General features: G+C 39.3%; 1 protein-coding gene across 1 annotated transcript; it reads right to left on the bottom strand.

The window, feature by feature from the left end:
* Positions 1-3,777: 3,777 nt before the first annotated feature.
* PSMD7 (proteasome 26S subunit, non-ATPase 7) lies at positions 3,778-12,057 on the bottom strand. The gene is made up of 7 exons (XM_044255818.1): positions 11,888-12,057; positions 9,750-9,841; positions 8,628-8,720; positions 7,822-7,919; positions 7,186-7,266; positions 5,381-5,472; positions 3,778-4,739 (listed from the first exon to the last, which is right to left on the bottom strand). Exons 1-7 carry the CDS (start codon positions 11,959-11,961, stop codon positions 4,295-4,297), a joined length of 975 nt encoding a protein of 324 aa, XP_044111753.1. The 5' UTR covers positions 11,962-12,057; the 3' UTR covers positions 3,778-4,294.
* Between the last annotated feature and the right edge of the window lie 49,674 nt (positions 12,058-61,731).

Below are 61,731 nucleotides of genomic sequence, written 5' to 3'. Positions count from 1 at the left end.
ACGTTATGTTACGATTGATCTGAGAAGCTTTAATAGGTAGAAAGAGGTTGATAGGGTACCAAGCTGAGAAGGAAAACACCTTGTGGAGTATAACAGATATGTGTGTATGAGAAGAAGTCTTGAGCTGGGAGAGGACTTCTTATTATTTTTTTTCTTTAAGGTTTTGTTTATTTGAATGGGGGAGGGGCAAAGGGAGAGAATCCTCAAGCAGACTCCCTGCTGAGTGCAGGGCCAGGACCCTGGGATCTTGAGTTGGAGGCTTAACCATTGGGGCCACCCAGGTGACCCAGAGCTGGGAAAGGACTTGACCGACAGAGTGACCCACAGAGTGCTAACCAGAGGCAAGAAATGGATAGATTTGTCTATATCAAAGTAAAGGTTCTCACTCCCATGTGTATAGGAACCGCAAAGAGGGGATCTTAACACAGACTCCCAGAGAGTCTAATGAGATTGGTAAGTTGTATAAATTTTTATTGAAATAAGTTATATCTAAAAAGGTCATACTCAAAATGCATCATTTCCAAATAATCTTACTACATTTTACTATCATGTGTGTTCTTGAGGTTACTGGTGTCTATTGTATCTGTATTCAGGAAGTACTTAGTCATGCCGTGTTACCATGCATCTCTTCTCAACTCATGCTGGGCTCTTCCCATCAACTAATGCTGGGATCATGCCATCAAGCCATGGTGGGAGTATTTACACCAGGGGAATTGGCCAAGGCTACAAATCAAACCCCGCCACCCCCTTTTTTGGGAGAACCAGTTGTTTCACATTTACCAGCACACCAGTAAATATGGTTTTTAGAGCAACCAGAGTCGTATCAGCAGTGAGGAAAATCAAAGCACGAGCTATCTGAAGAGCAGAGAAGACTGAGTATATTCATTGCCTACAGTAGTGTGAGTAGAGAGGAGTGGCAACCTTACCCAATCTTTTTGCACCCATACACTCTCCATGTTCCTTCAAAATCTTGTCTGGATGGTTGTAGCTCAAAGCAGAAATGATGGGAGGCAACTCTGGGGAAGGTTCCCAATCCGGTGCAGAACGGGCATCAAAGGCTTCGCTGGGCCAGAGACGAGACTAGCCAATGGCGCCCTCTAGTGTCGAAGAACAGATTGGCTCCAAAGAGGAATGCTGAGAAAAAGGTTTCTCTGGATTTATGCCCTGGAAACATTTAACTTCTCTGGTCTTCCCTTCCTTTCTTTTCCTCTATTTTATTTCCCCACTTCCATTTCCCTGCTTTCTGAGTCACTTTCTACGTACTCCCCCAACAAGAATGTCTATTATTTTTTTTAAAGATCTGCACTATGTGTTGTTCCCAGGCAAACATTGATAATAGAATCGAATAGCACAAGGATAAGCAAATCAGCACTTGCCTCTATTACATAGAATAATTTGGAATGAATTTGTTTAGGAAAGCTGTAAAAATGTCTGCTTTTGTGGGTCACATAAATGAAATCTTCCCTTGCCTTCAAAGCATGCCACAAATCCTCCCCATTTCTGGGAACAGGAGCAGATGAGGTAGTTTTCTTAGTCTGTTGTTGTTTAACAAACAACCCTGATTTCATTCTTTTATGAGGGCCTGTGTTAATTCTTTTGTTTGAAGTCAAAGTCATTGTATATGGCTGAGTTCTCATAGCTCCAGGGTCCTCCAGAAATTGGATTGCCATTCTGAGGTTGCTGTTTCCTGCTGGAAAGGTTTACTCTGCATCTAGCACATAGAAGTAATAAGGTAGCTCCTTAATAGGATTAGTTCTCTTTTGTCCCTTTAGTGACTGGTGGGCTGAGTGAACATAATTAAAGAACATTTAATTAGTTGGCCCACAGTTGTTCCATTCCCATAGCTTCCATCTTTACATGAAGGATAACTAATTTACAAGTCAAGGGATATTTCAGATATTAGTTATCACACAAAACCAGTAAGATACAAATACTGTCCTCTGTAATGTGCGTAGCCTGTTAAGTCAGTCTGAAGCCTTGGAAGTGGAAGTGAGGGTAATGTTACAGCTACAGAGTTTGGAGGAGACTTTTCCCAGAACGTAATTTTTGGTATTTTCAAAAACAGCAGGGGCGCCTGGGTGGCTCAGTGTCTTAAGCCTCTGCCTTCGGCTCAGGTCATGGTTTCAGGGTCCTGGGATCGAGCCCTGCATCGGGTTCTCTGCTCAGCGGGGAGCCTGCTTTCTCCCCCATCCCCCCCTGGCCTGCCTTGTGATCTCTCTGTGTCAAATAAATAAAATTAAAAACAACAACAACAATCAAAAAACCCAACAACAGACGTGGTTTAGAAATCTCATCTTGAGACTGCCAGGCTATACAAACACAAGACTTTATGTCAGGTGTGTGTTTACTGTGAATTCATCTGCTATTTGTATAAGCAAGACTTCAGTAATAACCTTATGAGAGTCACTCTCTTATATTATTATATAATTTTGTCTTACAAAATGAGCCTAAGCTACAAGCTACAAACTTTTTGCAAGAAACAGAGGAGCCTGTCAGAAAGATGGAATTGTTTCGGGCATCTGGCTGGCTCAGTCGCTAAGCATGTGACTCTTGATCTCAGGGTTGTGAGTTTGAGCCCCATGTTGGGTGAAGAGATTAATTAAAAATTAAAAAAAAAAAATCTAAGAAAAAAAAAAGGTAAAGTCAATTCTGCCCATTTGTGGGTCAAACACAGCAAAGCCTGGGTATTCTCATGGTCTTAGATGCTCAACAAACTGTCCAGTTTATGAAATGGTAACTTTAAAGCTGTGGCATTGTTGTTGCAAGACCCTGGAAAGCTTTTTGAGTTCAGATTATACTACTAAAAGTGGACTGAATCCTGTGTAGTCTCTGATTGCCCAGACCACTTACATAAATGACCCACTCCTTGGAATGACGTTCTCATTACCCCTCTAGCCCCAGAAATATCCTGGCTCTTCCCTAAAGTTAATGTTCGAGGTTTCCTTTCTCAATCAGTTTGTTTGAAATGTCCAATCTCAAAAGCTTCTTCAGCACTCCTCTGATGACAGTTCTCTGGCCTGGACTGTTATTTCACATATTTTATTCGATTAGGTGCAGCAACCCTGATCTTGACTGCTGAAATAGATTAAAGTTGGTTTTCCAGTTTTTCCTTGACCATCCCATTTTAGATCAGAATCTTCATGAACCATGAAGTCAGCCCTTCATGTTGACATGCCTTCAGTAAGTAGAATAAAAGCTTATTTACACATCATACTGTCAACTTCCCCCTTTCCACTCACTAGCTCTTTGGAATAAAAATTGATGTTTCCGGTAAACTTTGATACATTAGAACACTGTACAGTGGTTACTGAGAGTCAAATGACTTAGTTTTAGTGCCATTTTATTATATCCTTAAATTTTTGAACAGTGATAATCCGTATGGTACATGAAAGAACTATCTGCTCCAGAGAGGAAATCAGTATCTAAGGGACTCCTGGAAGTCAAATGATTAAGTACTTATTTGTTCGGAGACCTGAAATTTTGGGGCAACTTTGTTCCATCCACTGAAACATCCCCACTAACGTCGGGGTCCAAGGTACCAAAGCCTGCAGTTACTATAGGGACTTCACAGATGACCCGAGGCACACACTAGGACCCAGGTCTTCTGGGATTGGTTGAGAGCTCTTCTCACCATCAGGTTGTTTTTAAAGGAATGAGACTCTCCTTCATGAGAGATTGCAAGTCTAAATTCTTTAAGGCAGCTTCAATTAAAAACGAAGTCTTGGCTGCTTCTGAAAACGACTATCACTCAGAATGAAAAACGACTAGAACACAGACTTACAAACCAAGTCATTTAATTGTATCTTCAAAGGTAAACAATATATGGAGCTGGCTCCCATGCCCTGAGCTTGCCAGAGCTCCGGGTACAGAGTTCAGAGGGGTCAGAACTCAGGGTGTTCTAAGGCTTACGGAATTCATGCACTCCACTTTGCAATTCTGGAAACTGCCAAAAACCAACCCCAAGAGTCTTCTGAGATGGGGAAAATTCAACTTCCAGTTTTACAGGTAAAAGAGTGAAGAGTACCAATAATGTTCTGTTTACCTCTCTTCACTTTTCTCCCGAGATCTGAAGTCTGAGCTATCATATCCCCCACGCACAGCAGCCTAAGCCACCGTTCGGCTGTGACATCAGTGCCTCTGTGCACTCGCTTTCCCGCCACAGCGAGCATGACCCAGGCCAGAGAGCTCTCAGCAGTACAGCTTTTTAAAAAGCACTTAAAGTAAAAAGAACCCTCTAGTGGCACACTGAGTTAGTTTATAAGATTTTAATTTACAAATTAAAAAGCTACATGTTTTATTTTTTCTCCTTTTTCTCTTCTTTCTTTCCATCACTTTTTTCCTTATCTTTCTCTTTTTCTTTGTCATCTTTTCTATCCTTTTTGCTCTCTTCTTTTTCTTGCCCTTCTTTCTTCTCTGCATCCCGGTTGGCAATCTTGTTGTTGATGAGGTTGTGCAGGGCGACCACCGAACGGATCAGGGAGGCCAAATATACCACCACCATCTGGTCGTTGGTCTTCAGGTAAAAGGCCTTGACAAACTCCTGGAGGCTGACATCTGGCAGCAGGTTGAACACGTCCTGTAGCTGGTAGATGATCTGGTGGTTGATGGGCAGCTTGCCTGTGGCCACTTTCTCCAGATAGCTCCTGATATCCAGAAGCTTGGAGTTCAGTCCCTTCAAGCCATGGACCTGGTTTGTGATCCGCTGGGAAAGAGTGCCCACTGTAGTGTCCTTGATGTCTCTGTAATAACCCACAAGAAGAAAGGGCAGGAGAAAGCCTCAGTATACCGTATTATCACACAGGTTCCCACAGTCTAGGCAAACACCCTGCTTGGTGGGGAAGGGCAAGTTTTTAAAAGAAAAATGTTACTTCATCATTTTGTAAACTGCCTTAGTTTTGATTCAGAGGCATATATTTTTCTCATCACGGGACGTTTTTTCAAAAAAAAAAAAAAAAAAAAAAGAACTAAAATGAAACCATTTTTCACTTAAAGGGTGGCATTTTTTCACTTGCATCTATACGATGTTGTGAGAAGATTCCATCAGGAATAGCTTTTTGAATTGAGAAAAACTACGACCCTTTCGAATTAAGTCAATTATAGTATTTTAAAATAAAAACCCATCCTAACATAGCTTCTCCACAGACAACTGGCTACCTTCACTGAAAACAATACACATGGCAAGAATAAACGCCTGCCTTTCCTTCCCACACGTGTTCCTGTCACAGTCAACACTGCCCTTTGCCGATAAGGTGTATTATCCATGGTCATAAACTGTGACTCAGGACACTCTAGAAATGATCCAGGCCTGGAACCCAGATCTCCCCACTCCTAACAGAGCCTCTTGGGCCGCTTATGATTCCGATGCTATCCTGCAGCTCACCGTAACAAATGCTCAACTCCAACTTCCTCGGCTTCCTCGGCTCCAATTTCACTGGTCACGTGCTCAAATGTTTTCGAGGTTGGAGTTCCATCCTGGGAGAGGAGGCTTAACTGTAGTTATTTACTTACAAACACCCTGGCACATGTTCCTTTCACACTTTGATTCCTCTGCTTTCAGTCAGATCACCTTGCGGATGCACACCGGGCTTCCCAAGTGCTGGCAGAAATGGGTGAGGTTTGCTCGGAAAGCTCAGCCTTCCAGATTGACACTGCAATGGCGCTGCTCCGTGTTTCTGAGGAAAATCTTGATAATCCCTTAAGCCCACTGTGGGAATGGACACTTGAGGAAGCCTCAATTAGGCTGATTTTTAAAGCATGCAGTTCTTTCTAGAATAGGCAGTATACAGAATACGTGTACCGGAGGCCAGCTCGTGTCAGATAATCTAACTTTTAACCACCTACTGTCCCTCAGATCAAATGATGCTGAGCACCAAAACAATGCGGTCAGAATAACCAGCTTTCTGTGGCCTGAATTAGTCAAAAGGTCCGTTCAGGGATATGGCTCCCTGTTATCACCTAGTGATTTCTGATGGAACTCAGGAACAACTTTCCTCAGATCTCATGCCAGAAGAGGCTGGACATATGTAACCACTGTGAAGTGTCTGCAAGGCAGTAGCGAGACCTTGGGAAAGTCACTAAGTTGTATAAATGTTAGCAGTAATTATTTTATCCGGGACAGTGTGAATCCTGCAAATGCCATTTTCGTCTTGATTATGTCTGCCAGAACGGTCAGGACTACATGGAATGCCTTTTCAGGTACTCATTTTTCCTTGGCTTCATTTAATATTGTGGCCTTCATGTGCCTTTTGTCCCCTACTTAAAATCTTCATTTGTATGTGTGCATGCATGGGTATGTGTGTACGTAAGAGCCTCTGATTCCTTTTTGAAAAAGACAGGGTAAAATTAACTTTAAAAACTGTACCAGACCAACGATGAAAGCCTTATTGCAACAAGGAGATATAGTTCTATGTAAGATCTCTGGTGGCAAGACAAGGAGAGAAACAGGAGGACAGAGCTCGGTGCAAGGAACATTTGCAGGGAGTTACCCTAAAATCTTTTTCCTGATTTAAAAACTGAATATAAGGATAAAGTCTACATATCTAAATCCAAAGGCAGAGTTTATCTCCTCAGACTTTTGACTCTGAAAATTCAAGAGGAAGCTCAAGTGCAAAATTTTATGCTCACGACAAAACACACATATATTTTCATATCAAATGCTACCCTACAATCTGAGTTTAGTTTTCCTGGAAATAGAGAAAAGCTATATTCTGAAACCTCTTTGTCTACATCCAAAGCATGCAGCAGGTATTAGATGCTGTGGAGCTGAGTATTTAGGTGTCAGATCACACAGATGGGTCTTGCCATCTGGCTCCAGGCAGCTCTGACTCACTCTATCTGAAAACCTCTGGCTCATCTATAGGGAATGAAAATCTTCAAGGAGAAAGGAGTGCTGGCGCAGAGGACCTGAACAGTGGAAACTGCATTAGGTTAAGACTAAGCTCACCAGGCTCAGCATTTCCTTTGCTATGAACATCTCTGGGCAATCATAGGATGAGTCTGGGCCTCAATTTCATGTGTAAAAAGGGGTTTTAGATTTGGTGACTCAGAAACTCAAGGGAGGAAGAAACATAGTATCAAGCTGTTGACAAAAATCAACAAGATCTGTTGACTTAAAAACAACACAAAATCCAAATTGTCCAATAAGCAGCAAATCTAATCTCCTTGGCTCCTAGGAAGAAGACTTACATCATGGACTTCTTCCACTGAAATATACGCTTCTGTGGGCAGTCCCAGGTCCTTTGGCTTCACGTCAATGATGACCAGTACCTGGCAGAAAAACACACCTTAGCAAACCACCTCACACCAAGCACATAAGGAATAATCACAGCCGTTCTTCTGATGGTGATTACCAAAGCTATTTCATTCACTCAACCAGACAAGAGTTGGAATTTTCAGCAAAAATGAGTCTACATTTCACATGATCCCACCATTTGCCCCGCTCTTATCACCCTCATCCACTAACAAGCTCTGAGGTGGTAGTGTGGTTATCAAGCACGAGGAAGCCAGAATCAAGAGAGCCAACGGTTTGATCATGGCCCCCACAAGCAGGAGACCTTACTAACAATTCTGAATCTCAATTTTCTTATTGTAAGGAGAATAACCCCGTATAGTGACCGAGAGGATTAAGCACATAATACATATTCACTGTTACTTACTAAATATCCTGGGTTATTGTATACTATACAAAACACTACCAGTTAACACAGGCAGTTTAGAGAAAAAGCGTGAAATGATTTGCTACCTGAATCCTTCCTAGGATTCTTATATAAGTTGGCTGGCAAGGAATATCATTCAAGCGTTTTAAAGATAGAGCGTACTTACTGAGTTAGGGCAGTATCTTTTCATGAGTTCGTTAATGGCGATGTCATTCTTGTGCAGTTTAGGGCCTGTGTGGTACCACCCAACTATTCTTTCTCTGGCTGGGAAGGAAAACATGAGTGGGTTTGAACTGTTACATGAAGATCTATAGAATTCCCTCAAAAAAGGTGGTAAGAACGCTAGTCCTCATGTTCTCTACTTTCTCAAAATTCCATACATCTATTTTTAATCTTGACAGACCTGTGAAATCTAAAACTGAAAACCGGAATTCTCAGAAAATAAGCAGAGAGAGAAATTCAGAGATATCTGTATCTCAGACTAGCTGAGAGCAGTCATGAATGACACTAGGAAACAATTCCAAGGCAACACATAAACAAATGCAAGTCTATGTCACAGCGACTAGAACTGTAAACATTGTGGGTATAAACATTTCCAAAGCATACATGGTTGCTATAATGAAATAAAATGAAAATGATACATGTGACAGAGAGCAAGATTTACCCTGATAGTACTTAGGCTCTAGGGGCAGGTAGATTTTGTTTGATAGTTCTTCACTTTTCTGCTACAGAGGGCTGCCTAGATCCCAAACCAAGGTCTAGCTGGCCTTAAACTGCTACTCTATCTTCTCATTCCTCTACGACGACTATGCTTACCTAAGTATAGCTAAGAGAAAGAGCCCTCAACATGGAAGAAAATAGAATATTAATAAATGAAAAGACATCAGGGGCATGTACCTGGGTGCACGCACACACCTAAAAACACACATAAATCAATGCCACAATGCCTTCTTAAAAAACATCAAGACATACCATTGACCTTCTTAAACATTCCATACATGTTTTCCAAATAATCATGGTCTAAAAACCAGACAGAATCATCTTTGTCATCTTCATCAAAAGGGACTAAAAAAGAAAAGAAAATAAAGATTTAGTTTGGGGTGATGGATAGAACTAGCCTAGGGGACCCCTAGGCCACATCGGATCCACTTAAGTGGTTTGTACAGCATGGTATTAAAATTATTTTTGAGTAGCTCTCATTAAAAACTGGGAGATTTCATGTAAAATCCTGACTTCCAGCTTCTCTTGAAATTGGAAGACCTGGTAACAACTGGCTAGAGCCAGGGAGAGCTTTCCCCCTTTAAAATGGACACCTGCTGGGGCGCCTGGGTGGCTCAGTGGGTTAAGCCGCTGCCTTCGGCTCAGGTCATGATCTCAGGGTCCTGGGATCGAGTCCCGCATCGGGCTCTCTGCTCAGCAGGGGGCCTGCTTCCTCCTCTCTCTCTCTCTGCCTGCCTCTCTGCCTACTTGTGATCTCTCTCTGTCAAATAAATAAAAATCTTTAAAAAAATAAAATAAAATAAAATAAAATAAAATGGACACCTGCTTATCAGTTTACTAAAAGTCCCATCACTTGCTAATAATTTCCTTTGACAAGTAACATTAACTGCTTGGTCTTTTCAAATACTGAAGTTCATGACCTCTAGTCTAGAGTTCATTGTAGAGCAATTATTTTGTTCTTTGTTGTTACTTTAGTCATAAAACACACGAGTACATTCTTGTAAAGGTTCATGACACTGAGTAAAAGGTAATGGTCTCCATAACCATGGCTATGTGAAGGGATTTACAAACATCAGAGCTGCCTATTTTTATAAAGTTTGGCTAGCATACAGCTACCCCTTTGTCAACATACTGTCTATAGTTGCTTTCCTGCTACAAAATCTGAGGAACTAAGAGGTTGTAATGGAGACCATATGGCTTGCAAATTTAAAATATTTACTACTCAGTTTAGTGAGTAACCTTTAGCCTTCCTATATTTAAGCAATTCTGACAGAATTTCTAGGTTGGAGTAAAAATAGAAATGTTTCTTTTTTTTAATTTTTAAAATATTTGACATTTTAGCCCAGGCTCAGAACGTTAAGATTTTGCTTATACCTGCAAAACTGTTGGATACGTCAAGTACTTTCTTTTGCCATGACCCTAAAAGCACACCAACAACACGCTTCTGGTTTCCAACCTTGCCTATTCTGAAAGAAAAAGCAGAAGGTCAGTCTGACAGACATATAGAGATATTGAACCAAAAATTAGATACTCAGAGGGAAATATCAATGGTACACATACAATCTGGTTTACCTGGGAACTAATCCCTCTAAACAAACAGAAGAGTGTCAGGTAAGTCCTTAATATTAAATTTTAATAAAATATAATGGGTAATTTACCAACTTTGTACATTGGCAGTCTTCACACTGTTGACTGCAAGAAATACACACAGAAAAATTTCAAACTTTCTAGAACCTGAAAATAGAGAAAATGAAAACTCCCCACGTCTGAAGAGTTTTAAAATGTTACTTGGTGTTTGAAAAGTACATTTCATTTAAGTTATGCTGCCACCTTTAACTTTTTCTTTCGCAGTTTTCTCCTTTAAACTTTCCCTAACTTTCTTATCCTTAAATATTTTCAGAGATAAAGATGCTGAAGTAGAACCACTTTTATGGGGTGGCTTGCCAGTTATTCTCTGGAATATCTATTCCACATGGACAAGCCCCACTAGAAGTTCTAATTCTTTGTACCATTTAGGGGCTCAGAAAATGGGTTCTGATGCTGAGATATGCGTGTGCCACCTGTGGTCTCCGTGAATGGCTTAATCAGGCAGAAGTCAGAAGTGAGCTGGTGACCAGTAACACTGGCAGGATGGCTGAATGAGTAACACAGAGTTTATAACGGAATTTCTATCTACTTCTCAAACCTTCTCAGTGACTTCTGTCTTCGAGAGCTACAAGTGTTTCACTTATACAATCTCATTTCACTGGCCTTAATGTAGTCTCCTTTGACCAGTAGCAAATGTGTCTCACAATAAAATTCCACATTCAAAGGAAAGACAGGCCACTGTGAAACGAACTATAGTTCCTTAACAGTCACTGTTTTCACTGTACTCTTCTTCTAAACATACAGTCTGGCAAATATATAAATGCTTACTAAATTTGGGATTTGACTAAAATGAAGCTTTCTGTATCCATGGTAGTTCTGATTTGGGGGGAAGTCTGAGGCACAGAATTGTCACACATCAAAGGAAAGTTCTACACTCATGTGCTTTTCTTTTGGTCTACAAAAATACAATTTTTTTTTTCTTAAAAACCCTACATCTCTTATGACACAGCAGTTAGCAGTGTCTGTGCACCATGTCCTCCAAAGAGAACTGAAATGGTGCTTGTTCCCTTAGCACCTCTAGCATCCAAGGGAGAAAGACAGTGACTACTGTACAGTGGGAATGCATGCAAAAGCTGTGGAAATGGGGACCCTAAACCTCACGGAGTCGTGACTGTTTTATTAGCTATGGTTGAATGTGTAGTTGTAGGAGGCAAGCTGCAAGACAACAGGCACTTCGCAACTGACTTTATAGCAGATGCTCCCAAGTGGGCCTTTACACTTGCCAATTCAAGTAATTACGGTGTAAAAGTTATGAACACGTGTAACAGGTCCAGCAGGACGAACAGCTCCAAAACACGGGAAGGGAAGGCAGAAGAAACATCTATGAGATGTTTCAGCTTATTCATTAATGCCCAAAGCTACTCAGGCTCTCATTTTTAAAAGAAAAGCTTGACACCTAATCTACATTTTAGGTTACCATCAAAACAGATTCCTGCTTAGGAACTACAGCTTTTCAAGGGAGCCCCCGCAGAGACCAGAATTTTGGTGACAGCTTTCACAGGCACAGAGACGCAAATTTGTTAGGCCTTCCCACGAGGCACCGAGTCTTTCTGGTGAAAAGGGGAGGACGAGGTGACAGATGGGCACGAGGCCTGGGGGATCAGGACCAAATGAAGCTTCCCCCCCATACTCTGGCAGCGTACGGACTTGGGTAAAAGGAACGTGCGGTCCGGGCCGCAGAGTGACGGCTGGGGACGGGGGACGAGCCTGGTGATTTAGGCTTCGTGATCCGAGGCTGGTCCGGGCCCCTCCGCGAGGCTGTGCCGCCCCCCGCCCTTCAGCGCCCCGGCGGCCGCCGCGCCGTCCCAGCGTGCCAGTGACTCAGCAGCGGCGATCCCGATAGGCCGCCCCGCGCACCCACTCACCGGTTGAAATGATCCACCACACTGAGCAGCACCAGGGGGTGAACCACCACCTTCTGCACCGCCAGCTCCGGCATCGCGACACACCCCGCCCGCCAGACTCAGCTCCTTGCGACCCGCAAACACCGGCAGCCGCAGCGACACTCGCGGATCCTCCAGGCCCGGCTCCTCCTCTTCCGGCTCGGCCGCCGCCGCGGTCCCCCTTTTCCGCTCCCAGAGTGCCGCGCGCGCCACCCCGGATTTTCGCGCCTGCTGCCATCTTGAGGAGGGGAAAGGCCGGAGCAAGGTGGGGCCCGGCTTGGGTGACTCCTTACGAGTTTCCCTGGTCTTCGAAGCTAAAGGGACAGTGGCGACTGATAAAGGTTGACCTCCTGGTGTTGGGCCTGCACCGTCACCTGCAGCGGCTTTTCGTTTTAGTTCCTTCCCACTTCACACCCTCCTCCCCCACCCCGTTCGAAGACTAGAAAAATTATTAGAAGGAAGTAATAACTCGTATCTCCACCACCCAGAGAATGTTCACCTTTGTTTCAAGCCAGAATCCTCCAGAGTTTCTTAACTTTTAAGTCTTTAGCATTAGGGCATGTCGTTAAAGTAGATTTGGTAATTTATTTCATTCTTATTGTCGGGGAATTAACCCTTAATATTTATTATGGACTCATGACAGATAATCACCTTGTATTTATATTTTTCTACCAGTTTATATTACTTAACATTTAATTAGGGCTAGAAGAATTCAGTTTGTACCTGGAGTCAGGTCGTTCAGGTTGATTTTCAAACGAAAGCTTAGGTAAGAGTTGAAGTAAGGGTAAAAACTAATTTCAAATATGCTTTGGTGTTTAGCTAGGAAAGAGAAAAAGGAAGACTAAAGGGGGTAATGGCGGGAGACAAAAATTTAAGTGTATCTGTGGAAGGAGACAAAATTATTTAATTCCATACAAGTTTGTCTTTATAATTTTAAGTTGCTGGTTGTATAAACAGAAACAATACTTAAGCAACTTGAATTGTTGGCTTATTGTTTGCCCTTTTTTTCCCCCTTAAGATTTTATTTGTTTATTTGAGAGAGGGAGAGAGAGAGCAGGGGGTTGGACAGAGGGAGAAGTAGGCTCCCTGCAGGGCAGGGAGCCCGGTTTGGGGGCTCATCCCAGGATCTGGGGATCATGACCTGAGCTGAGGCAGGCGCTTAACTGACTGAGCCAACCAGATGCACCTGTTTGCCCTGTCTGAATGACTTTTTACCTTCCCCATAGTACTGGAGGTCGGATTTGACCTCTCTCAAAAATAACCAAGAGACTTTTGCTTTGAATTTTGGTCTCCTTCCAGGGTAATCAGGGAGCTTTTGATAATTCTTTTCTGGGTTCTACCCATCAATTTATTATATGTACTCTTCCTACTTTTGGGGACATTGCTTTGGATTTTCCTCATTCGTTTTAATATTTTTGATTTGGCTAATAATGATTGCTACTAATTAAGATAACAGAACTTTAAGGTAAAGAAGATTTAGGTCAGCCCCTATTATGTGATTGTTAAAGCATGCTTACTGTTGTTTAGTGCCTGATTCAAAGTAGATATTCTTAAACTTTTTTTTTTTTTTAAGATTTTTTATTTATTTATTTGACGGACAGATCACAAGTAGGCAGAGAGGCAGACAGAGAGAGGGGGAAGCAGGCTCCCCGCTGAGCAGAGAGCCTGATGTGGGGCTCGATCCCAGGACTCTGGGATCATGACCCGAGCCGAAGGCAGAGGCTTTAACCCACTGAGCCACCCAGGTGCCCCAAACTTTTTTTTTTTTAAGATTTTATTTATTTGAAAGAGAGAGACAGGAGAGAGATAGAGTGCACACGCAGGGGGAGAGGCAGACAAAGGGAGAAGCAGGCTCCTCGTAGAGCAAGGAGCACGAAATGGGAAGATCAGGACCCCAAGCCTAAGGGAAGCCAGACACTTACTGGATTGAGCCACCCTGTCCTTCCCAAAGTAGATATTCTTGTTTTATCTCTTATATAATGCTGTTCAACACAGGGTAGACATATATCTGTTACGGAAAGAGCTCTGAAGGATTCTCTTTCCCCAGTTTTGTTATTAAAAATGTAATAGGTATCAGAAGATCAAAGATTGATTTTGATTTTTCTCCTGTCAAGTACGTCTAAAGAAAGCTTTATTTTATTTTTCTAAAATATGTAAAGAGTTTAATGAAAATGGCCTAAGATCGTAAGGAAGGTTTTTTTTTTTTTTAAAGGTTTTATTTATTTATTCGAGAGAGAGAGGCAGAGGGAGAAGCAAACTCCCCACTTGAGCCAAGGAGCCGTTTATGGAACTTGATCCCAGGACTCTGGGATCATGACCTGATCCAAAGGCATTTGCTTAACCATCTGAGCCACTCAGGCATCCTGCAAGTTATTTTCTGACTTGCCCCTCCTTTTTTTTCTTAATGGAATGAAATTTTTTATTTTTTAATAAATGAGATTTTCATTTTTTAAATGAAATCATACTTCATATTATAGCCACTACGGGGGGCTGAATTCATTCAGAGGAGTGCAGAAGGAGGTATAAGAAATCCACTTCTTTTGTTCATTGAATTCTGTACTTTAAGAGGACCTGATGGCACCTTAAGGATAATACATTTTCCTCTCTTTGATCATCTTTGTTTTTCTTTATTTTTTTTAATGTTAAGTTCCTCTTTTTCCAGATTTATAATGATGTAATTAACATATGACATTGTGTGTTTAATGTGTACAACATGATGATTTGATACACATATATATTACAAAATGATTACCACAGTAAGGTTAGTTAATACCTGTATCCCCTCACATAATTACCTTTTGTGTGTGTGTGTGTGTGTTGTTGGGGTTGTTGAGAACATTTCAGATTTGCTCTCTTAGCAACTCTCAAGTATATAGGGCAGTATTGTTAACTATAGTCACCATCGTGTACGTTATATCCCCAGCTTATAACTGGGAATTTGCTCCTTTTCACCCATTTCTCCCACCCTTTCAACCTCTGGCAACCATTATTCTACTCTTTTTAAGTTCAGCTTTTTAAGATTCTCCATACAAGTGAGATCATACAATATTTGTTTTTCTCATGTATTTCACTTAGAAAAATGCCCTTTTCATTCCAACCATATTGCAAGTGGCAGAATTTTCTTCTTTCTGATGGCTGAATAATATTTCGTTATAGATGTATAACTCTTTTTCCATTCCTTTTCCCCCCGTTCATCCATTTTCTTTATCAATTGATCCATTAATGGACACTGATGTTTTTTCTATGTCTAGCCATTGTGAATAATGCCACAATGAACACAGGAGTATGGACGTCTCAGATAGTGATTTCATTTCCTCTCTATCTATACCCAGAAGTGGGTTGCTAAATCATGTAGTTTTTTGAGGCATCTTCATACTTTTTTTCATAGTGGCTGCACCAATTTACATTCTCATCAACAGTGCACAGGTGTTGGTTGTCTTTTCTCCTTGTCCTTGCCAGCACTTGCTATCTCTTGTCTTTTTGATAGTAGCCATGTTATTATGGTGTGAGATGATATCTCATTGTGGTTTTGATTTGTATTTCCTTGATGACTAATGTTTTCCTGTACCTGTTGGCCATTTGTATGGATGGAAAAATGTCTATCCAGGTCCTCTGCCCATTTTTAAAAAACTATTATTGTTTTACTGTTTGCTAATGAGTTTAATGAATTCTTCACGTATTTTGGATGTTAACCTCTTATTAGGTACAGGGTTTGCAAATATTTTTTCCCTATTCCATAGGTTGCTTATTTTGTTGTACAGAAGTTTTTTAGTTTGATGTAGTCACACTCATTTATTTTTGCTTTTGCTGCTTAATGCTTTTGGTGTCATGTCCACCATATTGTTAAGATCAGTTTCCCCTATGTTTTCTTCTAGGAGCTTTACGTTTTCAGGTCTTAAATGAAAGTCTTAAACCCATTTTAAGTTAATTTTTGTGAATGATGTAAGATAGGGGTCCAATTTCATTCTTTTGCATGTGACTATTTGTTTTTCTCAGCACTATTTAATGAAGAGACTATCCTTTCCCTTTTGAGTATTCTTAGTTCCCCTGTCAAATATTGACCACTGAGCTCTCATTTTCTTCTGTTCGTCTATGTGTCTGTTTTTATGCTTACCATACTGTTTTGGTTGCTATAGCTTTGTAATAAAGTTTGAAATCAGAAGGTGTGATGCCTGTAGCTTTGTTTTTGCTCAAGATTGCTTTGGCTATTTGGGGGTCTTTTGTGGTTCCATACAAATTCTAGGATTGTTTTTTCTATTTCTGTAAAAAATGTCATTGGAATTTTGGTAGGGGTTGCATTGAATCTATAGATGGCTTGGAGATTATGGACATTTTAACATTAATTCTTCTGATTCATTTTTAAAAAAGATTTATATTTATTTACTTGAGAGAGAGAGAGCATGAGAGAGTGAGATCATGAGCAGGGGGAGGGGCAGAGGAGAAGCAGGCTTCCCACCAAGCAGGGAGCCCAATGTGGGGCATGATCTCAGGACCCTGGGATCATGACCTGAGCTGAAGGCAGAGGCTTAACCGACTGAGCCACCGAGGTGCCCCTATTTGTGTCATTTTTAATCTTTCATCAGTGTCATAATTTTCAGTGTACAAATCTTTTGCCCTTGGTTAAGTTTATTCCTAAGTATGTTATAGATTTTGATGCTATTGTAAATGGGATTGTTTTCTTTATTTCTTTTCTAGATATTTTGTTGTTAGTTTTTAGAATCCCAACTGATTTTTTTAAAAAGGTTTTATTTATTTATTTGAGAGAGAGAGACAGTGAGAGAGAGCATGAGCGAGGAGAAGGTCAGAGAAAGAAGCAGACTCCCCGTGCAGCTGGGAGCCCGATGTGGGACTCGATCCAGGGACTCCAGGATCATGACCTGAGCCGAAGGCAGTCGTCCAACCAACTGAGCCACCCAGGCATCCCCCAACTGATTTTTTTAATAAGCATGTTTTTATAAATTTATTTTTTAAAGTAGCTTCCATACCCAACATGGGCCTTGAACTCACATCCCCTGAGATCAAGAGTCTCATGCTGTACTAACTGAGCCAGCCAGGAGCCACAGGCTCCCAAATGATTTCGTATGTTGATTTTGTATCTTGCATCTTTACTGAATTTGTTTATTCTAATAATTACTTGAGTGACCTTTAGAATTTTCCACATATAAGATCATGTCAAACATACAGTTTTATTTCTTCCTTTCTGATTTTGATGCAATTTCTTTCTTTCTTTTTTTTCTTTCTTAATTACTCTGGCTAGGACTTCCAGTATTGTGTTGAATAGGAGTGGTGAGAGTGACCCCTCTTGTCTTGTTCCTGATCTTAGCGGAAAAGCATTCAACCTTTCACCATTGAGTATGATGTTAGCTATGGGCTTATTATGTGTGGCATTTATTATGTTGATGTATGTTCCTTCCAAACTCAGTTTGTTGAGAGGTTTTGTTTGTTTGTTTGTTTTTTTAAAAGGTTTTCTTTATTTGACAGGGACAGAGAGACAGACAGAGAGAGAGCACAAGCAGGGGGCGCTGCAGAGGGAGAGGGAGAAGCAGGCTCTCCGCTGAGCAGGGAGCCCAATGCAGGGCTTAGTCCCAGGACCCTGAGGTCATGACTTCAGCCAAAGACAGGTGCTTAACACCGTAGCCACCCAGACACCCCTGCTGAGAGTTTTAATCATGAAACAATGTTGAATTTTGTCAAATACTTTTTCTGTATTTGAGATGATCATATGGTTTTAATCTATTAATGCAGTATATCTTATTTATTTTTCTCTGTGTGTGTTGAACCATTCTTGCATCTTGTGTATGAATCTCACTTGATTGTGGTGTCTGATACTTTTAACATGCTGTTGACTTTGGTTTGCTAGCATTTTTGTTGGGAATTTTTGCATCTATATTTATCAGTGATATTGGCCTGTAGTTTTCTTGTGTTATCTGGCTTTGGTATTAGGGTAATGCTGGCCTTATAAAATGAGTTAGAAGTGTTCCCTCTTCAATTTTTGGATGAATGTGAGAAAGATTGGCATTAATTCTTCTTTAAATGTTTGGTAAATTCAGTGATGGTTTCCATGAAATCCATGATTCAGTCTTCTTTTTATAATTTTCTTTTTTAAAGTAAGCTCTACACCCAATGTGGGGCTTGAACTTACAACCCTAAGACCAAGAATCACATGCTGTACTGACTGCATAGCCAACCATTCCCTGATTCAGTCTTGGTATGTTTGTGGGAATTTACCCATTTCTTCTAGATCATCCAGTTTGTTGGTAATTGTTCATAGTAGCCTCTTATGATGCTTTATATTTTTGTAGTGTCAGTTGTAATCTCTCCTCTTTCATTTCTGATTTTATTTGATTATATATCTGTTTTTTCCCTAGTCCAGCTAATGTCTTGTCAATGTAGTTTATCATTTAAAAAATAGCTCTTAGTTTCATTGATCTTTTCTGGTCTCTATTTCTGCTCTGATCTTTGTTATATCTTCTGCTAATTTTGGGCTTGGCTTTTTTTCTTCTAATTCCTTGAGGTGGTTAAAGTTAGCTTGTTTATTTGAGATCTTTCTTTCTTTCTTTTTTTTTTTTTTTAAAGAGAGGGAGTGGGGAGGGACAGCAGAATAAGGAAAGAGAGAATCTTAAGCAGGTTCCATGCTCAGCATGGAGCCCAGTGCTGGGCTGGATTTCACCACCCTGAAGTCATAACCAGAATGGAAATCAACAGTTAGGCACTTAACCAACTGAGTCATCCAGGTGCCCCTGAGAACTTTCTTTATTCTTAATGTAGGTATTTATCCTGTAAATTTCCCTCTTAGAACAGCTTTTGCTACATCGCATAAATATTGATATATTACGTTTTCAACTTTGATTTGTTTCAAGATATATTTTGATCTCTTTTTTGATGTTTTTCCTTCAAACCATTGGTTGTTCAGGAGGATGTTGTTTAATTTCAAATGTTTGTGAGTTTTCCTCCTTTTACTGAATTCCAGTTTTATATTATTGTGTTTGGAAGAGAATCTTGGTATACTTTCAGTGTTTTTACATTTGCTAAGTCTTGTTTTGTGACCTAACATATGACCCATGTTCCCTGTGCCCTTGAGAAGAATGTGCATTCTGCTGCTTTTGGGTAGAATGTTGTGTATGTGTCTCTAAGGTTCATTTCATCTAGATTATAGCTTAAATGTGGTAGGGGACTGGAGCTGGGATGGTCTGGGGGCCCGAGGCCACAGGAGCTGGTCTGGCTCTGGGGCGGGCCAGGAGCCTGAGTTTGTGGGCGTCCACTTGGAGCCTGAATTCATGGGGTCTTTCTGGGATTTTGGGGTCATAGAAGCTACCTGGGCCCACAGGAGCCAGCTGAAGGTAGGGTGGGTTGGAAGCCTTGGTTTGTGGGATTTGGCCTGTAGGTGCAGGCCTGGCGCTGGGGTTCATGGTGAAGTTGGGTGCTCACTCTTCTCTCCTTCCCCTACAGAAAGGATGTCTCTTTTCCTTTAAGCTGCCCAGGCTTGGGGGAAATGTGACAGGAGTAATGTAAAACTGTCTTTCCCATTCTCTTCAATGCATCTTTTCTTGTTTCTGTGTTTACCTTGAATTTTTACCTGTTGTGAAGGTATTTTTGCATGTTGATAGTTCAAATTGATGTTTCTGGAAGGTAATAAGTGCTAGAAATTTCTTTACTGCCATCTTGTTCATATCTTTTCTTTCAATTTTTGGGGATAACTCCTACCGACCCTAGTATTTTGAAAGAGTTTTTATTTTTGTTAATTCCACAACATGGAACACTGGTCCTATAAGCATGGCGGCAATACTTTGACCTTTATAGTTTCTATTTATCATTTTATTACGTTTGGAAGAAAAACAGAAGTATACATAGCAGACTGACTGACCATCTTCAGCCTTAGCTACATTCATTGCTGGTATTCAGACATCTTTGGAAATGTCTGGCAAAACTGGGTAGGCCCTCTAGTATTCTACTTGCATATAACACTGAGAAACCTGCAGTGGGACTGTTGTAAGGGGAGAGTCAGATAGACCCACTTGACCATCAAATGCTAAGCCGTAGTCTTCAGAGGGAGAGCACTGATTCTTGAGAATGGATATATCTGCCACGCAGCTTTGACTAATATTTCAGCCTATCTTAGACTCACAGCTGAGGCCAGAAAGCCATGTTGGATAAGTTTTATGAGGAAATTGCAGTAGTTATTTCACAAAAGCTCTGTGAGACATTTGTGCACATGTACTACTAGTACTGCTCATAGTATTTCTCCAACAGAGTAACCCTAAAATATGGAGAGACCTCTTCTTCCCCACTTTGTGGTTTTGGCTCCTTTAGGCACTGGTATCTGAGCGAAGATTTTTGCAGGAGACTGGAGTCTGTAGAAGATGGTGATATCTAGCAGTGTCAGCAGGCCTGGGAGCCATGGAGATATACAACAGATGGGTCACAGCAGGAAGAGATAAAACCAAGAATAGTACAGGCTCATTGTGTGCATACACTACATCCTCGGAACCTTGAGAAGTACTTGTGTTGGGACAAACATAGTGAAGTCCTGGGTTCCTGCAATAAGAATGCAATAGCTAATGAGCAGTGATTATGTGTGTATATAAGATAGTATTACATATTCAACAAATACTGCCTAAAAATAGCTCTCCGCTAGCTATAAATTAGATAACATAGCTCAAGGCCTCTGTTGATCATTTGAAGAAAAAAATGCAGTATTTTCTTAAGAGGAGGCCTTTATATTTTCCTGTCATTTCATAATAAAAGTACGAAAATAATTTAAAAATTCTAGTACTTTATTAATCAGAGTCGACGACCTACTAGAAAACAGGAAATGAAAAAGTAAGACTTTTAGAAATAATATATACAAAGGCAGAAAGCATTGTAAGGGTATGTGTATGTGTCTATGTGCATTGGACTGTGATTATGTTATAATGAACTTGTCTATCTGTTCTAATGGAGACTATTGTGTATGTGCAATGGAGGTAGTCGTTGGAAAATTATTAATGTCCTTTCTGTCTTTTGCCTTTTCCATACAAAACATTTGCTCTAGGTTTTAGGAGGCTTCCATCTGTGGGGAGGGTGTGGGTCAAGGAGAAGTAAGAGAGAAAGATGCAATATTTAGCTTTTGACATGCACAATTGGGTTATTCAATAAGTTAATAGCTCTGCAAGCCAGAGCATTGTCTGGAGAGATAATTTTCTAAATCTTTTTACTCTTTTTGTTTCCAGCCTAGGTTGGAGATCTCAGTTCATGGAACTATAAGGTCCTCTGGTAGTTTAAGGAAATGCTCTGCTTACCATTAAGGCATAGCAAGAGTCAGGAAGAATGAAGATACAATATAAAGAAGGTAAAAGAAAATCCCACTCCTTTTCCTGTCAAGGGGAGTGGAGGAAGAACATGAGCAGGATGATCAGATGTGTTTCGGTTTCCCCTTCTTTGGGCTTTGTCTTATTGTCTTAGAGAGTGGGCAGTGTGTTGGATTACAGGAGTGTGAGTATGAGAGGGCAAGGAAGATTTCCTATCTTGTGCCTTTTTGGGACTCAGGGAGATCTTAGATTGCCCTGCATCTAGCTAGGTGCAGCCACATTGATATGACAGTGCAGTGAAGGTGGTGGAATGAAGGTTTTCAGGTTTGGCTGCCTGTTTCACTCTTGGTTCTGGTGTGGTGTGAACCTAGGCTTCTCTCTGCCTGTGGTGTCTTTCCCTCTATTACCTGCTTAGAGAACCCCTACATCATCATTTGGGTCTCAGTGCAGGAATCTTTGCGAGGTCTTTGGCCCTCAAGACAGTTAGACTGAAGTATTTGGCATGTGGTCTGTTCTTGGACTATTTGTATCATTTAGTCTCTGTTTATTTTCAGGCTCCCGCAGTAGAATGAGGATTCCTAGAGGACAGAGATTTTGTACTTTCCCTCTTTGGATCCCAAGGCAGACTAGTGCCAGAATGAACATTCATTGAGTAAATAAAGTTCTCAAAGCCAGGCTTTTAGAATCTTCTTATAATTTTGATTCTTTCCAGGAATGCTGGTAACTTAATATTTGAATTGTTGAGAGGTCTGTGCAAACTGTGCTGACCTTTCAGTTGATTCTGAATGTTTTTAAAGTTTCTGTATTTTTGAGTAAACCTATATGTATCAATATAGGCTGGTTTGCAAATGAGGCCCTCAAGTTGTGTATTGCCTTCTGCTTACAATTTAACCTTTTCAGGGGCGGGTTTTGAACGTATTGAACAGTGATGTGAGGTTTTTAATAAGTATAGGAAATACCAATAGTAGTTTAAGTACCCACTGAATAGTTAAGTATTAATATGAAATATTACTGGATAATGCTTCAGGAAAAAAACGCACCAAATTGTTAGCAGTGGTTATCCCCAGCTAGTAATGACAGTTAGTAGTATATTGCCTCTCCTTCTTTCCTTCCTCCCTTCCTTCCATTCTTTCATTCTTTCTAAGACTTTATTTATTTGAGAGAGAGAGAGAGAGAGAGAGAGATTCAGAGAATGAGTGGGAGGAGGGGCAGAGGGAGAATCAGACTCCCTACAGAGCAGGGAGCCCGAGGCAGGACTCCATCCCAGGACCCTGGGATCATGACCTGAGCTGAAGGCTGCCGCTTAACTGACTGAGCCACCTAGACATCTTTGCATTTTCTTATTGTTCTGTTTTTCAGTTTTCCCATGGTCATATATTATTGTTATTTTTCTGGAAATATGTTGTCATATCAGCAGGGCAGAAGAGTACAGTGGGTTAATAGCACAGCCTTTATAATCAGGCAGTCCTGTTTACTTTAACATCCTTTGTTTCCTCATCTGTAAAAATGGATGATAATATACCTACTGATGTATCCATATTAGCCAGACAATTCTTTGATTCCCCTTTCTTTACTTTTTGTGTGTCTTCTGTAGATTTTTCCTTTGTGGTTACTATGAGACTTATATAAAACATCTTACAGGTATAATATTCTACTTTAAGCTGATTAGTATACCTTCATTTGCCTTTTATTCCCCCCCCAACATTTTATGTTTTTGATGTTACACTTTACATCTTTTTATATTGTATCTATTAACAAGTTACTGTAGCTATAGTTATTTTTAATACTTCTGTCCTTTAATCTTTATAATGGAGTTAAATGATTAATACACTATCATATTACAGTATTAGAGTATTCTGAGTTTGACTGTACTCATCTTCAGAGGTGTCTTTTTTCTCATATTTTCATGTTACTATTGGAGTCTTTTCATTTCAGCTTCAAGGATTCCTCTCAGTGTTTCCTGTAAGGCAGGTCTACTGTTGTTACACTCCCTCAGCTTTTGTTTATTTGGGAAAGTCTTTACCTGTCTTTCATTTCTAAAATTTTATTTTTATTCATTTATTTGTCAGAGTGAGCACAGGCAGACAGAATGGCAGGCAGAGGCAGAATGGAGAAGCAGGCTCCCGCTGAGCAAGGAGCCTGATGTGGGACTCGATCCCAGGATGCTGGGATCATGACCTGAGCCGAAGGCAGCGGCTTAACCAACTGAGCCACCCAGGTGTCCCACCTGTCTTCATTTCTGAAGGACATTTTTATTGGGTACCATGTTCTTGGTCAGCAGCTTTTCTCTTTCACAACTTTGAATGTATCATCCTGCTCTTTCCTAGCTTGCAAAGTTTCTGCTGAGAAAGCAACTAATAGCCTTTTGAGGTTTTCCTTTATATATGAAGAATTTTCTTGGTTTTTCTACCTTAAAATTCACTCTTTTTCTTTTAGACAGTTTATTATAATGTGTTTTAGAGATCTCTTTAGGTTGAATTAGTTTAAGGACCTATGATCTTCATGAACTTGGAACTAGATTTGGGAAGTTTTCAGCTGTTATTTCTTTAAATAATTTTTTTTGCCCTTTTCTCTCTTTCTTTTCCGTCTGGGACTGCCATAATGCTTAGGATGTTTCTTTTAATGGTATCTTGTAAATCCTGTAGGCTTTCTTCATTCATTTTCATTCTTTTTTCTTTTTGCTCCTTTGGTTAATTACAAGTGATCTCTCTTCAAGTTCACTGATTCTTTCTTATGTTTGGTTGTGTCTGCTGTTGAAAGCTCTCTTTCAAATTCTTCATTCATTGCATTCAGCTCCAAAATTTTTTTTAAAAATATTTTCTTTTTTATTTAAAGATTTTGTTTATTTATTTGTTAGAGAAAGAAAGAGACAGAGAGTGCACAAGCAATGGGAGCAACTGGCAGAGGAAGGGAAGCAGGCTCCCTGCTGAGTGAGAACCCCCGATATGGGACTTGATCCCAGGACCCGGGGATCATAACCTGAGCTAAAGGCAGATGAAGCAGATGCTTAACTGACTGAGCCACCCAGGCATCCCAGTGTTTTGCTTTTTTAAAAAAATTTTTTTGTCAAAATATCTTATTTTGTTCTTATATTGTTTTCCTGATTTTGTTAAATTATTTTTGTGTATTCTCTTATATCTCCCTGAGCATCTTTAGAATGATTATTCTGAATTTTTGTTAGGCACTTCCATTTTGGGGTGGTCAGGTGTTAGAAATTTATTGTTTCATTTGGTAGTGTCATGTTTCCCTGATTCTTTATGATCCCTATAGCCTTACATAGGTGTCCTCATACTTGAAGAGGCAGCTACCTCTTCTAGACTTTTGTGGACTGACTTCAGTAAGGAAAGACCTCCACTTGTAGGTGAGGGCCCTGCCTCTAATGGTAGTGAGGGATGGCTCTGCAGCCAGGGATATGTGGTGTCCCATTGGCTTGAGCAGCTGAGGAGTTCCACATCAACTGCATGATCCTTGGTGAAGGCCGTGGGATGTCAGGAGTGGTTGTAGGGTTGTTGAGGTCCTCAGTGTTGCCTCTAGTTCTGGTGGGTAAGACTAGGGCAGCAGCAGTGGTGGCCAGAGTTGGTAGTATCCACATAGCGATAGGGATCAGCTACAGATACCTGTGTGTGGCAGGGGCCTGCTGCAGACATACATTCAGTGGGGAGGGCTGGTGCCAGCAGCAGGGGTTGGGCTAACTACAGGCATTTAAGCAGCTGTGGGGGCCCTTGCTGTCAGTGTGTATTTGTGTGACTGAGGGGGCTACCCATATACACGTGCAATAACCAAATCTGTCGATCGATTGATCGATCTTTCTTTCAAGTAAACTCTGTGTCCATCATGGATCTCAAGCTCCTGACCCTGTGATTGTTTTTTAGTTTTTTATTTATCAGATCATTCTTGATTGCTGTTCTAACCAGCTGGCTGTCAAAGGGGTATTTATTATCACACGTACCAGGCAGGTCCAGGGGCCCTCTTTTTTTCAGGGGCCCAAATGATATTTTCATTTTTCTATCTTTTATCATCTTTCAGTGTTTTGGCTCCATTTTCAGACCAGTTTCCTACAAGTAACAAGGAAGCATGTTGATGGCTACAGACAGTCACAGGTTTAAATCTTTAAAGGAAGGGAAACCTTGAACTCTAAACCTTTATTTATGGAATTTGATTAGACTTTCTAGGACTAGGGGGTTTCCCTGAACTAACTAACCACTGTGCTCAGAGGAATAGAGTTCTCTAAATGTCCAGTTTGGGATCATTTTGGACATGAGCTACTGTGATGGATCAGCTCACCAGGACCACATGGGATGGAGAAGGAAAAGGGGATGTTGTAATCAGAAGTGGGTAATGAGTCTACGGCCATACCACCCTGAACGCGCCCGATCTCGTCTGATCTCGGAAGCTAAGCAGGGTCGGGCCTGGTTAGTACTTGGATGGGAGAAGTGGGTAATGAATACTGGGCAGATAAAAACAGCAAGTCTGTCCTGTTACATAAATTGTTTAGCACACACAAAAAAAATTGTTTAGCACAGTTTGTAGAATATAGGAAGAGCTCAGAGATGTTAGATATCATTATCATTGGAGTGTCGAGTCCTCATCATTGTTATATTTTATAACAGATTATAAGAATTTTTTATTTTTATTAGCTGATGTTTATGTTCTAAGTAATCCAGTAGAAAAAGAGGTAGAATTCATGTTTCATTGTTGCTGAATATTTCTTTATCCTTATATTTTCCCTGAGGTATTTTTAGTTTATGAAAATGTGTTTTTTTAAATACCTACTTCTAAATGTATTGTTGATCATTTTGATTTTTCAAATGGCTAATTGTTGTATAATGATTTGGTTAGTTTAGGAGTTTTTTTCCTTGTTTTGTTTTACGTAAGTGATGGTCCTATGTGTTGGCCCCGGATGGTTGTTATTCCTCTTATTGTTGTCATGGTTCACTTAACTGCAAATTAAAAAGAACTAAAAAAATTACAGCAATTTCTAGTTTATATCCAGGAAATAGAACTCTCCACAGGACCCCATGCATGGTACAAATATGTTAGAAAACTATTTTCCATTGTGCTCTGAAAGCCTGTAAGCAGGCCACAATGGTGCACAGTTTACCAATCTTGGATGAAGCCCAGAGAGACTGCAGTGCATAGACTGTAGGAAATCTCCCATCTGAAGAGTTAATTTTCTTTCAGGATCAGTGTTAGGGGCTGCTGTGATTACAACAAGACACTTTAAGATTGGTACAGGAACACTTATAACAGTTGACTATAAAAGAAAACCCAGGAGGCCACATTCAGCCCTGGGAGATCCTTTGGTTTGAGCCTCAAAGACCTTTATTTTGAATTTACCTCTTCCTTGGATTACACATGCTGTCAGCTTTAATAAAAAGAATTCATTACATTAACATAAATAAGCAAACAACTAGTTGCATTTCTTTAATGTTTTAAAATGCCGGGAAGGCCACTTTTGTCTTTTATTTCCATTCTGATTCTTTTCAGAGCACTCTTATGGCTGTGTAAAATTAAATATTTCTTTTCTTCTTGGTTTTATCTAAATTTTAGATGAAGATTTATGAATTTAGTAGCAAAACAATTACTAGGTTTGAAGACAGATGAAGCTTTTTTTTTTTTTAAAGAGGAAGATATTTTTGCTTCCCCCTCTATCTCTGCCTGCCTCTCTGCCTACTTGTGATCTCTCTCTCTCTCTGTCAAATAAATAAATAAATAAATAAAATCTGTAAAGAGAGAGATATTTTTTCTTATTTTCTTCAAGATAGTACATCAAAGAGGAATTTTTTTATTTTAAATTTGAAAAGCTGGGGCAACAATATTAAATAACTGCTGTCGAAGAAAAAAACCAACCATAATTCTAATCTCAAATATAGCCACTAGTTTTAGTTTTGTATATACCTTTCAGTTTTAGATACACACATACATACTTTTTCAAGTTGAAGTTAAGTTTTAATGCACCTGGAAAAACTATGGAGAAGGAATTTGAAGGAAGTTTAATCAACATGGCATACTTCATGTTTTAAGAATAGAGCAAGGCTTGTCAATAGTAAATGGTAATTTTTGCTTTCTCTAAGAAAAGGAAAGGGAAAAGTCTTATTTTATTTTAAAGATTTTGTTTTATATATTTTATTTTTTTAATTTTTTATTTTTTAAAGATTTTATTTATTTACTTGACAGACAGAGATCACAAGTAGGCAGAGAGGCAGGCAGAGAGAGAGGGGGAAGCAGACTCCCCGCTGAGCAGAGAGCCCGATGCAGGGCTCGATCCCAGGACCCTGAGATCATGACCTGAGCCGAAGGCAGAGGCTTTAACCCACTGAGCCACCCAGGTGCCCCTATTTTATATATTTTAGAGATAGAGCACAAGTAGGGGGAGGGGCAGAGGGAGAGAGAGAATCTCAAGCAGACTCTGCACTGAGCGCAGAACTCCATGTGGGGCTTCCATCTTACGACCCTGAGATCATGACCTGAGCTGAAATCAAGAATCAGACCCTCATATGAGTCACCCAGGCACCCTGGGAAAAACTCTTACAAAAAAAAAAAAAAAAAAAAAAACTCCCCGCCCCAGTGATATTTCCTTAAAATCCTTCTAAACCTTTCCAACGCCTATAGGACAAAAATCTGAACTTAAGGCAAATATCCGAGACACTACCCAGCCTGGCTTCTACCAACCCCTCAGACCTCTTGCCTTCTGCCAAAGCAACCTGAAACTCCAGCCTTTTCAGCTCTTACCTGGCATTTGCTTTTCTCTGTGCTTATCCCACTTTTTGAATTATCTTTGACTACCTGATATACCAGGAGAGTTTTTAGGTCTTTCTCAAGGATCCCACTCAGAAGGTCATCTCTACCATTAGCATTTTCCTTGCCTCCCCAGGCAGTGTTAGTTCCTCCGTCCTCTGGGTCCCCACAGCACTTTGTGCTTCTTTCTAATATGGTGCTCATCATGCTCTACAGTAATGGTTCATTTGACATGTGACTCTTCTGCCCTGGGGTACGTGTAAAGGCTGGCTTAGTCATCTTTATAGCATCCACACCTAGCAAGAGTCAGACATTCATTACCCAAATTGTGAAACTTGGGTGGTATGTTACAGCGCCTCTGTAACATGTTGGTCAGTGATCTTTCAGCACGCGAAAATGATTTTTCCCATGGTTTCCTTTTTAATCTCCCTACACACAAAACAAAGCAACACAAAGCCAAACCAAATGCCGAATGAGCACAACTCTGATTACAAATTTCCTATCAATGTATGTAGTTTTATATATACCATTGTTTTAAATATAAATGAAATGTGTTGAAATAGTGAGTGAAAAATATATGGACTATTATTGAAGGAATTCCAAACCAAAATGTTACATTTTCTGGTTCACAGTAATTTTTGAAAGGTACTATATACAATTTTAGGTTAGTGTCAGATAACCTCTTCACCTTCATTTCTCTCTTTACACCTTTTATCATAATTTCTGAAGCTCCCCTTTGTAGTTTGAATTTAAAGTCCTGAGGCAAGCTCTTCAGAACTCTAACACCTGCTTAGGGCTGAACTGGCAGGGGGAGAAATTGAAAAGCAGTGAAGAGTCTTTTCAATAAAGTACTTAGCATTTTAAATAGTAGATGTTTGGGGGGAAAAATAATAGTATTGGAAACTCCCCTACAACTCCATGCAGGGAGAGAAATGTGAAGCTGTTTAGTGGGTTCATACTTTGAGTTCTCAAAAATCTTCTTTTGTAAAGATAGTTCAAATTTGATTTTGATCAAATTAAACTACTGAGAATGTAGACTTTTCCTTGAGCACAGATTTATATTTTCTCTTTTAAAATTCAAACCCTTTCCTTCTGACATCAAAGAGAAAGTATTCAAGGCTTTTAGAATCTTACTCTAAGATACCAAAGAACCCTAGGATAATGGTTAGAAAATTAGGAAGAGAGTTTTGAAATAATTGAATTCTGGTTCTCATCTGCTGTTGTATATTGAACATAAATTCCCATAGTCCAGGTTAATGACAAAGTTTTAAAAAGGTACATGTGTTTATTAAACCTTAATGATTTTATATTATTCCCAAGAATTTCTGGAACCTGGCAGAGGCCTGTGGTGAACTTTTGAGGTTTTATCTTTAAATTTTTTTGATCTTTTTGTTCTGTAGCTAAAGAAAATTACTTAACTTGCTTTTCCAGCAGAGGGAGACATCTGACCATGAACGTGGTATTGCTACTTGCCCGGAGTATTCTGTAGCCCATTTTATCAATATACATAAAAAACTCAATGTTCAAATTAACTAGTTCAATAAGTAATTTAGCTCATTGATTTTTGGGCATATCCTAAGTGCCATTACAAGCTACGGATATTTTAAATGCCATTACCTAATAGAAGGAATGTTTTAAGCACCTTTTATTGATTTTATTACTGCTTTATTTTGCTGTCTTGGTTTAAAATCATTTTAACCACTCCGTAATCAAGAAGAAATATATCGTTGGTGAAATACAGTCAATTTCCTAAAAACCTTTGACATCGTTAAATAAGGAATTACAGTTGTTAAATCATGTCAGGCAATAACTAAGGGACAGAAGAGATATAAAATTTGGAGCAGTGGGCCAGCATACCAGTAAGCCATGCTGACCTCTGACATTCTCATTCTGCAGGTGACAGTCACGCTTCAGGTTTGCTTCTGGTTTCTATATCAGCAAGAAAGATTTAAAATCTCAGGTAGGAAGGAGGGTGGAATGATAGTGTGATCCAGGGACAATTACAGTGCCTTTTAATCACTTCATGTGATTTTTGGTTGAAATGATTCTCTAAGCAATTTTTAAATTTCATTTGCTTTTCTTGGTAGATTATAGTGTGTTGATATTCTGCATATCAGGGGACCAGAGTGCTCAGAGGGGTTTTTACCACTTCTTTCTTTTGCTCATTTGATTTTACATTAGCAGTGTTACTGAGCTGATCAGCTGCTAGACAGACAAGGAATGTGGTCCGTACACTGCTTCATCAAAGAGGCGCCGAAGTGGGTAGCAAGCACTGAAGCTCGATACAAGCCTGCTAATGAGTTGATTGCATTGACATTTGATGTAATTTAACTGTAGAGTAGCAAATATCAATACCTGTATATGATTTGGCAGATGGTTGTTGAACTGTGATTAGAAGTTTAGAGTGATTCCCGGTAAAAGACCACCTGGCAGTAACCCAAGAACAGAGAACTGAGTTTTCCCCATTAAATGGAATAGGTCCAGAAAGTCAAGTGTTTTGATCATTAATAGAATCTTCCCTTTTCTTTTAACAAATGTTAGCTTCAAGAGGAAATTGATAATTATGCATAGGTCTATTAAGTGATCTTTGGGATAGCTCTTTTCATTCTTTCAAATGAGGTCATATCTACAGTAGTGGCAGTTACTCACTGGCAGGGAAAGAAAACTAGTTAAAATGCCGATGGGTATCATTACAGTGTATTGGGGATGTTGGAAGCATCTTTGTAGTTTTAATCTATTTGAGGCTGAAAACCAGATTTTTTTCCCTAACAATATAATAATATAAATATATATAGTATAGATAATAGTATAAATAGTATAAATAATAGTATAGTATATTTATAGTATAGTATATATAGTATAAATAATATAAATATTTCTAATAATACTATTTTATAGTATTATATACTATTTATTATACTATTTTTTTTAAAGATTTTATTTATTTATTTGACAGACAGAGATCACAAGTAGGCAGAGAGGCAGGCAGAGAGAGAGGAGGAAGCAGGCTCCCTGCTGAGCAGAGAGCCCGACGTGGGGCTCGATCCCAGGACCCTGGGATCATGACCTGAGCTGAAGGCAGAGGCTTTAACCCACTGAGCCACCCAGGTATTATACTATTTTTTACTATATTTTATAGTATTATATAGTGTTTTATAGTATAGTATAGTATATTTATAGTATAGTATAGTAAATATAGTATAAATAATATAAATATTTCTAATAATACTATTTTATAAATTATATAAACATAATAAGAAATAAGCAATGCCGAGTATCTATTGTATACAAGACATTCTTGGTGTTTGAAATATAAAGAACACCAGGATGATGCCTTCCTTTCCCTCAGTGGACATGCAGTACACATCCCATGGAAAAGTTGGAATGAAGGGCAGGAACTATGGCAGCATGGGGAAGAATAATGGGTTTCCTCTGTGGGAAGAGGAAGTGTCAGGGAGGGCCTTATGGAGGTGTGACTGAAAATAGTTAAAACAGTTGGAGATGAGCATTCAGAAGTAGAGAGACCAGCAGTACAAATCCCCCCCCCTTTTTTTTTTAAATGAGCTTTATTTATTTATTTTTTACAACAGTTTTAGGTTCACAGCAGAATTGAATAGGATGTAAAAAGAGTTCCCAAATGCACTCTGACCCCATACATGCACAGCTTCCCCTACTATCAACATCCTGCACCGGAGTGGCACATTTTTTTTTTTTTTTAAAAGATTTTACTTCTTTGACAGAGCACAAGCAGGCAGAGCAGCAGGCAGACGGTGTGGGTAGGGGGGGAGAAGCCGACTCCCTGCTGAGCAGAGAGCCCAGTGCCGGGCTTGATCCCAGGACCCTGGGACCATGACCTAAGTTGAAGGCAGATGCTTAACCGACTGAGACACCCAGGAGACCCCAGAGTGGTACATTTGTTACAATTGATGAATCTACATTGACATAGGCTGTTATCACTCAAAGTCCGTAGTTTACATTAGCGGTCACTCTTTGTGTTATACGTTCTGTGGGTGTGACCAAAGTATAAGGACATGTATCTATCTTTACAGTGTCATACAGAATAGTTTCTCTGCCCTAAAGATCCTCTGTGTTCCACCTATTTATCCATCCCTCCCTCTTTCCCATCCCCTAGGAACCATTGATCTTTTTACTGTTTCCATAAAGATAAAAGGTTTTGAAAATTTTGAAATGTTTACTATACCATTATATACATTTGTGTGTGATGTATAAAAAACAAGGAAATAAATAAACTGTGTTCATCTTCCAGCTGGGATATTAAAATATTGCCAATATTTTTGAGCTCTTATGTGTTCTTCCCCAGATGCTCCCTTTTACCCTGCCAATACTTCACTTTTTTTTTTTTTTTTTTTAATTCTTAAACCTACTTGCAAAGCACACAAAAACCTGGGTCTTTCAAGACCCACTACTCCCTTATTCTTTGGTTGGATCCGTGTAAGATGAAGTGAAGGAATAGGCTGATGTTTGTCTAGTGAATTCAGATGGTGTGGAAAGCTTTTTTTTTTTTTTTTTTGGTAGTTAGGATGTGGGAGTTCTAGATAATCTAAATGACTATCAAAATCATTTGAAATATTTGAAATAGGAAATAGTCTGATTTATTCAAATTATAGCTCTGCTTCACTTTGAGCTTTATAGGCTTTTCTTCTCTTGCTCAGTATATTCAGACGAATGACTAAACTAATCCCAGTGCAATATGATAGAGACACATGTTTGATTACGGAGACTCATTCAGAATTTCATGCATTTAGACTTCCATGTCAGCATGGAATGTTCATCTTTAAATCCAGCAACAAATACTTTCAGAATTAATTTTTAATTTGGCTGATGGCCATGCTCTTCTGTTTTCATTTTGTAGTTTCATAGGACTTATTAGGTGAACACACTTTATATTAAAATCAATGGCATGTTGGAAAGAACTCTAGAATACAAACTATATTCTTTCCTCCACCCCCAAACCCACTTTGTGCCAGTTCTTTGCCTGCATTTGTATGAGATCTTGGACACACATTTTAGCTTTTCCAGCTACTCTTCAATTTAAGAAAATACACTCTGGTTACTTCTGGTCATAAGAACAGTCTAATTTCAGTAATAAAAATGACCAGTTCAGTGTAACATTCTGACTTTTATTAAAGTTCAAGCCACTCTTCTTGCCCATCATGGTGTTGCTTTAGGTTGAGAAGCCCACAGTAGGAGGTGCGGAATAGGTTGAGTTCTCTATTTCTTTCCTAGAGGAGCTTCTCCCCTGAATCCATCCTACCCCCAGGGTGGAGCTGGAAGAGGTGAAGGGGAGTGGGAGGGACAGAGAAAGTTTTAGCCGTCCTGCACTGATCTGCTGGTGGTGTTCTCTGGGCTTGGCAGATGCTCAGCGCTGACTCAAGATGTACTCTCTTGAAGTCCCCTTCTGGGAATGGCAGACTGCAGGTGCCGTGTCTGTCCTCTGGTGGCATTCCAGGGTTCATCTCTAGTCTCCTTCTCCTGAGGTCCACGGACCCTATTGGAACTGGATCTACTTTTAATTTTTAATTTTTAAATATTTTAAATAATTTAAAATAAATATTTTATTTATTTCTTTGACAGAGAGAGAGGGAGCACAAGTAGGCAGAGCGGCAGGCAAAGGGAGAAAGAGAAGCAGGCTCTCCACTGAGCAGGGAGCCTGACGTGGGGGCTTGATCCTAGGACCCCAGAATCACAACCTGAGCCAAACAAAGGCAGACGCTTAACCGACTGAGCCACCCAGGCACCCCTGGAAATGGATCTATTTTAAAGTAATCTTCTGATGACCTCTCTTTTACATAAGGGCCAGTCCTACACTTGTGTGGGGATTAAATGAAATAATGTATGTAAAGCTCTCTTCCTGCACACTGGTATTGAACAAATTAATGAGTAATTCAGTGGGTGCCTTCTCTGTGGAGCACCTTACAAGTGTAAACTTTCATATCTACCAGTCCTATGAAATGTATTTAAAGGAACTCTCAGATATTTTAGTTTATTTGCAAGGTCACACAGCTCCAAAGTGGCTGAGCTTAGATTTGCATCTAGATCTGTCCAATGCTGGAGTTTCTTTTCCTTTGGGCTATGGTCCACTGCCTTCAGAAACAGCCTGGCATAAGTCTTAATGTTCTAAACCATCGGAAATCTGGTCAATACCATGGATATTAGTGCCCATTCTATTTTTGTCAGTTTCTTAAATGTTAAGTGTGCTATAAATCTATATGGATGCTCCTCATATACTTTCAGTTGATCACATCTATATGATATTCGGACAGTCTGACTTCCTTGACATGAATCCTTTATCTCCAAAGGCTTTGACCAGATTTCTACTGTTGAACCCAAGTACAGGCTCAAGGAAATTCATCATAATAATCTGACAGAACCTGGATTCCAGACAGACACCTCAGTATTTCATAGACATTTGTAGCACATGTGTTCTGGGCCTCCTAGAACAATCTCTGGAAGTAAAGAGAGATGACATTGTAGTAGATGTATGGTGGATCGGTAATGACATGTCTTTTTTCCACCTCCCATGGTTCAAGGACTGATGACCAAGTCTGAGCTCTTAAAGATCTCTGTGCCAACTGCCCCAGGTGACTCCCAGGATGACGTGTGCAGGTTGCAAATCTCAACAGAGAGACCTGGAAGAACATGGATTCTTGTTTATTCCCATTCACATAGGATGATGGATTAAGAAAATTTACTTTGGAAAGAATTGGCCAGAGAGAGATTAGGATAAAGGAAACCATAGGAAGGAAACAAAAACCTCTGGAACATTCATTCTGTTTCAGTAAAATGTTACTAATCAAATCCTAATAATAAGGTCCTGGATATACACTACTATGAAATGTGTAATTAATCCTGATGCTCTAAAAAAACCTACATTAAATTACCTAGTCCCCTTTAACTTTATGCCTATCAAGCTACAAACTGCCTCAACTAGATAATTTGAAAGTCTGATTTTTATTTGGCCTTGTTGCTTGGGTCAAAGTGAAGTGGAACTCCAGATTGTAAACTGGCCAGTTTCTGGTTTACAGATAGTTAGCTAATTTATATGGATTACTAACCCTTCTTTTCTGTGCTGTGGAGATATTGTCAGAGGAAAATGCATTCAAAATTCTTATTTTGTGTACTGTAAGGTAAGAGAGATTTTGTGAGAAGAACACCAACTCTAGCTAGTCCTGTTTTAGCTATATGGAGAACTTAGCAATAATCAGGAAAAGGCATTTCTTACTTATTGTGCCTCAGTTTCCTTTGCAAGAAAGTACAACTAATAAACCTGCCCTTTAGGACTTTGTAAGGCTGTTGTGGCAAAGTATTTTGAGCTCCTTGGAGAAAAAGGCTGCTTGGTAAGGTAGCTTTGTTATTCCTTTTAGCGTCAATTATATTCTGAAATATGATTTCAGAATTTCAGGATTCCAGGACCTATGATTGAACTGGCAGCTGATCAATTCAGTGGAATTTAGAGTTCTCTTTCTTGACACTGAACTGAAATTTGCTTTGGCTAAAAGAGGTAAAGCATACAATTATGGTCAGAAACGTAATAATAAATCTACTGTAACAACCTTCTTTCCACCACATACCTTTTCTGCTATTTATCCGAATACCCAGCTTCTAAAAACTAGAAAAGATTGTCATTTCAGTAGCAACTCACCAGCAACTCTGTGAGTATACGAAACCATTTCGTCTATGATCTTCTTTTGTTTTCCCAATGTGCGTGTCTGAAAGGTTTTCTTTCTTTTGGTTCTGAAAATTTAAAAAAAAAAAAAAAAAAAAAAGGAGGCAAACAGTTAAAAGTATAGAAGTTCTACCCGTGCTCCTTTTTCTACACCTTCAGGACTAGCAAAATCTTTAATATGAGACTTTATTTGTACAAAGCAAAACTTCAAAACCACTCAAAAGCTTTTCTTATTAACTGCTGTCAGTCCTGTGATTTACAGAGGCAATAAAGAACTAGAGGGGGCACATTTATCATGGAGTTCAGCACACCAGGAGCCATTTTCTCCAGCGGTAAAGGCAAGTGATAAAACGAATTCTTTTGTTCTATAACCAAGACACATTCTCTGTTCCCTGTTCTCTAAACTTGGGCACACCAGGCTTCTCTGGTGGCAACCTGGCACCACCTCGTCTACACTCAATGATGAATTGTTAACATGAAAACCCTGATGATACACCTGGAACACCTGGCTGTGACCGGTGCTACTTATTTACTTTCAACACACAGCAGTTCACTGCCAACATATTTGTAGTATTAATTCTGAGTTTACTTTGAACAGTACTTTGTGTGTGCGTGCTTGCTTTTCAGAAGGGAATAGTTAGGAATGTTAATAGTGTCGGGTTTGTTTGTTTCGTAAAACTTTGGATTTTGAATCTCGGTTGTCTTGTTGTATCAAAGAATGCTTCATCTGAATTTCCATGCTGAAGAGCAGACGGTTCCGGTACACGTATTTTCAATTTACTTTGTATTTGGTTTTGATTTTTGTGTTTTGCGTTCTAGGCAAGCAGGTGTGATACATAGAGACCCTTTTAAGCTGTCTCTTAGCATTGATTACACATTTTTGAGTTTTTGAAATGAATTCAGCAGAGTTTGAGCTAAGCTGGACATAAAGGCTATAACAGTTTTGCTGTTTGGGAGGCTTACGAAAAGGAGCATTTTTGAATATTTTAAAATTGAGTACATCCATCATCCAGTAGTATTTATTAAGCACTCACCTGTGCATGACAATGTGCTGGGCACAAAGCTTACCGGGGAAAAGGTCAATGATTTGGAACCAGAGACAGTGGTAATATTTATACTTATGGGAAAATGAACACAAATGTTAAGTCATGAATGTTATTCCTAACGGAGCAAGTTATGTAGTTAATTTAGTCTCTGGAAAAGACAGGGACACTCAAGTAAACTCTCCGGGCATTTTCTAGTTATGCAGTCACTAACTATGCTCCTTATTTGTGTATTAGTGAAAAATAATATTTTCAAAAGGCTTTAGTAAGGCAGAGGACATGAAAAATCCAGGAAAAAAAATTCTGGTCAGGTGCTTTTGTGACTTGTTGATCATTCTTACAAACCTTCAGCTGTTAAGAAATTTAGAATGGAATTATGTGGGAGTGCTATTTATCTGTCCATTCTTTGCAATGTGTAATATAGTGGTTAAAGTTGCTTCTGTCACTACCATTTCTTTTCATACGTGGGGAAATAAGTCCTTCTGTCAGTAATTTGGCAAAAGTGCTGAAAAGCCCATTATCCCTGTTGGAAAGAAAGCAAACCACCTCTGGTATGTGAGGACCTGGCTGGCTTCATAGAGAGAGATGAGCCCAACAAGAAGCTTCTATTGAGAGATGGTGTTTTATTTTCTGAGAGATACTGACCATTAGTCATTCTTCTTGAATCCACCTAACATTTTCTCAGAGTAAAGTTATCTGCCCCCCACCACCAAAGCAAATTTATCAGTCTAGATGATATGGGATTGAGCAGGGGGAAAAAATAAGCGTTATTTGAATAAAGAAGTCACACCCTTTATGTAATTTGTGTTGTATTCGGTACACTTGGGAAGGGACCACATCTTTCTGGAGGATGGTGGGAAATTGAACACTACAATTCACGGTGTGCTTCTTGTATAGTATTTCCTTAACCGAAAGGGAGCAGCTGTTGGGTAGCAGAGAAAGCATTGTTACCAACCAGAGCATATGGAAGCCTGAAGCTTTGGCTAATTTGGATGTCTGGGCACCATTGCAGAAAGACCGTCATAATTATTTGCTATGATTTTAGGTCCACACCTCACTGCTGGAAGAAAAAACTTTGCAGAGGCTTACTCTTTTATATGGCTTTGAAGGGAATTGCATTTTATTTCTGACACTTATTGTATTGTAAAATCTGTAGTCTCTGATATTTAAAGGTGGAAACTTTTAACTTTCTCTCTTAAAAAAGAAACAACTCTGGGGACTTTTTAGTACTATAGCCTCTCAAATAATCCTCAAGCTTTGAAAAATGAAATACTTTATTTTATGAAGCAGTTTTGGGGTCAAATTTTTTTCCTAAAATGTATGCTTTTATGTTGGGTAGTTTAAAGACCAGCTGTTAACTGAAACCAACCGTCAACGAAGTTGCATAAAGTTGTGTTTTCTATTAGTCTTGTATCTTTCCTATTAGTCATTTATGAAAGGATACAGGAACATCTAAGAGAACTCCAAACAAAATTGAAAAAACAGATGTTGAAACCATATTGGCTTGATGGTTAGCTATTTTTTTTTAAATAAAAAAGGAGCTTAGTAATTATTAATGGATTATGAAATAAGGCTTTTGTTGCTAGTGTACCACAAAATTATTTGTAGTAGCTTGCAGTTGAAAATTGGTGTTTTAGTAGAATTTCAGAGAATTAGAAAAATGAGTTAAAGTTTATGCCTGGGAGCACCATGAAGGAGGAACTATGACATTTTCAAGAGTTGGGCATGTATGAGCCTCCAAAGGTGTGTTTATTATGTTGTCATGGTGAGCAGTGAATTAAAAAAAATAAGACTGCTCCTTGGGTAGTTATGACTTATTGGTAGTTATCTTTACAAGAGTTCCATGCTGACTTAAGTAAAGATCTTCAGGGAAAAAAAAAACAAACTTTATTTTTCAAATAAATTCAGTTAAGAGCCTACAGGCTTCCATGACACTGCACTGAATTATTATTAATGTGCACTGCTGTGAGAATAATGCTTGCTGCTGTTTAACAATAACCCCGTCCTCTGGAATTTCAGGAAAGTGGTAGGAAAATGAGAGGCAGATTTAAGTGCTGCTGCTGAATTAAACGTGCTAGTTGATGGGCACAACATTTTTATCGTTACTTGTAGGCGGGAGTATGGAAAGAGACCGTTATTCAGGGTCAGGTCACATGTGGGAATGGTGAGATTATTTAAGCGGTATTTTTGGCAGGCATGGACATTGCTTCTGGCGAGGCAAAGGTTTGTTCAACCTATTGCCTTTACCTGGATAACGTATTTTCATTCTCCTGAGAGTTACGTGTGGTATTTCTTGAACACAGGGATATATCTTTTAAGGGTCTTCCTTGTTGACTGTAAGAGTCTTATTAAAATCAAATATTGGGGGGTACCTGGGTGGCTCAGTGGGTTAGGCCTCTGCCTTCACCTCGGGTCGTGGTCTCGTGGTCCTGGGATCGAGCCCTGCATCAGGCTCTCTGATCTCTCTGTCAAATAAATAAATAAAATCTTTAAAAAAAATCAAATACTGGGCACATCATTGCTCATTAGCACGGATGATTAGTACTCCTTAACTTGGATGGTTAGTACAGTTGCTTTGAAGTTCATTATTACCACGATAGATACCTTTTTCATTTGGAATTAGCTCTAAGTCAGGGTCTCTCAGCCAACATTTTCAAAGTATCTTCTGCTATTCCCAGTAGCCTTTCCTCCTCTCTCTCTCCTCCCTATCCCCCCCCCCCCACAACCCATCCTTTAGCCATTCTGGACTGTTTACTGTTCTCCACATATGCCACCTAATATCTTGCCTCTTGAGTGTCTAATGTCCTGTGTGCCTTTGCTTGTGCTGTCCATGTGGAGGACTCTTAGACAAACTCCTGTGCATTCTATAAGGTCTAGATCACCTTCAGAGAATGTTTTCCAAACTCTTACACATGATTCTGTGGAATAAACTTTCCCTCTTCCTCCTGCCCTACTGCCACCGTGTATTCTTTATTAAGTTATTTGTGAATAGGTTTCCCTCCTTTCATGGGTGGTGGGCCCTGGAAATCGGGGCAGTGTGATTTTATCTTTGTATCCTGCATATGGTCAGGTCTAGCACTTCATGCTAATGTGCAGGACAGGTAATAGATAAATCTTGAGCGACTGGAATTCATTGGTGATTATAGACTCCATGAAACAGGAGACATTCAAGAAGTCCAGAAACTATTAACTATTCATTTAATTGTAATTCTAGTGGGTGGGGTTTAATTTTATTTATTTTATTAGGGGAGGGCTCATGGCCATTGGGGAAACAGGTGCCATTGAAGAGGTGGAGTTGGTGAAGTTCCTTCTGCTGTGCAGTGTTTCCCTCTGCCTCTTGTGCCTTTGCACATGCCATCTAAGTGCAGCTTCCTGATGGGGTGGAAAAAACTCAACAGACAATCTGAAAGCTGGTATTTTGGAGAACATTTAAAATGCTTATATAAGGTGTGTTTGGTACCTTTTTCAACAAATCCTGAATTATCTGCAAATTCATAGGGATCTTAGAGATCACCTGAAGCCCATACCTTCCCCTAGGCAGAAATCTCTTCTTAGCCTTCCTCATTGTGCCTGCTTCAACACATCAGTGATATGGAGGTTGACACTCTGACCACTAAAGAAATGCTGGTGAGGAAGTAGTCTGTTCCTGTGATAGCTTGTCCATAGTTAAAGACTCTTTTCTCTTTAGTTTTCCTTTTTCTAAGCTGAATATTTTCGATTTCCCCCACCATGTGAATCTAGCTTCCCATCCAGTGTAGCTAATGGAGATGGACACCTCATCAAAGTCAGCTGTTCCACTGGCTGGCCAGTGACCAATCCAATTTTCTCTCTCTGGATTCTGACTCAGAGTCAGAAACTGTAGCCAGTTATCTGTCCGGCATTGAGCTAAAGGGTCATGTGGGGTAGAGGCCTGAGTCAGCACCAGGGCAGGCCAAAGTCAGATGAAAGCTAAAGTTTTGTTGGAACTGAAACCACAAGTAAGAGGAAGCTGGGTGTAGAGGGGATGGTGCAGAACCGCAAGGAGAGAGTCAGTGACGACTTATGCAGTCTCAGAGAGAGATGAAGAGAGAGGCTGTGTCAGTCCCCAAAGGTGGGGCCTCATGGGAACTGAAACTGGGAGTTCTTCCAATGGCATCCACAGTACTGGTGTGTGGCACAGGAAATGGAATGCCAACAGTTACTCAAGAGGCAGTTTAGTGCTCTTCTCTTGAGGCAAGAGTCATTAAGATCATAGATGCTGGTATGAGACTGCCAGGATTGAGTCCTATCTCTGCCACTTACTCTGGGTTAATTTCTTAGTCTTTCTCTGGGTGTTGGTTTCCTCACATGTAGAATGGGTGCAGTACCAAGACCTGCATTACAGGGTTATTGAGGGATCAAACAAATGATGTGTGAAAAACATTTCACTTGAAAGAGTATCTAGCCCCCAAGATGTTAGCCATTACTATCACAGATAATAACAGTTATGCTTGTTTTTGTGTCTGAGAAATTATTCAAGCCCTAGTTCTGAGAGAAGGTGAAATGTAGTGGTTAAGATGGTAGACTCTAGAGTCTGACTCCCTGCTTGGTTTCAGATTATACCATTTCCACTGTATGACACAAGCTAAATAAGCTTCTTGTGCCTTGATTTCCTCATTTATCCAAAAGGGGTAATAGTGGTACCTACCGTGCAGTGGTTCTATGCATATTAACTGAATTAATATGTTTAAAATGTTTAAAAAAGAACTTGGATAGAAAGGATCTGCAGATAATTTACAATATATTATATTAATAATTGATATATATTAATAACATAAGGATTATTATTACTTATTGTGACTTTAGCATGCCTTTGGGTTCTCATTAAGACACATTATCTTTATAGAGGTATAGGAGACCTAAATAGGAGAGCTCATATTTACTTGGATCCAATTCTGTCTCATTTTTCTTGAGAGAGTTCATAGTCTCGCTGATGGTCATCTCCAGCCAATATAGGGCTTCTCCAGGAGTCTTGAAGTTAAAGCTTGGAGATGTCTTGTAGGCAGTAGAAAGTGTGGCTTGGGGCTCAAAAAAAGATTTAAAATAAAAATAGAGATTTGAGTAGGTATAGTGGAAGTCATGGGAATGGACAAGATCACCTTGGGAGAATGTCCAGAATGAAAAGAGTAAAGTTTTGGGACAGATGGATCCCTGGAAGGGGGTTTTGGGCATGGCAGAGATTTTGGAGTCAGGTAGAGGGTGATAGAGGAATGTGAGCCAGCAGATAAACCTCACTGTCATCAGACGAGTGATACTTACAATGAATATGATTGAAAATGTACCAAATGTGAGACATTGCTTCAAGCTCTTTCATTCATCCATTTAATCTTCTCAACAATTCTTATGTAGAGAGTATTATATTTTCACTTTATAGATGGGAAAATTGAGATACAGAGAAATTCAGTATTTTGCCTTAGACTGCAAAGCTAGCAGATGGTAAAGCCAGAAGAGTTTGAACCGAGGTAATCTGATTCTAAATCTTATAATCTTTTTTTTAGATTTATTTATTTATTTATTTGAGAGAGATAGAGAGAGAGAATTTACACAAGCAGTGGGTAGGGCAGAGGGAGAGGCAGGCTCTCTCCTGAGCAGGAGCCTAATGCGGAACTCCATCCCAGGACCCTGAGATCATGACCTGAGCTGAAGGCAAGACGTTTAACAACTGAGCCACCCAGGTGTGCCTACATCTTATAATCTTAATGATTGTATGAAACGGCCTCCAGGAGCGAGTAGAAGGAAAATCAGACTAAATAAAGACAAAGGAATTATATCTGTCAGATCTAGTGTTTATCTCTGTTGGTATTTAGTATTTAGGTTATAAAGTACATTTAGATTGTTGATGTTTTCATTTTGGTTTATCTCTTTTATTGATCATTTCAAACCAACAGCACATGATGTTATTTGGCAGTAGCATATCACAGCGTATTCAGAAGCTAAATGACCATCGATTAGGAAATGAAAGTGTATTGGTCAGTTTTTGCTGCAGTAATAATGCATAACAAGCAATCCTAAGATATCAGTGGTTTACAGCCATAAATATTATTTCTTGCTCATGGATCTGTGGTTTGGCTCTGGTTCAGTCTATAAGATGAATTAGGCCTATTCCACATCTGTATTAATTTGCTCTAGCTACCTTAACAGTGCTATAGACTGTGTGGCCTAAACGACAGAAATTAATTTTCTCATAGTTCTGAAAGCTACAAGTCCAAGATGAAGGTATCAGCAAGCTTGGTGTCTTCTGAGGCCCCTCTTGTTGGCCTGCAGGTGACGGTGTCTCACTGTGTCCTCACTGTGTTCTTATCTGTGTATGCGAACAGTCCTGGTATCTCTGTGTGTCCAAATTTCCTTTTCTTATAAGGACACCAGTCATGTTGGATCAGGTTCCACTCTAATGCCTCATTTTAACTTCATCACCTCTTTAAAAACCTCATACCCAAATATAGCCACATTTTGAGATTCTGGGGGTTAGATTCTGGGGATTCATATTTTGGAAGATTTTTTTTTAGAAGACACAATTCAGTTCCTATCAACGTGTCTCCTCATCCTTCATGACTCAGTTCAAAAGTCACTTTCTCCATGATGCTTCTGTTTCCCTGAGGCAAAGCAGATGCTTCCTTCCCTCTTCTCTCATGGTACCTCTGTTTTAGCTTTTATTACTTTTTAAATTATAACTTTGTGTAACTCAGATATCAACTTTACTCCTGTCCTTTGGGTCCAGCATCATCGTGATCAGTGTATGCCCTGGGCCCGTGAGGATTCAAGGTCAAACACTGTGTTGGGCTCACAAACTGAAGGCCATTCCTACAACAAAACCCCAAATGATAACTGTCACCATCACCTACTGTATGGAAACAAAAACCAATAGTAAAAGTTCACTTATAAAAGTCTTAAGAGAAAGTTGATTTTGGAAAGAAGGTTGAAAAAGGGTTTATGTCCTGCTCCAAGGCAAGTAACCACCAAAATCCCTTCTAGACTTTTCTGCTCTTGCCTCAAATTTCTTCTTGGCCCTTGGTGATTCTTTTACTGCCCAGTGCAGCCCAGGGCCTCTGTAAGGTTGTTGACTTGTACAATGCCATTCACATAGAATAAATTATGTGTGATTCTCCCTGGGGTTGTGTGTCATAGTCCTGGTCCAGTTCTGTCCTCTCCATTGCACATCTGTCTGCACCGTTGTGACTCTCAGTTGCTATTTTCTGTTGTACAGAGCAATCTGGCTTGCTTTGTATTATACAGCTTGCTATCTAGTCCCTCAACTATATAGTGGGGCTCAACCCAGAAAAGGGAAACCAGGACCTGCTGACTTTAGAAGGAGGTTTAGTGACCATTTGTGGTTATTTTAGGTTGCCCTTTGGTAGACCCATACTCAGAGGAGCTCATCAAGACATTTCCCAAACCAAAGTGAGGTACCCTTTAAGAAAGTCTTAATATAGCTCCTAGGGTACTATATTTTCCTCCAGGTCACTACACCTGTTCACATGACTGTTTCGTAGCCAGACTATGGTGGTTATTCTTTAAGGCAGGAATTTTGCTGTGTTATTTTTTGTATTCCAACATCCACAACAATCCCTTAAACATAGTAAGGACTTAAAAAATGTTGCCTGAATACCTAAATGAGTACAATCCAGTGTTCTTTTATTTTAAATTATAATCAGGAAGCCAATGGAATGTGAATCAGAAACTAGTAAATATGTTTCCACATTCCCAGAACTGCACGAGGACTGTTATTTTATTGAACCTGAACCTGAACTAAATTGAAACAAAGCTTCTTGATATTTTCATTGCAAATCAGTTAGAATTGCTTACTAGCTTGAACCAGAGTAAAACTGCTTCACTGCTGAACTCAAAGTGGAACTAATCTGAAAAACGTACTGGTTTATTTTTAGTTACTTAGTAAGGTACTTGGACATTCTATGAATATTAAATTGCCATTTCATTGACAGTGGATCTAAATGTATTAACTCATAGGTGAATTTTTTTCCTGTTTCTTCTAGCGAGATCACAGGATTGTTCCTCTGACCTAAGTGAGGTTAGTCTAGCACCTGCCAAAATAATGTGGGTAGTCTTATTATCTCTCTCTTCATTCGTTCATTCGTTCGTTCATATCTTGCCTTATTGCCAAAAGCCCATTCTAGAATAAGATGAAAGTTCATTAGGAAATCAGGAGATGAGAGTAAGAGATTTTTTGGGGGGAAGGGTAGGAAAGCAAGTAAAAATAGGAAAAATAAAATGAAGTTAGGAAAATCTTTTTATCTAAGTACATGCTTAAAGGTCTTACTCATCTTGCTAAATGATACTATAAACTTTTATAAAATTAAAAGAGTATTTAGAAGCACTGACGATAATACAAAGTTAAATTGGATCTAATAGAAAAAAAGCTGAATGAATTATGAGGGGAAAATCTTTGTGTTTAAATTTTACCAATTTTCTTTTTTCCTTCCTGATTTGTGCAGAAGTTACATTGGTTTACCGTTCAAAAATGCCACTCTGTGCTTATTTGAATCTGCTTGCAAGACAAACCAAAATCCAGTGAATAATTTCAGAGTTTTGTGCTTTAATTTGACTACATGGGTCAGTCCATAGAAAAATTTCTGAAAAGTATTTCCTTTTTACTAAAAATAATATGTATGGCTCCAGATATCCTTACTTTATGATGAAATGCCATACCATCTCATCTCATCTCACAATCTTGCGATGGCCCCTTTAATTTTCCCATGATTTTATTAGGATTTAGAAAAGGTTTATTAGTTATCCACTGATCTTAGTGAAAGAAGACTTAAAAAAATATAATAATACAAAACGTCCTAGTAGGGTATGAAGGTAACACCACAAGGGGGTACTATAATTTTATCAAATTTGTCCTGGTAACTTGGCTCAGAAGGTGAAATGATTAGAGCCTGCAGAGTTAATTTTAATATGTTAATACATCACAGCAAGTTGGGAACTTAAATAAAATTATACAATTAATATACTTTTATGGGATGTAGAAAGACTTAGTAAGGTCATTTGTAGATTATATTAGAGCTACATTTAGACTTACTGGGTTTAAAATTCAGCATTCTTAAAAGAAAGCAGCAGATGTCTGACGTCAGCATTTTAGTGACCTTTGAATGAAGAAGTGAATGTCGAATTGTGTGGATCTAGATCCGTGTTCTTAAAATAAATTAGCTCCCTGGTCTTCGCTCTAAATACAGCTAGGATCAAGCGTTTAGATATTAATTTCCGTAGTGTTGCCACATAGAAAATGTTGCAGTATGTTAATCCTGGGAGGGATTTTTTTAAAGAATATTTAATCATAGAAGACTTTAGTTTCTTAATGCACCTCTGAAAGTGATTCTGCAGTTTTGCTTGGTAATAAATTTGAGTGGCTTGTAGTCCATCTTGGTTGGATAATTCTCTTTTATTTAAACTGAAAATGTTGAAGGTGGTTATGTGGCCAAAGGAATTTTTTTTTAATGTCACATCCTGGTACTCTGTGTGTTTATACATGAATTTTAGCAGCTGTTGCTCATTTGCTGAGCGAGGTGGATTGGGGCATTTGAAATGAGCTAGTGATTAGTCTTAGTGGAAGAATAATGACCTGTTTATAGACTATGAATAGAACTGCTAGGCGTTATATCTGTTGTCACACACTTACCCAGTGGCCCGTTGGACCAATATCTTAGTATCATGCTAAGATTAAAAGAGATAACATGTGTAAATTGCCTATCATAGTAGCTGGAGCAATGATGAGGCAACCTACAAGGGCTGCTGCAGGCCTTGGCTCTGCCATGTAGCTCTCAGTCCCATGGCAAAATGCAGGACTAGGAAACTGCTGGTGTCTCCACTTCTCTCATATGCATAAAATGTTAGAGTTTGGTGGCTAAAAAACACAGTCATTTTTCTTGATATTCTTCATTTCAATAATAAAAACAATTTAAATTTTAAGGATGTGTCCTGTATTCCTCCACAGGACTAAATGCAGCTCTTTTTTGTTTTATACTTTTTTTTTTTAAAGCAACCCATAAACCTTTTGAGGTTTTTAAGATGATCCTAGCCTATAAAAGGTTTCTCCTGACTGTCTAAGGACATAATTGGTAATAAAGGATATTTTTCTGTCATTCTTTTTTTTTCTTAATGATTTATTTATTTCAGGGAGAGGGGAGTGCACAAATTGGGGGCAGGGGACAGAGGGTGGGGGTGGGGAGGGGAAACAGACTCTGGCAGGCTGAACCGGACAAGGGACCCTGATATGGGGCTGATCCAGCAACCCTGAGATCTTGACCTGCGCTGAAGCCAGACACTTAACTGACTGAGCCACCCACATGTACCTCCTTTTTCCTTGTTGCCAGCAAGGAGCCGCTATTTACCTGAAGGCCCTGACTTGCCTCCACCCTTAGAATGTTTTTATTGGTATTATGTTCTCGTCTGGGCTGTTCTCAAATTTGTTCCTCAAATCCTTTGTGTGAATTTGATCTCTTATAACTCATACTGTCTCTGTTCTCTGCTTTCTGTGTGGGATATCCTAATGCCAGTTTGTGGCATTTCAGAGTTTGAAATCTACTTGTCTGTCTTCCCCTCTGTTCTGCTTCATGCAAGGTATAGTTGACTTGAACAATAGAATAATCATACAAGTGTCTGGCATTGCTATTTTTAAACAACAAAAAAAAAAAACCTTTTCTGGAAAGGCCTAATGTTATTTCATCAGTCCTGACGATGGATTGAGGGTATTGGGAGAGATGACTTCACTTTGCCCTTAACTCCTCCATCTATACGAGGGACTTACTGTCCAAAACATCTTTGCTTCCTGGGATAAGAGAGGAGTGAATGTCTTATAGACTTAGTGGAAGAGTCATAGGAGTGAAAGGGGGTAATTGATGGGCAAGGCTCTGGGCAGGCAGCTGGTGATGGGGTCAGCATCACAAAGTGAGAGGAGGGATGCTTTTTCTAGAGTCTTTTAGAAAATAGACTCTTCCCTGCCTTCATCTGCCACATTCGACATCATGAATGAAGTATCTACTTCCTAAATAGTCCCTTCTCTTTTTCAGCTGGGGCTGTCTTGGTTCAGGCTTTCACTCTTTGCAGCCTGGACTCCTGTAACATGGTACAGTGCTATACTGCTGAACCGTTGTAATAGAGCAAAATGCTATTCCAGACTAGTAAGTGTCCTTTTCCTCCATCAGGTGTCTACCCAGCTGCCGAAACGATCTTCCCTGTGTATTCTGTGTTTCACTCCCCACCCCACCTGACCCCACCCTGCCCAGCAGTGACACCCCATTGCTATCATGATAAAATCCCGAAGTTCCAATGACTTAATCTGGAATCCAGGTTTTTTGTGATCTGGACTATACCTATTTTTTTTCTTCTTTGGATTCTAGAATTTTTGATAATTGATAGCATAATACTCTTTTTAAAATTGTAGTTGACACACAATGTTACATTAGATTCAGTGTGCAACACATCAATTTGACATGGACTATACCTACATGTTTAGCTTCACTTTATAGTTCCTTCTCTTGTACCCTAGATCCCAGCCATTTACACTAGAATTTATCAGCTCCTTTATCCCTGTATTTTTACCTGGGCTGTTTCTTGAACTTGAGATGTCCTTGCTGTAGTTCCATGCCTCTGTACTTGGGTGTGGTAATGGGGTCTTGATGGTGGAGCCATCTTTCCCTGGTGCCTGCATTACCTTTATTGGTTAGAGGAAGTCTGCCTAATTAAGCCATTTCAAAGCCAGTGCCTTGTTACGGGATATTCATAATGTTTCTTGTTTTCTCTTCTACTTTAAAACATTTGATGATTTTACAATTCAGTTAAAAATTAATATTCCCAAATAAACTGTAATTTCATATCAAAGTGTTAGCCATACAGTAAAAACCACAGCGATGATTTCTACTAAATTAGAGGCTGTTCTCTCATTGTCAAAGGACAGAAATTTTTTTTTTTAGAGACAGAGTGCACGTGCGCGTGCCCGCACACACACAAGTGAGTGGGGGGAGGGGTAGAGGGAGAGAGAATCTTAAGCAGGTTCCACACTCAGTGCAATGTAACATGGGCCTTGATCTCAGGACCCTGAGCTCATGACCTGAGCTGACATCAAGAGTTAGATGCCTTAACTAACTGAACCACCCAAGTGCCCTAGGTACAGCCCATTTTTTTTTTTATTGTGTTCCTAACGGTAAAGAGATGAACTACTGTGGGCTTTTATATTTGGTGGAGAAAAGGTAAAGAAGAGGGGGATGGCTGAAAGAGAGGTGATTATTTAAAAACACAAAGCAAATATACTTACTGGATAATTTTTTCTTGCACCTATTAAAATTTTTTCTTTCTGCCTCCTCTGGGAATAGGTATACAACTATCTGTTTTTGAATTTATGTGGAATCTTGTTAAATTATTACAGGGTTATTCTTAATTATCTGTGTGAAGCTTAAACTTGAAGAGTATAATAGTGTATTTTTGAAGCAGAAGAGATATAGGAAGGGGTGCCTGGGTGGCTCAGTTGGTTAAGCGTCTACCTTCAGCTCAGGTCATGATCCCAAGATTCGGGGATGGAGTCCCACATAGGGCTTCCTGCTCAGCAGAGAGCCTGCTTCTCCCTCTCCCCCTGCCTGCTGCTTTTGCTGCTTGTGTTCTGTCTCTCTCTGTCAAATAAATAAATAAAATCTTTTAAAAAACAAAACAAAACAAAACAGACAGGATTAAAAAAATACTTCAAATAATTCTCAGTTTCTATTTAGCAAGATCTGATATGAGCAGGAATAATTAGAGTGATAAAGTCTAACTGGCACTAGTAAATTTGACTAAAAGCCAAGAGAACCACAGCCAGGACATTTATGTTCATGTTTAAATTACTCAAGTGCTTAATTGTTTAATTTCAGTTTCAATTACCAAATGGCCTTACTTTTAAAATTAGTCCTTTGAGTATTAGCTGCATGATGTTGTTATTAAAGTTGAAAATCTGCTATTATGGTTTTAGAGGATTATTGCAAAGTTGTTGGCATATGTCTTGTTTAATAAATAAGTTTAATTGTGCATGTAATCTTATAATGTAATGATGATGAATTACATTTTACAGAAATGTAGAATGACTATTTTTTTCTTAGGGTAAAACAAAATTACTTTCTAGCGTTTATTTTCCAAAGGAAATATTTTACTATAAAAATACCTAAGATACCTCTTACACCATATAATTTCCCATAAAGGGGGAGATTTAATGGAGATTTAACATTAACAATCCCCCCTCCCATATAAAAGAGGTTAACAGTAGAGAAATTTAGTTCAGCTAACAGTGATGTTTATACCTTTAATGCTTTCTCAGTTTATCTTAGCTCCAGAATCTTGAAAATATGACAAAGTAGCCTGTAGAGTAGATTAGTGTATTTTTATTCAATGAAGCACCTTCCTGTTTAGATATGAACTTACAGCTGCTACTAATGGGAATGAGCTTCACTAGTTAGGAAAGTCCATTGAGTTCATCCTGAATCACAGAACCCTGGGCAAAACCATCTCATTGGCAGTATATTGTTCATGCTTCCATTAGTTCTAGTTGGGTCTGTTGATTTCTGGGGAGGGAGGGACAAATTGTTTTAGACCTGTACCTCAGAATATGAAATTTTAGAATTCCAGTATCTATATATTTTTCTATATGATTTTTGTCTCTTGGCTGATTTTTATTTATTTATTATTATTATTTTTTTAAAAGATTTTATTTATTTACTTGACAGAGAGAAATCACAAGTAGACAGAGAGGCAGGCAGAGAGAGAGAGAGGGAAGCAGGCTCCCTGTTGAGCAGAGAGCCCGATGCGGGACTCGATCCCAGGACTCTAAGATCATGACCTGAGCCGAAGGCAGCGGCTTAACCCACTGAGCCACCCAGGTGCCCCTCTTGGCTGATTTTTAGATGAAGTCTTTTGTATCAAGAAGTGTTGCTTAATTGATGTTTGCCTTCATTTGATGGATGAAGAAATGGAAGGACACTTTTTTTTCCCACCCTTTGTATAGGATTGCCTAACGATAAAGGACTAAAATCCAACTCCAATAATTAAAAATTCAGTTGATAGATTACTAATTTGTTTCCACATACTGAGAAAAGATTGAATGTTTTCAGAAAACTTGGGTATAAGTTTATGATGGACTTGTAGCATATTAAGTAATTAAGAAAAAAGATAATTATTACCTCTATGGGAAACAACAAGTTGTACTAGAAATTACACCATGAGGCTCAGTTGTAAACAATATTTACATAATTGTGTTACTTTAAACACTGATTATTGATTTAACAAAATCATTTAAATAAATTATTTATTTATTATGGATTATTATTATTAATAAATAAATCATATTGTTTATTATTATTATTATGTATTATTATTTATTTATGTTAAATCAATAAATTAAATCAAGTGATACAGCTGTATTGGGAAGATGAAGTAAGAGGAGTTGTGTGTGTGTGTGGTAGGGGGTAGTGGTCTGTAGATCATTCTATTGGCAAGGATTCTGTTTTAGGTGGGGTGATGTTTGTAAACAGATCTGTGATGAACAGTGGAATAACAGATTCCATACTCAATGAGGAACCTCAGGAAAAACTAATCATAACCAGCTGTGACAGCACTGTTGCTACCCCCGCCCCCATTCTATCAGCCCACCTGCATTTGCTGCAGCTGTGGTCAGTCCCAGACTCGTGGAACTTCTCACCTTATAACATCTGCCACCCAGGGGCTTGCTTTGGTTTTGTAGGAATTGGGCTTGGCACAGGTGCAGCTTCTAAGGGTGGAGTTGGTTCTGTGCTTAATTCTCAGCCAATGACAGATGGGTGTTCATAGATAAATACCCCAGTTCCCTGGGCTCAGGTGTGTAGGTTCTGAGGCGTGTGTCACAGAACAGCTCAGACGGGTCCAGCAGAACTGTGCGCTGGTGTCTGTCAGGTAACATGCTCCTGGTTATGGCTTTTATATATATATATATATATTTTTTTTTCTTTTTCCTACTTCCTCATTGGTCCCTTTTGGGACCACTCTTCAAATAAACTATCTGCAGCTTTTAAAAAAAGTTACTTTTTTTTTGAGGCAGAGAGAGAGCACAAGCAGGGAGGAGGGTCAGAGGGAAAGAGAGAAGCAGACTCCCCACTGAGCTGGGAGCCCAAAGAGGGACTCCATCCCAGGACCATGAGATTATGCCCTGAGCTGAAGGCAGATGCCTAACTGATGAAGCCACCCAGGCACCCTACCACCTGCATCTTTGTGACAGGATCTGCTTCTGGGGGAACTGTAAGATACCATCAGATAGATAAAAACTTTTATTTTTTAATCCTATGTATAATGGAATCTTCCTCCATGGGTTTTGAAGGCTAACAATCCTCCATGTTGGTTTTCCTTGCTTAAACACAGAAATGACTTCTCTTTGAATTTAGATTTAAGGAAAATTAACTTTTCGGTAACAATTTTGGATTGATTTATGAAGTGTAGGTTTCTTTGGTCATTTTTCACTAAGAAAAAAAAAACCAAAAAACTGGGCAGGCAGGTGTGGCATCCCTGGCTGGCTCAGTGGGAGGAGCATGTGGTGCTGGATCTCGGGGTCCTGAGTTCAGGCCCATTTCGGGTATAGAGATTCCTTAAATAAAACTTAAATGCTAGAGGAAAAGTGCAGGTGAACACCCTTTCCTTTGTTGGTTTTCTTTGGTACTTCAATTTAGTTTTTGTCTTTTAAACATGTTTTCCAATTATCTCTAACTGTTAATTGACCCAGAAAGTAAAGTGCTAAGTCTTTCTAGAAGTTTGCAAGTGTGCCAAAGTGGTAGCATAAGGTGAGATTGCAGTGATTATTGCCTGAAAAAGGTCACAAAGCGAGGAAGAAAAGAGTTAATTCAAATCTCTGTGAAGTAGGAAAGAGGCTACCATATTGGTAAGGATTCCCCCTGCTCTGTTTTTCTTTTGTTTAATCTCCTTTATATATTTTGAAGCACAGAACTGATTTGCATGTCTTGTGGCCTTCGTGTGTGTATGTGCGGTCATCATCGCAAACCCAAAGTTACTTTTTAAGTTTCAGGTTTTGAGAGTAGAAAATAATTGAAACTGAGTACATATGCAAATAATCTTGACCTTGTAAGACAGTCAGTGGCGATTTGAGAGTTCTTTGGTGATGCTGGAAGTTTTGAGCAGGACGGAGGGCCAGGATGGCCAAGTGGAAGATGACGTTTGAACTCCAGTCCCCATCTCCGCTTGTTCCTAACTATGTACACTTGGGCAAATGTTATTTTCTCATCTGGAAAGCCTACTTTGTAAGGTAGTTACACAGATGAAACGAAATAATACATATGAAGTACTAAATAAAGTGGCCTATACCAGAGTTCTGTAAATGCTGACTTAGTGTGAGGTAGAAATCTTGAAGTAATCTGAGCAGAATGGGTATTTCCCATTTCTATTTATGTATAAGCAACTCTAATTTCTGAGGAAATGTGATTTTTGAGTTTATAACTTAACAGGGGACCTTTTTCAGACTTGTTCTTTTAGTGTACTAACATATTAATATTGTTACATGGTTTAAGACTAGATGTTTCAAGAGAAGTGAAGTATGGATTTTTCCCTCAAGTTGTAATTTCAATTCTGGCATCCTTGCCAAAAATAGTTTGGCTGTAGAATTGGTGTTCCAAGTAACAGCATATGTTTGATCTACCCCATTTTTTTTTGGAAAACTCACATTTGGCCCAGCTCCAGGATAAGTATTTTATTTCAGGGTTCTCCTGGATATTGTATCTTAGTCCCCAAATTCTTCCAAGTGGCTCCCAAAATCTAACTTAGGCCCCAAAATGTCATTTTAGGGTGCCATGTAGCTTACTTCTGGGGTAGTGTCATATTTGAGAAAAGTTTCAGTGTATTACTAACAGTAATGCACGAGTTAAGAATTGATCCCAATGTAATTACTCCTTTCATAAAATATGTTGAGTAATGCTTGCCACCTGATGAGTGCTTAAACCTGGGAAGCTTCATTCTTAGGCACCTCTGTTCTCAACTGAGTTACATACTTACCATAAGTCAGGTCTGTTCTCAAGTCTATTTAAGGGAGTTTATTATTATTTTTTTAAGATTTTATTTATTTGACAGACAGATCACAAGCAGGCAGAGAGGCAGGCAGAGAGAGAGGAAGGGAAGCAGGCTCCCTACTGAGCAGAGAGCCCGATGCGGGGCTTGATCCCAGGAGCCCGAGATCATGACCTGAACCTAAGGCAGAGGCTTTAAACCCACTGAACCACCCAGGTGCCCCAAGGGAGTTTATTTTTGATGTTATAGCTATGCAATGTAGTTAAATATGTAAGTTTATGAACTATAAGTATATAAAAGTTTTCTTTGAAATTATACCTAATATTAGGAAAACTCAAAGGCTTCCTGCTAGGAACAAAAAAACTGTCCAGTTAGGGGTTTAACGTGAGAAAATATAAAAACGGAAGTATCCTGTTCTTAGATTGATGAACAATTGTCTTTGCATTCTTGCTATATGTTGAGCAAACTGGAAATCCTAGACAATGTATTTTAAGTGTAGCTCATGCAAGAAAGAAGTGTTCCACACCAGTTGGTGGACTTAGACTGAAAATCTTGTTATTTTATTTTTTAAATTTAATTTTTTTTTCTTAAGAGACTTTGAGAAAAAAAAGAGCGAGTGTGAGTATGTGCATGGGTAAGGGGAGAGTTGCAGGAGAGGGAAAGGGAGAAGCAGACTCTCTGCTGAGTCCAGAGCCTGCGGGGATCCCATGATCCCAGGATGCTGAGATCATGATGGGTCAGACACTTAACCTACTGAGCCACCCAGGTACCCCCTTTTTGGTATTTTACGGCAAATAATAAATGGCTTAGATGGTGGGGAAATAAATCAGGATGTCTACATAGTGGGTAGCAGCAAAAGAAAATATGAATAGAACAACTTGCTGAAGAGTAATCTCCAGGTGGGTGAATCATTTATTAAAGTATTTTGCGGAGAAATATTTTACAATATTGATAAATTGTCCCACAGTGGAGGGAGTTGCTTATAAAAACAATGATCTCATTTCTCTGATATGAGGAATTTGAGAGATAGGACTGGGGAGGGGGGTGGTGGGGATAGGGAAGGAAACAAAGAACAAGATGGGATTCTGAGGGAGACAAACTGTAAGAGACTCTTAATCTCAGTAAACAAACTGAGGGTTGCTGGGGGTGGGGAGAGCAGGGATAGGGTGACTGGGTTATGGACATTGGGGAGGGTTTGTGCTATGGTGAGTGCTGTGAAGTGTGTAAGACTGATGATTCATAGACCTGTACCCCCCAAGCAAATAATACATATGTTAACTAAAAGAAAAGACAAAACAAAACAAAAAAAAACAATGAGCTGAAAGCAGAGTATGCATTCTCAAAATAGAAACAAAATAGCAGTGGCCTGCCCCTGCAGCTTAAAAATTGCCACTTGAGGTTATTCATCAGCAAATCCTGGAGCATTTCAAAGTATAAATTGTTTTCTTTACTGGTTAACTACAACTGACAAAATAAGGTGTGGATGAACTCCGGACAAAGAATCTGTTTTTTATGAAGTTGGATATTTTCTGGAAAAAAAAAACCCCAAAACCAAAACTGAGCTTAAAACAAAACAAAACAAAAAAACAACTCTGTCCATTTAGCTATCCTTTATCCTTTATCCTTTTAGGTAGGGGATATAAGTACTTTCCTGTTCCATAGCAGATATAGGATCATTATTGATCTAGTCAATGATGAGTTAAATATTTCTGAAATCTGTATAGAGTAATAAAAGTGAAAAATTTTGACTTTTAATTTGGAATGATTGAAGATAAAATGTACCTAAGATAAAATTAAAAGTCAACAACATATTAGGTAGTATTTATAATATTAGAATAGTTCCCTGTTCAGCCTATACTGCCTATTAGGAAACTAGACTGAGCTTGATAATTCCTGCAGAAAATCCCAAGTGTTGAAGAAGAAAATAGAGGTCCTGGTGTATTAATCTGAAACAAATCAAACAAATCAAATCAAACAATCTAGTGTGCTTATTTTTTTTAAAGGATGATTGTATATAACAAGATTAAGCATGGCAATTTGTGGGGAAAATGGAAGTTGTGAGTGATGTAGAAATTGTTCATGACGAAACAAAAGGTGAAGCTGAACATGAAGGAAAAGGTACAAACAAATCCAGGGGCAAAAATTACTCCTCCTGTTGTGGCCAAAAATGTCCCTTCACAGTATACAGCATCACAGCCTGCACTGACAGTCAACAGTATAGTATGTCAAGAACTACACTGAAAACCAGTTTTCCATCCTTCAACAAATTTTGTTAGATGAGTATTTGCACTTTAAGGTGAAATGTTTGTTAAGATTTTTTAAATTGTGCTTTAACCATAGAATTTTTTAGGAAGCTAACCTGTCAACAAGCAATGCCGAGTTAAGCAGAATTTCTACTATATTCTTAAATAGCTCCTCTAAGTTTCAATTACCACTCCTAGCTAGATTCTTAAATTGTATTGAGTACTACGGATTGAAGCTCGAACAGATGATAAAGTGTCATTTTTTTGGTGTGGAGGGAGAGTTGACAGGAGTTCAGAATCAGAAGCCATCCCCCTCCATACCCACCTCCCTTCCATCTTCCAAGTGATGCAGTAGTTTCTTCATAGGCCAGGAGCAAGGTGACTGTCCAGGTGGGTATGTGACTTGAAGCTGTGATCTGGACCCACATTGCTCAGACTGCACTGCGACACTTCCTATTCCAGTTATAGAAGTACGTATGGGTAGACTGGGGAACTAAAGCTGTTAGGATAGTCCTGGAGTTCGCCTCATGGGAAAATCTGACTTTTCGCCACACATCCCCTAGCTGCAGTCCCCCCTTCTTCAGCGGCAGCTTTGCCGTGTTACCAACAGGTGAAGTCAGGAATGGTGGCAATTTTGTGGGCTAATAAAAATTATTATAGGATTATAAAACTATCAACATGTAAGGCTTTTTATGTGTTTCTGTTTTAGTTATACTTTTTCTTCCTGTTTTTCTCCCATCACCCTTCAGCTATTACAGTGTTGAGGAAGGAATCCCTTGTGGATTGTGTGAGCTTCAGAGGAATAAAGCAAATAAAGACAAAAGACTTGATTCACTGTTCTTACTGTCTACTTGAACACCCACCCACTGTTTCCTTTTCACAATGAACAGGCCCTAATGTGCTTCACATTACAAACTACAGAACTTCAATTAAGTGATTCAATCACTCTGTTTTGGTCATTATGCAGAATTGACAGAAAGTTTTCCTCCTGCTCCTAGAAATTGCTGATACTCCTTTGGGAGAGCTAAATAAAGACACTGTATTAAGAGGAACGTTAAGAAACCTGACAAATGAGAACATCAGACAGCAGAAGTCAGCACATGTTCAAAGGAAAGTGACTACAACCTCTATCACTGCATTTTCAGAAAATCTTGGATGATTAATAACATGTTCACGTATTTTCTAATGTGTTTTTTCCTCATGACATGATGGTCTTCAGTAGGCATGCTTGTGGGTGTAGTGGGCTTTTCTTTTACAAAAGATCTGAATCACAAGACGAGTGTTTAAGGGTTTTTTGTTTGTTTATTTTGCTGTTAAAAATGTAATATTGAGATGTAACAGTAGCACAACTCTATACTAATAACCCTCCTTCTCCCTAGCTTTGGATCAGAAAGAAAGCTACTTTATCATTAGTAATACAAATAAGGAATTCATATATACAGTTGACAGTATTGCTATATCCCTTTGAGCTTAAAGGAACTGAGAATACAAAAACAAAAAACAAACAAAAACCACAAACCGACAACAAAAAACCCAAACCTATTATTTTCCTATATTCATGAACATCCCTTTATCATCAAAATTCCTCATTAATGTTATATCACTTCCTGTTCCTTTTTGCTTTTAAAGTCCTCCATTTCATCCCACTGTAGCTCTGGACGATAACAGTAACATCTGGCTCTTGTTTTCCTAAGGAATTTATCCACCAGGCTAGAAAGATGGTTGGTACGCTCTTGGCAAATGTTGGATGACTATAAGTGATCTCAATCTCTTTTCTTACACTTCCATAGTGGCCCATCCTATCTACCAATTTTGCTTTTCACTGTTCCTCACGGGCATCCCAGTCATCCTAGTCTCCTGCTTTCATCTAGTCTATTTGGTTGAGTTGTCATTCTCCATCTCAAGGGTACCTTCTCCAGGGCTTTGGTCTAGTACAGTTCTCTCACCTTGTGCAGTTTATCAGGCTTTCATTTCTTGTTTTTATTTTTTTAATTTTTTAAAAAAATATTTATTTATTTATTTGACAGAGAGAGCGAGGATCACAAGTAGAGAAGCAGGCGGGGTGGGGGGCGGCGGGGTAAGCAGGCTCCTTGCTGAGCAGAGAGCCTGATGTGGAGCTCGATCCCAGGCCCCTGAGATCCTGACGTGAGCCAAAGGCAGAGGCTTAACCCACTGAGCCACCCATGCTCTATTTATTTGAAATAAAGAGTCCCAGAGAGCATGAGTGGGATAGTTGGAGGAGGAGAGCCATAGGGAGAGGGGGCAAGCAGATTCCCCACTGAGCAGAGAGCCAGATGTGGGAATTGATCCTAGGATCCTGGGATCATGTCCTGAGCTGAAGGCAGAGGCTTAACTGCCTGAGCCACCCAGGTGCCCCTAGGCTTTCATTTCTTCGGCACCTCACTACCCTCTCCCATACATACTTACCACCTAACTCCTTAACATGTAGTCAATGATAGTATACACCAAGGCCTGCCCTCTTCTATCTTTCACTTATACTCCTTGTAAATGCCTTATGGTCCCTATTAGAGTATGAGTTGCTCTTCTAATTTAAGGGAGATTAGTCTACCCAGTAGGACTACATATCCTATATGTGACCCCTGTTTCATAGGCATTGTTATTTCTTTCATACTTTCCTAGCAGTCTCAGATGATGTTTCTTTCTGTAAAACTTGTCCTTACGTTTTGGGATGCCTGCCCCATACTTAGTTATAAATCATGGATTGTTTGAAATCTTCTGTTGTTTTGGTTCTGTTTCAATTTACATTGCCTTTAGTTTAGCATTTAATATGTTTCTTGCAGGTTTTTTTTTTTTTTAAGATTTTATTTATTTGACAGAGAGATCACAAGTAGGCAGAGAGGCAGGCAGAGAGAGAGAGAAGCAGGCTCCCTGCTGAGCAGAGAGCCTGATGCGGGACTCGGTCCCAGGACCCTGAGATCATAACTGAGCTGGATAAATGTTTAACTCATTTGTTTATCTTTTTTTAAGATTATGAATTGTTCTCCGAAGGTGGCTAATTTCTTTCTTTAAAAAGTTACTCTGTATAATGAATACTGTTTTTCTGAAAATAAATAAATTGGAAAAAAAAAAGTTACTTTGTGGGGCACCTGGATGGTTCAGTTGGTTAGGCAACTGCCTTCGGCTTAGATCATGATCCCGGAGTCCTGGGATTGAGTTCTGCATTGGGCTCCCAGCTCCATGGGGAGTCTGCTTCTCCCTCTGACCTCTCCCCTTTCATGTTCTCTCTCAAATAAATAAATAAAATCATAAAAAAAAAAGTTACTTTGTGGGGCGCCTGGGTGGCTCAGTGGGTTAAGCCGCTGCCTTCAGCTCAGGTCATGATCTCAGGGTCCTGAAATCGAGTCCCACATCGGGCTCTCTGCTCAGCGGGGAGCCTGCTTCCCTCTCTCTCTCTGCCTGCCTCTCCATCTACTTGTGATTTCTCTCTGTCAAATAAATAAATAAAATCTTTAAAAAAAAAAAAAGTTACTTTGTCACAAACTCATGGATTGGAACATGTTTGATAGGTTTCTCTCCTTATTGAGGCCCAGGTTCTCCCAGACTTGATCACTGGGAGGCTCTTCACATTGGCTCCTCAGTCTTTTGGGCACGGCAGGACCCTCGTAGTCGTTGAAAGCTTTCCTGCTGTGTGGAATAACGAAACATTCAAGTTCGCTTTATTCATTTCCCGCCAAAGACTCAGAGTCAGTTATTTCTCCAAGAAGCCTTGTTTTCTTTTGGTAGGAAGTAGTACTTTATCACCATAATCTGGGCACCAAAGAGATTCCTTACTGTATTTCATTTCATTTTTACAAAATACTTGGTGGAATTTTCATTGGGATTGCATTGAATCTATAGATCAACTTGGAGATAACTGACTTCCTAATATGGAGTCTTCACACATTTAGGCCTTTAATTTTCCTCACAGTGTTCTCTTCATAACAAACACTGTATCCATATTTTAAAAATATATATGTATGTGTTACTGTTCAATGTTACTATAATCGGTATTGTGGATTTAATTTTCCAGTATTTTTGCTTGTTACCATATAGAAATACAACTTACTTTGTATATTGAACTTGGATTCTGTAACCATGGTTTTAGTTTTTTTTTTTTTTTTTTCTTAAATAGAATCTGTAAGATTTCCTACATCAGTGGCAGTATTGTCTCTCAGGACAGTTTTACTTTATTATTTGAATGCCTTTTATTTCTTTCCTTGCTTTATTCACTGGCTAAAACCCAATACTATAATATTGAGTAGAAGTGGTGATTTTGGCCATCTTTATTTTGTTCCTGGTTTTAGGGAGAATGTATTTATCAGTCTTTTACTATTAACTATGCTGTCAGAAGTTTACATAGATGTCATTTATAAGGCTGGGAAAATTCTCTTCTATTCCTAGTTTGCTGAGAGGTTTTATCAAGAATAGATGTTGAGGGGCACCTGAGTGGCTCAGTGGATTAAAGCCTCTGTCTTTGGGTCAGGTCATGATCCCAGGGTCCTGGGATCCAGCCCCCATTGGACTCTCTGCTCAGTGGGGAGCCTGCTTCCCCTTCTCTCTGCCTGCCTCTCTGCCTACTTATGATTTCTCTCTCTGTCAAGTAAATAAATAAAATCTTTTTTTTAAAAAAAAGAATAGATGTTGAATTTTAGGGGTGCCTGTGTGGCTCAGTGGCTCAGTGGGTTAAGTCTCTGCCTTCAGCTCAGGTCATGGTCCCAGAGTCCTGGGATCCAGCCCCACATCGGGCTCAGCTTAGCAGGAGTCATGCTTCCTCCTCCCCTTCTGCCTGCCTCTCTGCCTACTTGTGATCTCTCTCTCTCTGTCAAATAAATAAATAAAATCTTTTTTAAAAAAAGAAGTTGAATTTTGTCAAATGCTTTTTATCCATCTACTGAGATATTTATAGGTCTTCCTTATTTTGTTACATTTTGAATTACATTGATTGATATCTGAATACTAACCCAGCCTTGCATTCCTGGCTTAAAACCTTCTTGGTCATACTATATTACTTATTCTTTATATTTTCCTATCTGATGTGTTGTAATGTTTTTAAAAATTTTTGCATCTATGCTCAGGAAGGATGTTGGTTTATACTTGTCTTTTCTCATAATGACTCTTGTCTGGTTTTGGTATCAGGGTAATATTTTACTCACAAAATGTGTTGGGAAAGATCCCTCTTCTTCAGTTTGCTGAAAGTACTTGTGTACAATTCATAGTATTTTTTTTTAAGAATTTAGTATAATTCAGCAAAGTATGCGAACCTTGAATGTTCTTTGTGGGAAAGATTTAAACTACATATTAAATTTCTTTCTTTTTTTTTTTAAAGATTTTATTTATTTGTTTGACAGAGATCACAAGTAGGCAGAGCAGCAGACAGAGAGAGGGGGAAGTGTCGCGGCTGGCGCGACAAATCGACCAGGAAACGTGAGGGTAAGAGGATGGTGAAAAGAAATTAAGAGACAAAGAGATGGGGGCAGAAGGGACACTGAGGAGGATGTCCAACAGTGCTGATTTTATTCCACATCTTACAAGCATTTATAAGGCAGACCACAACAGAAGGAGTAATACATCAGTACCTAGTCAGATGACCACAAGTTTCTATAACAAGTTTACATTAACTACAAGCACACCTCGTGATGCCAGGTAGTCTCGGCTAAAACCATTAGCAAGACAGTCAACCAGGGAGTGTGTTATGGGAAGTACAGGAATGACAAGGACCAACTAAGAATTCATGACCCTGACCACATTGTTCCCTTCTGTAGGGAGAGTGTGTGGGAAGTCACGTAGGCGAGCG

The sequence above is a fragment of the Neovison vison genome, chromosome 7 (assembly GCF_020171115.1).
Source record: "Neovison vison isolate M4711 chromosome 7, ASM_NN_V1, whole genome shotgun sequence".
Lineage (NCBI taxonomy): Eukaryota > Metazoa > Chordata > Mammalia > Carnivora > Mustelidae > Neogale > Neogale vison.
This window is presented reverse-complemented; position numbering and strand designations above follow the sequence as displayed.

Bases quoted from the DNA above. Each gene is read 5' to 3' on its own strand.
- PSMD7 (XM_044255818.1), bottom strand. From the start codon at position 11,961: ATGCCGGAGCTGGCGGTGCAGAAGGTGGTGGTTCACCCCCTGGTGCTG. The intron at 9,842-11,887 runs GTGAGTGGGTGC...TTTTTCTTTCAG, and splicing joins GTGGTGGATCATTTCAACCG to AATAGGCAAGGTTGGAAACC. The intron at 4,740-5,380 runs GTGAGCTGCAGG...GGGTTATTACAG, and splicing joins GGAGTTGAGCATTTGTTACG to AGACATCAAGGACACTACAG.